Source organism: Lonchura striata, chromosome 4 (assembly GCF_046129695.1).
Source record: "Lonchura striata isolate bLonStr1 chromosome 4, bLonStr1.mat, whole genome shotgun sequence".
In the NCBI taxonomy this organism is placed as follows: Eukaryota; Metazoa; Chordata; class Aves; order Passeriformes; family Estrildidae; genus Lonchura; species Lonchura striata.
Genome location: NC_134606.1, coordinates 26987336 through 27059424, shown reverse-complemented (window position 1 = coordinate 27059424; position 72089 = coordinate 26987336). Strand labels below are relative to the sequence as shown.

Below are 72089 nucleotides of genomic sequence, written 5' to 3'. Positions count from 1 at the left end.
TAGAGCCTGTTAGTAGCCGATTTTGCAGCCTCCCGCACTTCTAATTTACAGGCAAATTTGAACTGCTTTCTTCTGCTTGTGATGTGCCTCAGGTCTGCTGGGCACTGAGATGGCATGGTAATTCCTATCTTTTCCTTACAGCTTGATGCTGAGCTTGCTCATCTTTCCTCCTGCTCCCAGTTTCTCCTCTCAAATTGCTCTGGGGACCATCACTCTCATCAAATGATGAGAAATAAAAAGTGAAGAAATAGGGCTAAAAATAAAAATTTTAAATCATGTCACTGTTTTTTTTTTTTTTTTTTTTGTGTGTGTGTGTGTTTTTATGTACAGCTCTTTGCATTCTCTGTAATTTTGCACAAATAGGGAGGGATCTGATGAAAGATGCTCAGGTCTAAGCACTTTCATAACTCATCTCACATGTGGGAATGTGCAGATTTAGAGCATCAAAGAAAGAATTTGCACATGCTTTAAAGGAGATTATATTTTCATTTTTACTGTAATTCCCCAACTTGCTTGCACTTGAAACATACCCTCTTTCTTAGATAAAGAGGAAGCCAACCAGCCAGGGTAGGAGAGTGGAGCTCAGTGTGGAGTAAGGCACACTGCAGCTGCAGTTGTTGGAAATAGTCTTTTAACGTCCTGGCTTGATGCCCCTGCTTTCTTGGTGCCCAAGGCAGTTTCACACATTTCCTAGCAATCCATCTGTGAACGACAGAAATGCAGCAACAATGCTCAATGCACAAGCATCAGTGAAGACAGAGGAAGAGCCTTTGCTCTCAATGGCTGAGCCCGGTAAAGCACTGAGAAATTCATTCAGTTCAGTTGACACATGCTGCAGAGCAAAAGGATGTTCAGGAAAAAATCTTTACAACACACTATAAAACACACATCTGCAAGTGACTGTAATTCCTAAGGTACCTCCTCCCCAGTACAGATGCATGGAATATTAATATTTTGATGGTGACTGCCTGCAAGACATGTTTTCTTAATAGGTAACTGGTGGGATTATAAAATTACAAAATTGCATTCTGACACCATGAAAAGCCACTGATACTCTCTTGGAAGGTGAATTTTCAATAAAAATATCCTCAGACACTTTCAAGTAGAGTATTTTAATTTTACCTGAAGTGTGTGTGGTAAAATATTATCACTCAGGAAAATCATATCTTCCTATTTTAAGTAAATAAAAAATGTAGCTGGTTTGCTTAGCATGCAATACTATATATATCCTTTTCATCTCTAATTTATTCCTTTAATGCCTTTCATTTTTGAGAAGCGTCGTCTCTGGACCAGGAAGCTTAGTTAAGCTGAGTGGTTCTCATGGAAGCAGGAGTTAGATTTACCAGTAAGGAATGTTTTGAAATTACATGTGTAGGCCATCTATACATGAAGGCTAGCCATTGCTTTTTTTCTATATAAGTCTGGCCTTTTCAACCTCTGCCTCAAAAGCCACTCAGGCTACACCTCTCTTTTCAGTGGTACTGATTATTCATCCAGTATGTGGTGTATTCTAGTGGATATCTATAGAGGCTAAGATCCTGTGCAGGCGCCTCAAGGCTTACTTTGAGTGTTTTTGCCATGTGCAACATGACACAACATCCAAAACCCTTTGGCTTCTGCTCACAGAGGGAAAGCCTTGCCAGGAGGTGAATGCTGCATGAACCACCAGAGATGTTACCGCACAGAGTTTCATGGTAGATCAAGCCCTATGGTGTAACCCTGCAAAGAGGTGTAGCTCAGAAAGGAGAGCACACACAGCTGCTAGCAGCAACCTCCCCAGCCCTGCTGAGCTGTGCAAGCCCTGGCCTCCCACCCTTTGAAGGGTCTGGCTCCCCAGGCTCTGCAAGGACCTACCCGGGGCACAGGAGGGAGGTTTTTGATTGAGCAAAGGGATGTCCCACTCAGAGATGTGGGCACCACCAGCTCTTCTTGGATCACACTGCTGACTACACCAGGTTAAGCAGAACCTGCTGTGGAAAGAGTGCACACAGTTGGACAAAAGGCAGAGAAGCAGCACAGAAACCCAAAAGCAGGAGTGCTTGCCATAAATCCCAGTGGTCATTTCTGGAAATAAAAAAAGAAAAAAAAAATTGTCTGAAATAACACTGAAATAGAACTGCTGCAATAAATACACTTCTAGGCTGAGTGGAAGTGAACACAAAGTGCCTCCTGGACTCCCTGTACTCCAAGTGTGTACACTCACCCTTGCTTCTTTTTCAAATCTGAGCAATGTTAGGAAAGAGGTATATCAGAAGACTGTCATTGTCAGGAAAAGCACTCAAAATTCACAAAGGTTTCATTTGTTTTAATTAACACAAAGATGATCTGTAAAGATCACCTTCTGACGAGCCAGAAGCTTTGTGCTGAAAGAGTGCAGCAGTTCAGCCCATGTGGACAAAGGCTCCTATTGCAGTGTCCAGCGTGAAAATGTGACCGACACTTCCTGGCCATAAGTGAGAGGTGGTATTATTATTGGTGCATAGAATGCATTTTAATATTGCTCCACACCAAAGGGCCTTGGCTAGAAATTTGCCACTTGACCATGAAGATTCAGCAATGAGAAGAACATGCAAGATTATTAACTACAGTGAACCCTGAAATGAGAAGATATTACCTAGTTTACAATCTCTTTCTGAGATGGTAGCATGGCTTTCCCTTGTAACACTTTCCCTTTCCTTTTGAATTCCTTTTTTTTTTAAATTTTTTTCCCCCTAAGGTTTTACTCATTTTAGTAATATCATTGTGCCAGTAATTAACACTGTACTTGACAAAGGTATTTCCTTATCCATGTGGAATTATTGATTTTAAATATCTGCATTCATATTTTTGCACTTGCCACAATAGGATGCTCTGAAGCAGAAATGATAAAGTCATTCACATTAACACCTGGACTTCCTGAAATATCTGTTTGTCTCCCAGCTCAAAACTGCTGCTTTCTGGGGAGGGGAAAAGGGGAGGAATTTTTTTTCTCATTTGTGTTTTTAATGGACTAGAAAACCCAATGGATTTATTGTAATTACAGTGCATTTAGTTTCACAAAGTTAATGCTAATGCTACAAAGGATAAAGCTAATTTAAATTAGAGCTGTATGACTGGGCTTTTTATGCATTTCAGACCAGGAGTGTATGCAGGTACAGAGTCCCATCAGAACTGCTAAAACACTTTAAATGCTAAGTTAATTTGACTGTGAGGAGAAATATTGAACTATAATGTATTTTAGATTCTCTGAGCTGGTCTGTGTGCGCCTGAGTGTGTTACTGGCTATCTCTAACAAAAGATTTGACAATGAAGTCAGAGGGGGATGCCAAACTAGCAGCTAACACTGTCATTAACTTGTGCATTTGCTGTGATTTCTTCGTTGACAAACATGTTTGTTAGAACACATATCAGGCACTGTCACCCTAGGAGAGAAGCAAGAACAAGGAAATTAAGACAGTTTGCTTGACATGCAAATTATCATCTCAACTCCAACCAGCTTGTGAAAAAGATACACTTTACAAGAGTGACACACACAAGAGAATACACATCAGCCTCATTTTATTTTCAGGAAACTGCTGTTCCATTTTTCACAGTATTTAAGGTAAACCCCCTCCTTTCCTAAGTGTATTATTCTGGATTCTCTTTAGAGAGAGAAGTTTTTTGCTCTGGCTGCAAGTTTCATCTTATTTACCTTTCTTCTCTCAGGCTGTAAGTGAATCTGTAAGACATGCTTCTTATGGTTCCATAATCCGGCATCGTGGAAACTTTGGAGTCAGTCAAAAGAAAGGAGATTCAGAGGCTGGCAATTATTACATAGTGCACAGGATAATTTCTGAAAACAAAGGCTTCAAAATTTTAGACTTTTATGAGGACATAGAAACACGTTTATTTTGAGCAATACCCAGCACATACACAAGCTCATATACTGACATCTTTCCTTAGAGTATTGTAATAATGGAGACCTGGACCAAATCTACCAGCACTGGTAAAAGGGTTCTCATGAACTGAATTTTTCTAATACGTAACACTTAAGCAACTTAAAAATTATTCAGGCCTAGCAAGAATGGCCTGAAAAAATATTTATTTTGGGGCTAAAACCTTCACTACTAAAAAATAGAAAATAAAATTTAAATTAAAAACAAATCTAAAAAACTAGAAGTTGAATTTTTAAGGTAAATCTATACCTTTTATGAACTGGAGCTGCAATAAAAATTATGCACACATGTATAAAAACTATTGTTTCACAAAGAAAAGTATTTGATTAGAATTAATACAATAGATGAGACTACAGCAGAAGACGAGTCACAAATCAACAACAACAAATTGAATCTTCCAGAGCAGCACTTTTTGTACATATATATATTAGGTATAGAGACTTCAAAAAGTGAAACTGAACACAGAAAAGGAAAACTCCTACACCTTTGCACTATGATCTTAGTATTACATTGTTACAACTGAACTGCACAAATAAAGCAGCAAACTTATCGCTTTAATAAATAGCACCAATTGCAAGTGTGACATTATTACAAAAGAATTGTCATTAAAAAAGTACACTGAAAGTTAGGATATCAAAGCTAGACTGATCTACACTGAACAAAAGGACTATTAAAGGCCTTTTCTAGCTAACAAAAAGCATTCCCAGTTCTCTGTTCTGGAGACAGCTGGGCCCAGCAGCACAACTCAGAAATGCATCTTAATGCAGCATTTCAACTGCTGGACCTACTGCAACTTAGTAAAAAAAACCTCAGTAAAAAAATCTCACAATGGGGTAACAGGGTGAGGAACCCAGATTTACTCTGGAATTGGCCTCTCTTCACCTATTTCCAATGCACTGGACCACTGAAATGCCGCCACAGCCTAATAACTGAGGAACAAAAGGGCAAAAGCAAATTTTTGTTTTTCTCACTTTGCCTTAAACAAAAAAATTGCATTTAATAAGTAGAAAGACATTGCAAAGCAATGGGAACCAAATCTGGGTAGTTTGGTAGTGCTAATACAGTCTACTGGATAGCCTGTATCTACTCCTGTGGTTCTGGTTTTTAAAAAGCCTCATTTTGTTTGTGAGTAAAATGAAAAACTCAGTTATTCAAACTAGTATTGCACAGGCAGTCTCATGAAAATAGGGCTAGCCCAGCAGATGGGCAAAAGCTTCCCTGATAATCAGAGCCAGCCCTCCTGAACAAGGGCAATGCTCCCAGCTGGGAGTGGGGGGCACTTTGAGGATTTGGAGAGCATTGCTCAATCTAAGCTCACTCTTTACAACATTCAAATTGCCATCACTACCTGTGGCAGTATTTTTTTTATCTGACCTTTCCCTCAGTGACCTTAGCATGAGTTTTAACCACATCACAGGAGAAGTGTCAGGCTTTATGTGATGGGGTTTTTTTGCAGTAGATACCAGTTTAAAACTCCAGCTCACATTTGGATGCTTCTATTTACAGTGTTTACTCCTCTTGGTGATAATTTGACCCAAGTCCACTACAAGCAAGAAACATTGGCACTGATGGGGTTTTTCTCACTTGTAATTCTTTGAAAGAAATGAGCCATGCTGTTTGGGCTGCCCTGATGTTAGCATCTGATTTGCTTTTGGGATTTTAAGCACTGAGGTATAATTTTCACAGCCAGTATTTATGACCTGGTGTGATTGATATAAATAACTATCAATCATCTGGTGGTACCCGCATATCAAGCACTGAAGGACCTAAATGGAATTAACCCCCTAACACTCAATTGTGGACCTAACATTTTTGCCTGCAACTTGTTTACCTGCAAATACTGTGCAGGAGATATATTCTAGGACTTGAAGATCTGGCCTTCAGGTTTTTGTCTTTTTCTTGTTGTTGTTATTTCTTTTCCTTCTCTCAGCTTTTATTTCTGCCTTTCTCTGTTCATGTTCAGGAGTGTTTTCATAAGAGCAAAACTAACTTTTCAATCTTTGCTCAAATTAGCAATTTCTATGCAGTGTCCCATTTATTTGAGTAAGTATTACTCACAGGTGGAAGACTTTGCTGGTTTGGATTCCTTTCCACAGAAGAGAAGGTACCAGACAGCAGTAATCTATTTTCCAGCACATGGAAAACACCAAACACTGTGAGGAAGAATGTGTTTACTTTGGAATATGAAAAACAACTAATTGAAATGAATAGGCATGAGGCATCCGTGAGACAACAGCAGGTGAATGTTGTTTTCTTCTCGCCTTTTTCAAAACAAAAGGATGATGTCCAGGAGAAACAAAATCATGATGCCAAATGTTGTCTGAGGAAGCTGTACTTGCCTGATGCTGTGGTCAGCACAAAGGATGACCTGCTACAGCAATGGCCTGTGTTTTCCCACTGATGTTTTATTATAAGCAGTTATATAAAAGAAAAAAAATACCTGCAGCAATTTTTTTTATAAAATAAGGGTTTCCCTCACATTATTAAACATACTATATTTTTTCTAAGAAAGACACAGTAGCATGCTTTTTATTTTTGACATGTATAAAATGTAAATATTTTAACCAAATTGACACAGCTGCATGGCAGAGATATGCTTGGTATGGTTACCTTGCTTGTCAGTGGATTCACAGCTTCTTTTTAATTTGTTTTCTGCTGTGGCACCACGCACATCCTCTCTCATTTCCCTGGCAAGCAAAACAGAGCTCTTAGGGCTCTTAGGGAAGGTCCCAGTTCCATGGAACCTGGGTTGACTTTCCTGTCCACTGAAAGTTGTTCTGATAACATTGCTGTGGAGAGTTTCTGCCAGAACAATGTCACCCTATCACTGCATTTGAAAGTAATTGGAGCTGCCAAGGGAAGCCTCTGCAACATGCAAGCTAAAGAACACTTTATTTAATGTATTTTATTTAATTACTCTTCATGGTCAAAACTGAGTTACAGATGCTGAAAAGTCTGTTTTCCTCCTGCAGTCCATCCATAAACAAAACTAACCATTCACTGGTGAGGAATTAGCCGGTGCAAATAAATTTAGTGTGTGCAACAAATTCCAGCTTAAATAAATTAAGAGTTTGCAAACTGATTCCCAGCTATTCTTGAAGGCATTCTGGCACATAAGGATGTGCTGGGCACAGCATCTTGGCTGGCAGGCAGCTAAGCCACAGACCCCTTCCAACACCCACCAACTCTACCAGCACCTCAGCTCCTGGTGCCTGGAGTGTGAAAGCTGCAAATAGCAAACTGTAATCATAACCATGAACCTTCAGCACCTGCAAGTGCAAAGGACTCAGGGGCTATACCCGTGCCCCACACCCAAGGTCAAACTGAAAACTGGCCTAATTTTCACCTCTGCCCATGGAAAATAGTCACAAATTGGCTCATCTTCTACTTGACTAGCTGATCTGCTTTTCATGTGCATGTGTGGGAGGACAGGGAGGAAAGGAATGGCATCCAGATCACTGAGGAGGTGAAATTATTGAAAGCAAATTTGTCCCTGCAAGGCTCTGCACTGCAGACCACAGCCATGTACTGCAGGCCACTGACCACCCCAGCACTAATCTGTCTTCTAGGTAATTAGAAACACTCACTATCACCTTTTGATTAAGTTCTCAGTCCTCAGTGTAACACTAAAAGCTGTAGTGTTCTATTATTTCAAGAAGAAAGTTTTTTCATCAATGAATAAGGAATCTCTGATTCGTTCATATTTGCTTCTTAACCAGTAACTCATTCAAAGGTTAACTGGCTGCTCACTTTCCTTGGACTTCATGTTGTCAGTGATAATTCTGTATTGTATAGGATAATGGCTTCAGATTGACTGTGTTAGAGGCAGAAGTATTGCTGGGAGCACTGGTGCAGAATGAATATGTTTGTATTTTGTGTATGCTTGGAGAAATAGCTGAAAAATAAGTGATGAATAACAAACCACCTACTCAAGTCAGCCTCTCTAGATGTATCCAACTAAGTTTAAAAAGTGCAGTGTGGAAAAAAAAGTTAAACACTAAATACACTTTCCAAGTGAGTTTCTCTGGTATATCTGGCTTTCTTTTTTTTTTTTTTTTCTTTTTGCATACACTAAATCATTTGGGGTTTGTTAGGCAGTATTATTTTTACTAAAATGATACTTTGCATTCCACAGCTTCCCATTTCCTGTAAAGGAAAACAGTCTTAAAATACATGGCTAAGCCACAGGAAGACAGGAACAAGCTAATGCATAGATTGGCTTCACCTGTATAAGCCAGAATTAAGAAAAAAAAAAAAAAAACACACAGCAAACAAATTAAAAGTTACAAAGGTGAATTAAATCAGATAGCCTACCTTCTTAAACTTTGCAATTGTATTCAATTTCAAGTATTGAGAAGCACAGGACAATACACTGTATAGGCTTTTGAACTCATGCCTTACTAGAGGCAGCCTTTTATTCCTTCCACAGGCTTCCTGTCTCTGAAATAAGTTCTCCCAGAAAAGCGGTGTCCCTCACAAGGGTGCAAGCCTGAGGGAAGCTGCTAATTGCAGGTTACCAGGCAGCTGCTCTAGGAAAGCAGCCTGCAGGGGTATGGAACTGACCTGGTCTGGACAGCTGTGAGTAAACACTACAAGTGCCCTTGCTTCACCCCAGTGCTCACAACAAGGTTTTACCTCTTCCCCTGCTGACACATATTTGTCAGCTCCTCCATGCCTCACAGACTTTGTGTGGGCACAAGCAGATAAGAAGGCAGAGAAAAACTTTTTGCCAGAGTCTGCAGTTACAGGACAAGGGACAATAGTTTTAAACTAAAAGAAGGTAAGTTTTGATTTGCTATAAGGAAGAAAATTTGACAATGAGGGTGGTGAGACACTGGAGTAAATTGCCTGGAGAAATTCTGGATGCCCTATCCCTATAAGTGTTCAAGGCCAGACTGAATGGAGCTTTGAGCAACCTAGTCTTGTGAAAGTGTTCCTGTCTACAGCAGGAATTTGGACTAGATGATTTAAGGTCCCTTCCAAACCAAACTATTCTATGTAGGATGAAGGACAAAGGCTACCCTGACCATGAAACCAGTGCAGATGGCTCTCAGTATTTTGGCTGTGCTTGGAGGCTCCTACTTCCCAGTTGGTTAGATACTCAGTGTAAAAATGTTAACAATTCTGCCTAAAATAAAAATACTGTTACTGCAGTAAAAAAAAAAAACTATGGGCAAAGCCATACCAACCCATGGAGGAGCTAGGCTAGTGAAGTGGCAAAGCCTTCAAGCTCCCTCCTCACTGGGAGTCAAACTGTGGCTCCCAACACACTTGGCAGAATCGGGGGATGTGCAGCACGTGCTGGAGGCAGCTCCGAGCCTTTCCCTGCTGCGCTGGGAGCAGCGTTGTGCTTGGTGAGTCACACTTGTCACCAGCTGCTGCAGACATCCAGTTACACATCAGCAGCGTCTGAAAGATTGCTTCTGACTTCTGCTGGTGCTTGGGCTTATTAGTGTTGAATTGAAAGTCCTTCCATGTCGGGAAGGCTGCGCTCCAGGACGGCTTTGATGAATGGAGAGGACAGATCTCTGAAGGCTGCTCTTAGGATATCAGGTTTATTAGGGATGGAGAAAGGTCTTGCTTGGAGCTGCCAGACACAGCCCGTGGCGAGGCCTGAGGGGATGGGAGAGGGGAGAGACAAGGGGTAGAGAGGATGCTCTAGGAGAGGGTGGAAGTTCCAAGAGAGCGGGGATTCCAAGAGAGGGGAAGATCCAAGAGAGGGGAATTCCAGGCGGGCGTCTGGCCCCTTGGAGACCCCTTATCAGGGGGCTTCAAGGTGGGCTGGAACAAGACTTGGGCCAATGGGGTCACAGACACTTGACCCTCAGGGGAGGGTTACAGGTGTGGAGTGAACCATACATTTTGGGGGTGAGATAGAACAGTCCATTTGACTTTTGGACCTATCTGTAGGTAAGGGCATTGTCCAGCCAGCAGGGGGGATTGTTTTCATCCTGGCTGTACTATTGTAAATCTTTTACCTGGCAATTATATTTATCCATCCTTTCCAACACTTCCAAGGCTGGAACTAGAGTATGTCAGACACCTCCTCCCCTACTATGATAACTGACCTTGTCAATGGTAACTGAGCTCCACACTAGTCACCAGGAGAATGGTATTTTCAGTGTTAGACTGTAGGCAAGGAGAAGTCCTAGTAGAGAAACTGAGAAGCTAGAAGAAGAAAAAACAACTTTAGAACAGGCAAATCCCAGAGCATAGGAGTCTGGTTTTGTCTCATGCCTTTGACTTTGCCTTCAATGATTATGGAATCAGCCTCTTGATTTTTCTGACATTTAGTTGTTATTTTCCTTTTTTGAGTCTTCTTACACATGGTTTCCAATTCTGAACTTGTCAAGCAAAGCCTCTCAGAAATATTTTTTTCATGTCAGTTGCCATTTCTTCTTTGTTGACCATTCTTTTCCAGGTTTCCTTACTCACAGCTTTTGCCCATGCCCCAGGATGACAAAAATCTGCAGTGTTCTCATTTCCCTTCCCTCAGATACTCATTTATGAGGGATCTGTCTAGTTGGTAACATTTTTTCTCATAACAGCAAGATAAAAATGTAGCATTATGTTTTCAGAAAGCTGTGAATGCCACAAAAAGGCTTCTATATTAATTGAACATGCAGACTAGTAGATTCCATGAGGTCTCCAAGCCTTTTATTGTGAGTACAGCTACCTCTGTAACTGCTGTGCTGAGACTGCAGCTTGCATGAGGGGTGGGAATGACTGGAATCCCTAGAAACATGTAAGACCCAGAAAGAAAGTAGCACTACAACTCTGTTTAATCCAGCATCCTCCAAAGTCAATGAGGCATATGAAAAATCAGCTGGCTTTGGGTCAGGCCCCTGGTACCTTCCTACTGGTTTCTAAGAAACAGCCAGGGCCAAGTGGTTACATGAAACTCATCGTCCTTGGTGGGGATCTCCACACAAGAAACAGAGCTGCACACGGATGTGTGTGTGGGGGGGGGGGGGGGGGGGGGAAAGTACCGTTCTGCCATGGGAAATCAGCTTAAATTCTTGGGTTTTTCTAACAGAATTAAAACCAGAAGGTTTTTCAAACTTCAAATATTTATATGAACAGGAGTACTGTATTATATCAATCAAATATTTGTGGACTGAAGACACATTGAAACCTATGTACCTGCTCTCTCAGAGAGCTCTGTGAGCTGCTTGGAGCTAGTTTATGCTAAAAAAAGAAAAAAAATCCCTAGTCTAAATGACAATACCAGAGCTTCTTAGTTCTCTGTTTACACTGTGTGAACTTAAGTTACCAGCACGACAGAAGAGGATGTATATTTTAGATAACACAATCTGGTTTCTATCTTTTGTATTTTTAGGTTTTAATCCTATCAGTTTCTTAGTCAAGCAACTGAGTATCAGATTTAACTATTGTTGTATGGAGGGGAAAATCCCAGCTTATCTTAAAAAAACAATAGTTTTGAGTATATATATTTTTTAAAAAAGTTAAACCTAATAATTCCCCTTGGAAACTGAGTCAAATTGCTCAGACTCCTCTTTTAGTTCATGAACTTAGCAGTGATAAAACAAAAGGAAATGGATTTGCAGGATTTCTGATTCTGGTGCAGGCCTTTCATGAACAGAAATAGACTCTGAGAACTGCCTTCTGCAGGCATTATTTCTGAACAATTTACATAACATTTCAAGTAAAACATCCATTTTGCCTCTGCCTGCCTTGTAAACACCAATCTGAGAGTCAAGCCAGATACTCTGCTCTTTCCATGCAGTCACAGAGCCCAGCCCCACACCCAGAGCAGTTCCAGGAGCTAATGGACCTCCTGGGAACATCTGTGCTGCATGAACAGGCCACCTTTGTTTTCTACTCAGTTACTCAGCCTCACCTCACTCTCCTGCTCCCTGAAAGGACATTTCAAACTAATAAGTGTCTTTTTGCTCTAGTGAGAAACACTGGGGCCTTGGAAGATTTATTAGCATCAAACAAGGTAGCTGGACAATGGTGCTGGAGTTGAGGGGGAATATTTTGCAAAGACCTAACTGCTGTCCCAGAAGAATGAACTGGTCTTCATGATAACCTGTGCCTGAGGTTCAGGAAATGGCTGTGTCCAAGTGGTTTGTCCAAACCCTCCCTCCCTGTTATGTCCATATCTGTTGTGATAACCATATCTGCCTGCACAGGATGAGCAAGGATGCTTTGGTCAAAGAAGGTTAGTGTCAAACTATATGTGTAGGTCAGGGTATTATGCAAGGTGATTTCTACTAAAGCAAGCAAAGTCAGGACACAACAGGAGCCAAAGCCCTGGTTAAAATAAAGTTTTGCCTGAGTAAGGTTTGTAGCTCAGGACTTTAATACAAACCAAGTCAAGAAAAATATGTTTGACTCAGCACCAGGCTAGCTATTTTAAAAGCTTTGAACAACACCTCTGATCTGAGTGACCTTGAAGAAATTTTGAATTCCTACTGTGGCTTTGCAAGGTGGTTTCCTAGGAAATTTATAGCAGTGGTAGCAAAAGCAGCAAAAGCGATTCAGATAAGCAAATGAGTAGATACAGACTTGACTTTTTCAGGGGGAGTAAAATGTAAAGCCAGAGAAAGAACAGGAGAATTCTGTGTTACCTAAATTATAGTACTTATTAATAGATAAGGTATCATTAATACATTATTAATTCCTGAGGGACAATAGTGTGTAACTATTGTTATATATCATAACTATAATGTATAACAACCACAGCAGCTTTTACTGATGGTCTTCAGCTTGCCACGAGGCCAGACTAGGTATCCAGCTGCTGTGTATTCCCTCCCTCTGCAAGCACATTCTCATAGGCTTTCTGCACCTCCCACAGGAAGGCTGCTGCCCTCCCTCCTGGCCATTGCAGCCACCCACTCTCCTCCCCAGCCACACCACCCTGCCACCTCAAGGTTTGTGTTTCTCTGATCCTGCTGCTCACCCCTCACCTCACAGCTCTGTTATAAAAGTCCCCAATATATCACCTTGAAGTCACTTGATAACTTTTTCAAAATGGTGTCTTAAACATACCTTTGTATAAAGAAGAGCAAAAAAGTATTCAGGGTTGGTTGATTCCACCTCCAAAGCAATTTTGGAAAAAACTATCTGCAACCCCTGGCAGTGTCCACTTAATGGGTTTCTTTTTGGACTCATTGCCACCAAAGTTACTCTTCCAGTTACTCCTACATGAGTGTGGAGTCAAGTTTTGGTAATGGTTTAGAAACTGCAGGAATATTTCTGAAGGTTTGCTTTGCCCCTCTCTTCATCCCCTTCCTCCTGCGGCACCCCCGGTGCCCTGGGAGCAGCAGCGCCTGTGGCCCCAGTGCCAGCGGTGCCCGATGTCCAACAGGCAGTGCCCATCCCTCAGCCCTGGGCAGGGCTGAGCTCACACTGCTTCTGGGGCTTCTGCACAGTTGGATAACCTCACCACAATCTCGAGCTGACTTTTCTTTGTGGTGGTGGTGGTAGTGCTCAGCAGTCCCCATTGCTCAGCTGTTTTCAGGTCTGTTACTTGATTTGCAGGGTGATTTATGAACGCTGTTCTATTCAGCATGAGAAGCATGACTGATAAAAGGATAGGGTCAAGGATCTTTTAATGAGACAGATAATTACAGCCCTGAAGACTTTTGAAGACTGAGGTATCAAATGTCATCCTAGGAACACATTGACCTACTAATTTCAAGAGATGCTGTCAAAGAAAATTAACTACCTGATGCTTTTCCTTGTTCAGTGCTGTAAATATTTCATATTCATGTTTCATATTTTCCTGTGACCACATATAGTTATATCCCCTTAACTATGAACAGCACTTGTTGCATCCACAGCTACAGGGCCTCAAAGCTTTTTCAAAGAGTGACATTTTGGTTGATCTTCAAAATCCTCTAGATGCAGGTTCTGTCTGTGGCATCCTTTGGTTTAATACATCAAATGTGAGGTAAGAGGCAAAGGCACTGACTGGAAACTGGAAACACAAATATCTGGGTGCCCCAATTCCCTTTTTAAAGAGACTTAAACACCTCTTGGTTTTGGCAGAGGTTTAGGAACCACATCACCTCTCTTTGCAAAGCCTGAATGTGGCAGCATGCCTGCTATGGGATGGTGTACGGGCCTTGGAGAGAGCCACCTTCTGGGGAGGCTCAGCTCAAGCCCTACAGCAGGGGAGCAAAGGGGCTCCTCTTCAGTGACCTTTACATTCTAAGGCTGACTTTTGTGTGCTGTGGGAGCCATGGCCTCTCCCCTGGCTGCAACAGGACCCTGATGACCAGCACATTCCTGACACCATGCTCAGGGCAGTGACCAAAGACAAGCTGAACATCACTGAGTGCAGGATGTGCCCAAAACATGGGAAAGAGAAAGTCAGAAATGCCTGAGACACAAATTGATTGAAATTCAGATACAGAGGGGATCTAGAAGAGGAGGAAAGCAAGTCAGATGAATCATTAAATGAATAGCAGCACACAGCAGTCTTTCTTTCCATACCCCACTTACAAAACAATGTGATTTTCTAATGAGAGATCATGGGACAGACCAGAGGCGAGCCAAAAAGTGACTTACATAATAAGTTTACCTTAAAGGATGAGATGCCAAAACACCCTGTAAGAAGGATACTAGAGAACAGTTTTAATAAAATATTCCAAACTTCCTGAGGTTGTTTATACCTTACTTCAGACTGATTAAGTACTTTTTCTTACGTGTGGACTGATGTGAAATACCTTTCAACTACTGCTAAAAGATCTGGGTATAGAACACATACTTTCTCAGCTAAGAAGATTGCTTAAGCACCTCAAGAAAAAAGCCAGTCACTAAATTACAAGATTCAGGGTATATTCCAAAGCATTTCCTTCTATAAAATAACATCTCAAACAGGAGATTAACTGTTACCTTTAGAATAACAGTTTGTTCTTCTTAGAGTATTTGTTCTTCTGCAACTTTTTCTTTCTCAGACATTAGAAGTGCTCTGGAGATCAATGATTACCTGTGAAACATCCCATGAAAATAATTAAGTCTGACCAGAAAGATGGACAGATTCAATTATGCACCCAGAGGTATGCTCAAGCAAACCCCACTGACAATGGGACAAAGTTCAGGAGTTACAACAAATAATCAGACCCAAAGTCATTAAAATTAAAATTAAAACTAGTTACTAATGAATGACTCGTTTGGTAAGCTATATGAAAAAGGATGGTGTTTTCAGTACAGATCCTAGAAGACAGATGTCCACATTTCAGAAATTACTTCCAAACTGGTGCTACTTGGCACTCTCAGGAGAGAGAAAAAAAAGATATAAAAGAACACACTTCGTCTAAAGACATATTTGTGTCTGAACTATATTTACCTACTATGGTCTGTGAAACTTTGAAGGGAAGAATCAGTTCTGCAGTTGTGTTGTTGATTGGGGCAGTTTTTAGACCTCAGAAATACTTGAATGCATTTCACCTGAACTGATAAAAGCCAAAAGGGAATGCAGCTAGTCTTAGTTTTAATTCTTCTACAGAGTGTTGCAGCCCTTTATCCCAGCATCTCTCCACTTGTTCCCAGCTCTTCTGATTAACTGAATTTCCCCAAAGTTGCCAGGTGAGGATGCTAGTACAAAGGATTGAAAATGTCCCCTGTAGACTCATGCTTCTTGAGCACTTTTCGTGGTCTTTTGCACAGCTCACAGACTGGAGAAGTTTCCACACCCAAAGGGGAACTCCGCAGAACCTCAGGCTTGGCACATATTTAGAGTGAGGGAAAACCCAATTCTGCCCTGCTTTCCTCTGTACAAGGAGATTCATAACTGCATCCCTTCCCCAGGAGACTGTCTCATACTTGCAAACTGTTACACAGTGCTGAAAGTCTTTAGCCACCTCTCCCCTTGGTGTGGTCTCATTTTGCATGTTACATTGAACACAGATTGCCCCAGAGGGAGCATTACAGTGCAGTGACTGGGGCACCCAAGTGGGAGCTGGGACACAGAGGACCATCAGCACTAATAAATATTTAATCTTTGCATGCAAAGTGTAACAGCTTCACTGAGATAGACTCTGCACCTGCCAGCTCTGCTCAGCCCAGAGCCCACTCAGCCAGGGCTGAAGGAAGACGAGGCTTGAAGCAGATGGCAGAGTTGAACTTGGATCACCCAAACCATAAGCATGTGCTTTAGTCAATCTGTACATTCAGCCCAATTAGTGAATAGTGCCAGATCTGCCAAAGCCACATTTTTCTCACGCTAAATGATTGATCAAAACAAAAGAAAACATCTCACCCAGGCTCACCAGTCAGTCTTGCTGCTGATCACGGCCCCACAGGCAGTGCCAGTGTTTCACAACAGTCACTTTCTTCAGCTGTCAGTGTGCATCCTTTAGACATCAGCAGGAAATAAAGCACAAAACTGGAGACAGGAAATTGTTTAATGATAGAAATTGGCAAAGACAGGTGTAATCCTCAAGCTACATTTAGCTCATTTTAGGAAATACGCAGGTATCATTTTGACAGCATACTTCTAACAAAGAGGTAGAGATTTACACAGTAAGATGTGCTCTTCTTAGAGGACCTAACCCTTATTCTGTTGGTAAATTGACTGCCAGTCATATCTGGAATGTGAGTTTTTGTGAAATCAGTCTAGAAAAGTACATTTTAAATTCAGCTTTCAGTGCTTTTTTATGCTGTAGTTGAATGAGAGCTATGGTGTAATACAGATTGAAGGAAGTCTATCAGTACCTGCCCTTGGTTCCACAGCCTCTGTATAAAACACCACCTTTGCCTCTGATATTGGCCTTTCCTCATCTACTGCTGCTCCTTTGCTGCAAACTTTGAGCCTGATTTAACTTTGGTTCATTTAATCTCTAGCACCTTCCCTAGCTGTGGACTTTTTCTGCTCTTTTCCTGCCTCTTCTCATTAACCCAAGACACTCAGCTTTTCTTCTCAGTTCCCCATTTCGCATTAATTTATTTTCCAAGAAGCAAAAAGGGAAAATAATTATACATCAAAAACCCCAGGAAGTACCAAATTAAAACCAGGGAGCCGATTTGTGTCCTGAGAAGGCTCCAAGGTCACAGTCCTCTACTGCTCCTCGTTGTGACCAAGAAGCTTCCTTGACAGCTTTGACACACACAGAGCAGCTGTAGGGAAAAAAAAAGGACAAACATCACCCCTCTCCAGCTGTGACTTCACATACACAGACAAATCCTGCTAGGAAATGACAAGGAGCAGCTAAGGGAAATGGACTTCAGAGATACAAACCACTCATCGCTGCCTCACTTGGAATGGATGGGATGAAAGAGGAAGTGTCAGATCCAAACCAGAGCGTGCACGTACATCTGTGACTGTGTACACACAGCCATCTCATGCTGCAGAAGATGAAAAGCAGATGAACAACTCAGTTTGATAAGGGAATATAGCTATCTATGTTATTACATGCTAATGGCTGCACATAGGAGAGAGTATAAACCTGACTTTTTTGGAAATAGGAGAGATAAATAGTGTTAATCATGGCTTTCTTATGGCTGTGAATGTCTGAGACTGAAGGCAGTGCTGGGCTATCCTATTCAGTATAGCTCCTGAACTTACTTTCAGTTTTATTCAAATTGCTGCTAGTTATTAAAGCTCAATGGGCAAATTCTAGAACTATTGAGCAACAGATTCTGGAATTCTCATTTTTTAAAAGTTACTTGCAAATTGAGAAAGACAAGAGAAAGAATTTTTTTTCCCTGACAAACCATGTAACCAAGTATAGAACTCAATCAGCTGAATGCTGGTGGTTTTCCAATCAAGTGAAGTTCTGGAGAAGCCCTGTAATCTGTGAGTTCCCGTGGACTTCTGGCAGGAGACTGGTGATGGGCTGTACCAGATTCCTTTGCCGTGTCTTTGTGATGGATAGTAAAGTCCCACCTACTGGAATCACAGATTTTTCACTTTTCATTTGTGCATTGCTAACTCTCATCATTAAAGATAAACAGCATCATGTGAAACAAACACAAACCTGAAATTCCATCAAGTGGAACTGAAAGAACCCAGCATGTTTTGTCTTGATTTTAAATCCTGCCTTGTAGGATAAGCTTATGACTCCTGTTATTTGGTATAGCAATGCTTCAGGTTTTTTCTTGAGCACGATAAGCATTTTACCTCCTAGGCATTGATCATGGTTAATAAGGTCAGCTAGAAAGGAGCAGATTGCCCACTATGTAATCAAGACAGACTTTGAATCAAAATCCTTTTATGCCAGTAGGAATATTTCCAGACTTGTACTAGAAGATTAATACAGATAAAACAGCATATAACTTTTTAAATAACCCTTTGATAATATTTTGGAAGCAGAGATGAACATGTGCCTTCATTTACAAAGGATTGAAGAGTCATGAATTGAGAAACTGGAGAGGATTTTGGGACACTGGTGCATATTGTCCATTTATCATTTTGATAATATGGTTTCTCTGCTTTGTCTTTTCTCCAATTGTCACCTCTTACATCAAAATACCTATTTTTAAAGATACAATCCCACTGAGTTCCTGCACAGTTACTCACATGTATGGCCCTTCAAAACCAGTAGGTTTTAAACCCAAGGCCAATATGTGATTCAAAATATTGCAGTGAGTGTGGATCAAAATACCTCAGTGAGCACTGAGCAGAGCATTTTTGTCCTCCAGAGCAATGCTCAGGCAAATGACTCACAGCACCTGCAGGGAGGGAAGAAGGAGTCAAACTGATTTTCTAAAGTACTGACCATGGACAGATCATGGGGGTGATGTGGCCTTAAGGGAGAGGAAGAACATGAAAGGACAACAGTGTTGTTCATTTGTGACTTCCATAATTATGTTTACAGAATTAGAAGGGAGAGAGGGAGGGAAACAGGAAAGACAAGTATTTATCAGTTGCCACTTTCTGTTTGTTGCACGTTAAGGAATATTTCTGCCATTTTCTTTGCTAAAAGAGCTGAGTTGCTGAAACTGAAAGTGGGAGGATTATACTGGGACAGGACATGGGCAAGCCCAGCCACTGCCCAGGTAGCCCCTGCTCCTCCAGCTCTCCCAGAACCTTCTCATTACCTAACATCCTTTGCTTTCATTACTCTGTCCAAAACAATAACTGCATTTTCATGCAAAATGTTCTCTGCTGAGAAACTGTGGCCCTTTTGAGCATATATATATAGCTGTACATTCACATAGTTAGCAGAATTTATTATACAGAATTACTTACAAATAAGATCACATGCAAAGGTTGATGAGCTAAAATTGCATTTCAACAAGCCATTTTTGATACAGTCATGACAATGTAATGAAAAGTTTGAAAGATGTACAATTTCTGTAATAAATGAATATTCACTTTTGTTCTGAAGTATTAGTACTTGTGTCTAGACTTTGAGTGCTTCCAATCACAGAGTTACTAAAGTCAGAAGAATTCAGATGGTTAGCAAAAATGGTATGTTTTCAAGATGTGCCTGCTGTACTAAAAAGATTTCATCTTAGCCTAGGCTGTGGGTAATGTGAGAGAGATAATAATTGATTTTCTTATTTATTTTATTTATTCCTACTTTTAAATGGTTTATATATTTTTAATTTTTTATTATCTTCTTTTTTCCAGATTCATTAAAAAATTAGGAACTTACAAACATTCCCAATATTTAGAATGCTTGTCTATTCAAAGAGAGAGAAGTTATAATTAAATACATATAAATATAGACAATCAAATCTCATGACATCATGTGAGGTTCAACAATATAATGACATAAAAATAATAATCAGTATTTTAGCTGCTGCATGGCTACTGGATGCAAAACTCTAGGTAAAATGGAGAATGGGTGATCTGGGGGGTTGACAGATGATCAGTTGTCAGCTGTTCAAATCTAGCCCAGGCTGCCAACAGCAGTAAGGGAGTAATGGAACTACCACTGCCATTTCCTTCTGGAAGCTGTTTGGCTGGAGTAAAATGAGATAGTGGCCTACTCCCCTTGTTTTAGGTTACCCATGCCTCTTTTCTCTAGACAGTGCCAAAAAAGCTCTCAGACCACTCCCTGGAAGAGAGGTGTCAATGCACAAAACTCAGTGAGGATATCTTGAGTGATGGTAAGCACATTTAGAAGTAACAAACTTCAATCCAGAATCACAACATTGTCTGAGCCCTAAAGGAGCCTCCTTCAATGCAGTAGCTTTTTTAAAGGTTTTGTGAAGGTATCCTGATGATAATCTCAAGGCTAAATCCTTAATTGCCCCTCTTGGTGATCCAGGAGTGTCATACTTCTGATTTACTGATCTTGACCAGAGTCTCGTCCAATGCTCCTGTGGGAGTGAGAACAGAAGTGCTTTGTCCTGGGCAAGGAACCCCTGCTAGCACTCTGGGGTGTGCCATATTATGGTGTTTATTCTGTCTAGTGCTTACATGGTGTGGCTCCCTCTCCTACCATCTACAACTGTGCAGGGGTCCTTCTACCTCCCTTGGCAGCAGCAGATCCTGTTATTGGAGAGGTCTCCTGGAACAGAGCTGCTGTTCCTCCCACCATAAGTGTGTCAGCAGTAGGGACAGCAGTATGTGCGTGGCTGAGGGACCTCATCAGGAGCCTGGGGGAAGCATGATAGAAGAATGCTGGAATCAGATATATAGTATTGGAGAGAGGAGAAGACAGGGAGGCAGGTTTGCCATGAGCTCCATCACCACTGCTCAGAAGACACGTAAGAAAATTCTTCCTTTCTACTGACTCAGTACTCTCATGAGCCTCCTGCTCTCTCCATGCTGAGAGAAGAAGATAACCTGAGCAGTATTGTTACAAAATTGAGTGCTGGCACAGCAGAGCTCCCTGGATGAGATGGTCTCAGGATTAATATGTTGGCAGGTTGGCATGTCTTCTATGAGCCCCATCCACACAGATGGAAAAACCCAGGCAACACCGGTGGGATCTCTGACTGGTATGAAGTTTAAGGCTGTGGTGGGGCTCAAAGACCTCTTTCACATTACTCCTGAGCCTGTAGGCAGGGAGCAGTGGAAAAATTGCATCTTTCATGCCTGGGTATCCCTTATCCACAGTCTGAGCAGCAACCCAGCAGATACAGCTCTCATGCCCCTATCCTCTCCCAGCATTTATTTGGAATCTCAGGAGGGAGGAGGTAAAAGTAGATTTCAACCGGGTCAAAAAAAACTAATAGCTTGCTTTCTAGTCCATAGCAAAAATGGAATTTTCAGGAAAAAAATATGAATACCAAAATATTCAAGTCAAAAAATAAAGTTTTTAATTTTTGGCAACTCAGGACAGGTTTGGGCTGCTCAGTTTTTGACAGTAAAGCAACATATATTCACACCATTTTTTTTGTCTTCTTTTACAGTATGCTGACATTTTCAAATGCATTTTCTCTTGAAATGCAGTTTCTCTTGAACATTTTCAACAACGCTTTTTCACGGTATTTAATTCTCAGGGTTTCTCACTGCCAGAGGAACAGCCAAGGATCCAGGGAGGAGCCGTGGAAATGCATTAGCAATGCCAGCTCTCGAGAGCAGCTTGAAGTGGCACTGGACCCTTCAGTTCTGGCCCTTGGCAGCAGCTGGTGTTGTCCAAGTTGGAAGCAGATCTCCCAGCTCTCCTCGGGGGGAAGCTGGAAAGGGTAGGCATAGGAGAAAAGAGCCAAGTCAAATGCACCTTTTATCAAATGGTGCAGTCTTAGCAAGACAGCAGAAAAAACAGACTGTCATGCCCCAGCATTGCCTCACTACTTGTGCCAAGCCTTGCAGTCAAGAGAGAGCATCTCCTGACCAGCCCACAGCTGTATGAGAAGCATGGACAGTCCCCTGTACTTACAACCAAAGGCAGTATCAAAGCCTCCATGTTGCTACATTACACAGTAGTTGGAAATGCTGTGGAGGGTCCTCTATACATTCCTGCTTTTGCTTTTGCATTCATAAAAACCAAGTGCAAGCAGCTCTGACCCAACCCAGGAGGAGCTGGCAATGGCTCCCCTCCTGCTCTTCACAGAGCAAGCTTTCTGAGCCAGCCAACAGGGAGACACAGCTCAGAGATGCAAGGGAAGGTCTTGTGACAGAGTGGGGAAAACACATTTAACTAAATTTACCTGCATATTTTTACTGAATAGAAGTGTTATTCTATTTTATTTTCCTACAGGCATCTTTTCTCCTTCAGGCCAGTCCACCTCCACTAACTTCTAGCCAAAGGGGTTCCCATTTAATACACAGAGCATCAGTGTTGCACACACATAACCAGAACTGCTGCAGGCAGACACCAGGAACTACATTAAAAACAAAAAAAATATGCTGATGAAATCCCAATTCCCTACTCATCCAGCCCATCAAACTAGAAATTATAGGGTTTCTGAGCTTCTCTGAGCAAACAGTGTGAAAATATAAATCTTGGTTTGGTGCATGCCCAGAGTGTTGAACTAAGTACACTTGTCTCATATGTAAGCAGCTGCAAAACCTGATATTTACACAAGGATTCACAGAGATGAGAAAAGCCTGCAGGGTTTTTTGTTTTGGTTTGGTTTTGTTTTGTTTTGGTTTTGTTTTGTTTTGGGTGTTTGTTTTTTTTTTGGGGGGGGGTGGTGTGTTTTTGGTTTTGGGGTTTTTTGTGGGGTTTTTTTTGTTGTTTGTTTGGGGTTATTTTGGATGGCAGGCTCTTATTCAAATGGGAATTAATTTGGGAAAACCCTCTGGTTTGTATCATACAGCACACCGGGTTAAATGACTAGAGTATACTTTATTTTTTGTATAATTGAAGATTAGCTTTAGAGCATTGACATTGTTCCCACATCAATATAGTAGCATTTTTACCTACCAAAGCACCCATCATTTTGCATATCAAAGAGAATTCTACATTTAAAAGCACTCAATCAACGAGATCACAAATGCATTTGGTATAAATACAATTACACCTATATAAGCCTGATGGTGGGAGTCACTTTTTTGCAGAGCTGGGAATACACACATGCTTGGCTTACCTTAGACAAGGGGGCTGCAATTTCAAAGCTTAGAACTGCCTTTAAATGGTGTTTCTTAGACTTGGGTATCAGCTGGCACATGCTTCTGCTGGCAACACAAGGGCTGTTGTCTCAGCCACCCAGAATATGCAAAAGGAGGCTTTTTTGAGGCCAGCTAGTAGAGCTGGAAAACACAACTGCAGTTTAACTACCCAAGCCCTTCCTCAAGGGCTCAAGTGATTTTCACTTTTTTCAGATTTATCAGGTGGTCTAATAGATTACATCCCCCATCTTACAAAGCTTGCATCACTTTTATAGAGAAATGCTGAGGCAGGAAATGCTCCTGCTGGCAGAGGCCAGGGTGGATACAGCAAAGTTGGATACATCAGATTGCTGCAGAGAACAGCTTGCAAACTCAAGCTAACCTCCAACCCCAATGCTTTTTGGGTGTTACATTTTGGGAGTCTTGTACATACATTAGGCTGGTCCCAACTATTTTTTTGAGTCTCATGAAGGCACATGAACCTGGCCCTCAGCTCAGCAGCGCCTTTAGCTCCCCCTCTAGCACCAGCACAGAACTAAAGCAACAAAAGAATGAATGCACAGAAAAAGGCAATCTCAGGTGATGTTAGGATATCTAAGGTATCCCTTCTTGCTTCATTTTAAATCACATTTTATTTTAAATCCCTCCCTCTCTCTCCACAGAGGTAAGTAAATGCAAAAGGCAGAGGGGCCTTCAGCACTAATTGCCAATCTCATACTGTAAAAATCTACAGTTATCACAATAGGTTCAAAGTTTTTCCAAAAAAAACAGCTGGAGCTGATGGACACTGTGTCTTCCTTCTATTGCTTTAAGAGCTCCAGCTGCTCTGCCTCTGCAGTGGCAGTACATCTGTGTTGCTGTGCAAGCAAAAACAGAGAAAGGATGAGGAAAAGAACAATTTCACATATTTTTGTCTGTTGCTTCCATCTTGTGGCCAACCTGGAAAATAAAAAAATTGGGTCTTTATTTCAGTAAAGTTATTATTAACAAATGAAGGCAACATTGGAATTTTAGAGGTGGTGGTTCTAATCCTTACCTCCAGTTGTTTGGATGGGAATAAATTAGGGTTGGAAGTTAAGTTTTCCCTTTGAAAAGCACTGAACATCACTGCCAGCAGAGGAAGGGCTGGTGCCTCCTCTGCCACACACTCTGTTTTGGTTTCATATGAGCTGCAGTGCCAAGGGGTGCAGGAGAAGGATGGGGTCAGGAGGACAAGCCATGTGCCCCACCCCTCACCTTGCTGTAGGCAGCAGTGATGGGACTCTGGCAGAGTAGGGACTTCTGCTTCATGAGCTAGCCCAGATCCATGCGATGACTTTCTCCTTTGTTTTTGAGCCTACATCATCTTTGTTTTCCTTTCATTTTTCCTGGGGGTCATGCCAGTACACAGCTCCCATACCACACAGCCTCTGACAGTGGGGATAAGTTGATGGGACACAGCGATCTTGCTGAGGCAGGTGCAAAGGCACCACGCCTCAGGTTTCCACAGCCATGGGGAGCACCTCAAGGTGGCTGGATAGCTTCTTTCTGGCTCGTGAACCTGCTACTTTTTCCACTCATAGCAATACAACTTAGCCAAAAATCTTTTTACCTGCATAACCTAAAGTAATTCTCTTCCTATTGCCCTGGCTAGAAGCCTGCCCTTCTTGGATCCTGCTACCGTGCTGCTCTCCCACAGCTCCTGTTTCCTGGGCAGACTGCCTCTGCCTTGTGCCACTCCATGCCCTCAGCACATTTCCAGCCAAATACTTGCTGAGGCCTTGAGACAGAGAGCGAGAGGATGTATGGAACACATCAGACCCCCAGTCTGGGGGAGCGAGGAGATAGAATTTTGCCCCAAATGGGTCTACTTCAGAAAGAAGGTGAGAACTTCACTATCCATGCTCCCCAGCATGGACAAATATTCTCACAGGCATACACAGCCATGCCCTGTGCTTGGGAGGATGCTCTGTAGCCAGGCTCTTGCACAGAGAGAGATTTCAGGGCCCCAGCCTTTTCCCCACACAGCAGAAATGTGTCCTCGGTCCTTATGTCTCACACAGCTGCTGAGCTGCCAGAGGAGCAGGTGCACAGCCCAGCAGGATGTAAGGACACAAGCACGTCCAGGACTCTTTCCTGTCCCCCTGTGGTGACAGGAAGTGCTGTGTGTCTGTGCGGGGTTACAGGATAAAGACTCCTTTCAGCCAGGACACACAAAGGAGAGACAACCTACAGTGACTCTTACCTAAGGCGAGGGCCCAGGATGCTGCGCCCCATTTGAATGAGGAGGGGGATGTGGTCGATGGAGAGTTCATCTCCCAGCACGTTCCCAGCAAGAACAGGGACCACGCCAAGGACAGAAGGTTGATAACCTACCCATTCACAGGGTATTCCCACAGCCAGCCTTGCCTGGCTCCCACTGGAAAACCAAGACAGGCTTTCATGCAGGAAGTGCAGCTGCCAAGTTTAACTCTGATTTTAGGCTGAAGTCTTGCAAATCTCCTCAAATTCACATTCAGTTACATACGCTGTGTAAAACTGATTACTGTGGGAGCACAAAACCATCATAAAAATTTGGTGAGACTCACAATGGTGGCAAGTTCAGCACAAATTCAAAAAAACCCTGTAGCCAGGGGCCTTTCCTGGGTGTGTGCAGACCAGCAGGCATCAACCCCCCAGCACACATGGTGCCAAGGTTTCATCTTGTACAGAGAGCCCAGTGCCCACCCACTCACCCACCCACCCAGTGCTGGAGCACCATACCTGCTGTATTTTGGGAGCTAATATGACTCCCCACAGATGCCACTTGGTATCCTGGCCATTTGCTGCCCGCACTCCCTCACTATGCCCACAGGAAGGGCTCGGAGACATGGCTGTCATTACTGATCAATGGCTTCGCAGAGAGCTCAAAGACCTCTTGAGGGAAAAAATCCCTGAGCAAGACAGATTCTTTATAACCATCTTCAATAAGTGAGTATAGACCTCTCACATATCCTTAAATTATATATCATTTATTGAAATATAGAGATCTTAATTTACAAGAATTTTTCAAAGACAAAATATCAACAGGGGCATTTTTGAAATACATTTTGTGCCTACCATCACTCAGGCCAGTTTGCCCTTCTTCAAACATTTCACAACAGCCATCATTTTGGAAACACTTCTTTTTTTATTATTCTAAAATATAACTTTTGGACATTCAAAGTGCAACAGTTAACGTGCCTGTGGAATATATCACAGTAAAAAAAATATAAACAAAGGCAGTGATATAGCTGTCATAAATGTTTTGGCAGTATTCTAGAAGTCTATATAAAAATACTTATATACATATTGATGTATAACATCATCATATCTCACGTCCTTCATCATGTAATAGGACCATTTTGTACAAGTTGCAGACCACGCTGTAAGGAATTGGTTGGCCATTCCAAATCAAAAGCTGCATTTCATAGGATAACACTGATTGTCATTATACAATTACTGTAGCAAAAGGTTTGGGAATATGTCTTCCAGTGGCTTCTCGAAAAGTAAGCCATAAAAAAAAAAAAAAATCTGAAATACTGATAATATTGTGAAACTAAACAATTCATCCTTTCACACTTCTCCCTCTCTAGCAAAGCCTTTCCTCTCCTTCTCATTCCAGTTTCCAGGCCAGCTTGTCTGATTCCAAGCCTGTAGTGAGCTGGGTTTGGCTAGACCCCTGCCACATATTCAATTCATCTACACAGTACTCATGACAAGACGGAGAATTAACATTACCATATATCAGAAAGTGAGCCAGCTCTGGTCCACCAGTTGAGTCTAGCCTGAGATGCACTGTGAGATACAGAACGAAGTTGGTGAGAAGAAAGCAAATCTGCATGAAAATGTCCTTAGATTCCAGTAACTGATATAATAAAACATGCTGGGGCTGATTTTCAAACCCTGAAGAAAACTAGGCCATGTGCAAAAATGCAGGTGAAATTGCTTGCCTAATTTGAATGTGTAGTTGTAAAGACTACACATGCAAATTAAAGCACATGTCATCTCAAGCGGCCATTCAGATATCTGGGATATCCATAGATAATTTGTGTTTCCTCAATTCATAGTTCGTAACTGGAGGGAGATTTCACACCATCTCATCTGTCCTGGCTATATCAAGAGTCTGTGTTTCACAGTTGTCCCCATACAGAACTCAGTGACAAGTTTGGCAAAAGCATGGTCCCAGGAAGACACTTGTTTTTGATCTGTCGAATGCAAGAAGTAGAGAATGCACCATCATTCACCTTTCCTTCTGATTGTCAGCTTCCATTGGGGTTGAAAATGTGTGGGCTCACTTCAGGTCCTGTTTTCACATTTGCTGAGATCTTGTGTGTGGCCTCAGCCAGGTGACAGCTTGAAACCCAGACCCAGAATTATTTGCCTGTGCAGTGTTGCACACTGTAACACTGCCAATATTGCATTTGCTTTTATTTGATCTGTAGCTGTCCAGAAGTGAAGTCAAGGGGACTTAGAAGCTTTTTGTAGGGCCATTGAAGGTAAGCTGTAGTTTAACATGGCAGCATGTTCTGTCAGTCACTCTTTCACACTTCCTAGGAAAATACTGCAACACAGGAATGAGTTTGCACCATATTTGCATTGGTTGTATCATAACAGAGGCTGGGCATATCCTACAAGGTGCTCATTGCACTGAATTAAGGCAAAGTTTGAAAGTTGAGTACCAGAAAGGATGGAGCCCTTGGCAGTGATGTAAATTTTTTCACATGTAAGTCTTCCAAAGCATCATATCTCAATAATGCATTGTACAGTGATAGCAGTAATCATAATACTTTGTTCATATAAGTGGTGTCAAAAACCAACAATTGCAGGCTGAGAGCAGGTTCATTTTCATGCACCTTCTTCCAAAAAACACTCCTAGAAGCATTTACTTTTTGTAGTTACAATCTGCAAATATAGCAGAGATGTCTGCTCCTGTTTAAATTTGAAAACCAAGAAAAGAATATTTTTGCATATTTATTTCTGCTTATCTGAACTTGTGCTTCAGGCTAGGAGAAATGTCTTTGTTCCTTGAACAGTTCAAATATCAAATCAATTCTTCACAGTTAACCTCAGGATAAGCTTTCTTTTGAGTACCCATGAAACACTAATAATGGGGTATTGCTGGTGGTTTATCATAATCTTCCATTTTCCAGCATCTTGGAAATCTGGTATAATTTTTTCTTTTAATTTTTAGAACCTCACTTAATCAGAGAAAAATTAGTTGCTTCTAGTATATCTGATTAGAAAAGCTACTCAGCTCATGAAAGAAAAAAATCTTAATTTATTTTTCTCAATGTTAAAGTAGTTTTAGCTAACCAGGACAATTACGATTCTGTGTAGATCAAAAAAAAAAACTTTTTCATAAATTTTTTTGTGCTGGAAATTTCTCCCCTGCACTTAAAAAAGTATTTTGATATTGTGCTTTTACTGAAGGACAATGGATTGTAAAATATACATTTAGTGTTACTGAAAACAGTAGTACTATTATCTTGAAAACAGCTACCTTCTATAGTTAATAGAGACTTACTAGGTTTCTAACACCTATTATAGACTGAATTTTAATTATCATTATTATTATCATTATTATTCCCCTTTACTTGCATTAATGGTAGAAAGTAACATGTGTTATAGTACCGGTCAGTCCCTTGTGGTTTTAGACCTTTTTGGTCCAAGAGTGGTTTTTGCATGTTCTTCAATTCACATGATAGTTCAACAGCAGCTGACATTAAGATTGAGGGAGGAAGTACACAGAATTCATGAATGACCTCTTCTAAAATCCATGGCATATGTTCAATATGCACCTCAAAAGATCCTTGAGTAGACAGTTATTTACATAATTACAATGGTGAAGTATTGCTGCAGTGGAAAATTGATCCATCAAAGTTGTATGAATGCCCTTGAAACACAAAACTGGTCTGTTTGTGGCCTTTCCCTTCATCCTCCTACCAGTTGGAATGGCAAACAACACTGAGATGCTACTGAAGTACTGCAAGAAGCAACACTAAAAAAATCCATCTTCAACATGTCTCTTTCATTTATACTCAGGCTGAGTCCTCTGCCCATTTCTGGGAGTTCTTTTCTACAAATCCACCTCCTCTTCACATCCTTGACATTGCAATAAAGTGGTTTTCTCTGTGGAGCAGAAGTCTGTAGACAACACGAGAAGCTTCCCTGTGTGCAGAGCTGGCAGGTGCACATGGGGTTACAGGAAGCTGTCCTCCACCAGGTCTGAGGAGTCGATCCCAATGTCGTCCATCATGTCAATGTCCTCAATGGTCTCGTCCTCTCTCTTGATGAAGGTAGAGCTACTGGAACCAGTTTCAATGGCACTTTCTTCAGATGTCTGTGAACTGGAAGAGACAAATATCTCAGAGATAAGGTACGTGGGGACTGTGGCTAGGTAAATACTCCAGTCTCTAGCAGAACTGAACACTACCTCCCCTGATGCTTTCTGACCCACAGTGCAATCTTAGGTGACTATGACCACCAGTTTCTTAGGACATGACATATCTTGTATATCAAAAGGAGTATGCTTTTCTTATGTTCCTCCAAGCGCTCTCAGCCAGATAGTTGTTGGAGAAATAGTCTTATGACACTACTGTGACAATATGTCACTTAGGTAAATCTGGGGAGGTCAATAACAATAAGATAGCAGTAACAGACAGTAAGGTAAGAATAACAGAGAGAGATAATGTCTTAATTTTGATAGTACTTTTAGGAACTTCTTTCTTCCCCTACTTGAATAAAGCACAAAAATATACCAACAGAAAAAAAAAGAAAAAAGGTATTTCTAGGTTTCTGAATCTATACACTATGAATTAAGGACTGAATTAAACCTGCACTATTCACAATTAGGGTCAGACTGCGTTGTGTTGTAGTGGCATTGGTCACGCAAATTGACAAGAAAGAAGTAAAAAGTTCTGGACACCCTACTTTCATAGAAAACAAGAAGATATATGCACATAGAGCATAGAAGATTTTATCAACAACTTCTCCCAGATTTTAGAATTTGTCTCATATAAACAAATCAATCATTTGAGATCTCATATGAAGCACCAAGCAGCCAAGATGTGTTGCAAAATCTGCCCACAGATCCACCAAACAACCACTGTGACTTGACCAAGCTATTAAAGGAGTCCCAAAAACACATGGAAGTACCCTACTAGCAGTCGCCTTACTCTGGCAATGACAAAACAGGCAAAATTAACTTTTTCCCATTGAAAACACTGTGGCCAGTCATACTACCATATTTATATGCATCTTCCCCAATTATTATTTTCAACAGAGCTAAGGAAACCATTTGCAGAGTACCATGCTGTAAAGCATTTGTACATTGCCAAATATGACCCCAAATGGTGACTATGGGCTAAGGGATCTGTAAACTGCACCTACCTGTGTCTGTTTCTTTTGCCAAGTTCATCTTCTGAAACAGGGTCAATGTCAGGCAGGGGAATGATGTATCCACTGTCAGCACTCAGCCTCTGCTCATCAAATCCACTCTCCCTGTCCTTTAGCTTGTCTTCATTCTTGTAAGTTACACCAATGTAGGCATTGTCACAGTCCCCTCTCATGCGTGTGACAGCTGGGTGGTCACTTTTCAGGAAGTCCAGATGAATCTTCTCATAGCTCTGGAAATATTCATTTCAACCCCCTCATTAGATGCTATTCACTAAGGCTGCCTTTCTTCAGATGGGCAGCTGTGATTCATTAGCATAGCAAATATTCTGCCCTATGAGCCAGCAACGCTGGATAGAAAAGTCCAGAATCTTCAATTGCTTTGTAGGGAGAGGTGACACATAAGTTTTAGATGATGCAGGAGCAAAGATTTGTGGCAGCTCAAAGCAGACAAATAGATGTGAAATAAGGGTAGGGAGAAGGGAGTTAAGGTAGGTGGGAAAAATGAAACACTGAATGACGGGGAAGGCACAACTTGTTCAGAGCTATCAGAAGTGTGAGGGGAAAACTTGCTGGTGTCAGGGTCCAAAGAAGGAGACAGGGAGATTATACACCCAGGCCAAGAACTCCCTTTTATATAATTATTTCACAGCCCACAAAATCCCATGAAAATATATAGAACTAGTTCTCCAGTAGAAAAATTGAGTTGTTAGGATTTAATTAAGCATAAAGGGTTTGGCTTCCCAGTTAATACTGCAGAACTGCTTGTCTCAGCAGGTTTGACTGAAGAAACTGAACATGCAATGTTCCCATGCTAATCACATAATTTACATAGGTTAGAATGTGTCAATTCAGTGCTCGTGGCTCTCATGGCTGAGACAATGCTTATAATTCCCTCTGAAGCAGTATACATGAAACATAGAGAAAATTATACACAGCAAACCTTTTTGTACTCTCCAGGCAACAAGCTCTCCACAATTTCACTCAAATGATAGAAAGAAGGTCTTTTCTCTGGTTCACTGTTCCAGCACTTCACCATAATCTCATACCTGCAGATAAAAAGGAAACCAGTTTAACCAGCTGGTAGAGGTACATAACTGATCAAACAGAAACTAAAGCCAAAATTCTCTGGCGACTGGACAGGTGTGGAAGAGCCAAATGCACACATACACTTCATTGGTAGCATGATCAGGTTTGGCCATTCGATATCCACTCTTGATCTTATTGTAGAAAGTAGAATCGACCATCATGCCAGGATACGGTGTGCCACCTGCAGGTAAAAGAGAAGCAAAACTACTACTCTATACTTAACTATGCATGCAGAGTTCCCAAATACCATCTTCTTGTTGATGTCATGAAGTGTTAATGCTATAATTTAGCATGACATCAGAATGATTCTTTCCTAGCCAGTGTTTCACATCAGAGCTATTGTCTAGATGACATTAAGCCCTAATGTGAAACACTGGGTAGGAAAGATGGAAGTAGTTACTAGTTAGAAAAAAAATGCCTTTACAATGTTTATAGAATGTATTGGGGAGAGAGACTGGATGACACGTGGATCAGGTCATCAGTCTGCATTTGGCATGGGTTGTCAAAAAAGTTTGGACTTGCCCCAAGATAACACAGTTAACTGATAATTTGGGGCTACAGCACAAAAACATAATTGCACCCATGCTGACGTGTAAAAGAGTAATTGAAGCTGAAGTCAACATCGTGGCAAGATGTAATAATTGACCTTCTCAACAAACACTGCTGAGGACATGTTTTACTTTACAAAAAGGAGCAATTTTCTCAGATGGATGAGGCATACTATAATATTACTTCAGAAACCTCTGCCCTTTCAAAAGCAGAATTTTCACCTAAAATTGAGTTTCAAAACCTTCTTTACAGGTAGTAAAGAAGTGAAGTGTAGTGCTTCAGTTCCTGAGCTGTCCAATGCCTCCCAGGGATATTAGGGAATGGCTATTTACAGGATCCTGTGATGCCCAGAGATTACAGGAATCAATACCATAAATAGTGGTGCAACTGTTGTTTTCTGAGAAGCAGTTATGGGACAATTCTAGCAAATAACGTTAGGCTTGGGGTTGCCGTGGGGAAGCAGCAGATACGAGACAGGCATGAGTAATTCTGCTGGCAGTAAATCTGGGCAATGCAGGCTCACTGAAGCGGCCATCCACCCGTCCAGGAGGCTAATTAATGAGGCTGAGGAGGGAGCCAGGCTGCTCCCAGCTGGGAACTGTACATTGTCTGTAACTGCTATATATTGTCATAACCACTTTACACTGCCATAAACCAACTGTGTGAACAGTGTTGACCTGGAAATGAGAAATCAGTGTCCCAGAAGATTGACATTTATTTCCACTCTGTAATGGGACTAAGACAGGCTCTTTTGAAACGTGTATGAAGAGACTGTTCCAAAGCAGCTGCTGAACTGGGCTGCAGCCCCAGGCATCCCATTGCAAGGGAGAAACATGTTCCTTCTCATATTGGACAGAAAATCAATCCTGTTGTGGCACACCAATACTTTCCACAAAAGATTTTCACACAGTTCTTTTAGTTTTACAGGAAAAAAGGTATATTGCAAAAACAAACAAACAAACAAAAACCCAACAAAACTCCCAAACAAACAAACAAAAAATCCATGCCAAAACTAAAGAAAACTTTGGGAGAGTACGGACATTTCACTTAACACCAAACACTGGAATCTGAAATCCCATACAGAAGAACAGCTAACAGTGGATTTCATGCATATATTTTTATATGCAGAATTTATGTAGACCAGTATGAATTGAAAAAACTTAATCACTACACATAGGAAAATATTTACAGTACATACCAAGAGAAAATATTTCCCACAGCAGAATGCCATAAGACCAGACATCACTTAATGTTGTGTACAGGTTGTCAAAAATACTTTCAGGTGCCATCCATTTTACTGGGAGGAAAGTCTGTAATAAAAAGAAAGAAAGTCCAAAAACACAGATTAGTCATTAAATAAATCATTATTATTGCAATTGTTGTTTGATAGCCAGGAAAAACATCTCTCTATAAGAAAAGATGTGTTAACCTTGCTAGTGTTTATTTTTAATTTAATTAAATGCAGAGGTACCAGGATTATAAGCAATGCTACTTGTTGCTCCCCACAAAACCTAGCTAAACCATAGCTGTATTCATTTCATTACTGGCAAATGACCAGGTAACAAATGATTGAAGGTATGATGCAAAATCTGGCACTGCTGACCTAGGTCAGAATATGTCATTGATTGACAGTTCCTTAATGACTTATCCAGTCACAAAACCTGCCAGTTAAAAATGCCAGACTGTGAAGTGCTAAATGTGTACTTTTTAGCTTTAAAACAGAGTTATAAAAGTTACAGGAATTAATGATGTGAAGATAAATTGTTCTGAGGAGCATTCATGCCAATGGTCAGTTACTGTAACCAACACTGAATGGCAAGAACATGAAATAGCATTTAAAACTGACAATTTTCATTTCAGTTAAAGCAGAGCTCCAGAGATTAGGTACATACACTGCCCTTGGAGACATAGTTGGAATCATGCATGATGTCTCTAGCCAGCCCAAAGTCACAGATCTTCACAATTTTTCCTTGAGCCAGGAGGACATTCCGAGCGGCCAAGTCACGGTGCACACACTGTGTGGAGAAAAATGAAGTTGTTCAAGGACATGCTTTTTCCATGAGGGCCACTGCCCTTGCAAAAGGGTTGGCTTTCTAGGTACAGTCCTAACAAGACTCTCTACTGCACAAGCACCTTCTAGCAGGAGCAAGGAGACACCAGGCCTCAGAACCAACAAGGTCTCACATGGATGCATTTTAGGGGAGCAGAGACAAAAGTGAGGCCACCCTTTCCCACTCTACCCATCATGTGCTAATGATATGCCTGTGCTTCTGACCATGCTGGCTTGTGACTGCAGGGACTCTTCACCCAGACCCTGCTTTGATCCTCCACCATCTCCAGCACCCTGACTCCAACAATGTCATAGGATGAAGCAGGAATGAAGCAATGTCACAGGATGAAAACAAGTGACTGCTGCTTCGAATTTTTCCCACCATAGTGATCTCCATTTCCAGCAAAGTAAGAAAGCCATCTATATCTCCAAAAAGAATACTATATTGTGTCATATGTTCAAATCTAAATTTAAAACCATAGCTGCAGAAGACATTTTTACACCTTATTCCATTTTGCTTACTTTTTTATTTACTTACATTCTTAGAAGCCAAGAATTCCATTCCCCGTGCAACCTGGTAGGTGAAGCTCAGCAAATCCAGTAGGCTGAGGCCCTCTGAACTATCATCTGAAAGAAGGTTTTTGACTTCTGATTCTATTGAAAAAAGAAGAAAAATGTGGTTTTGCTGTGGAGTGTGAAAGCAGCATCAATCTTCCTCTACCTATCATGATTCTGAGCTGGTCATTTTAGCAGAGTACCATGACCACAACTGTCTTTTCATAGTAACTATTGCCACTTTTAATGTCTGCATCACTCACTGACACAACCTGCATTTTTAAAAACAGCCAGTATTAAGTAACAGATTTGGGTTTTCTCCTGTCTGTAATTTTTTTCCCCTGGGAAAAGTAGGAAAAAGTAAAGTGAGAAAGAACAATTACTGGACATTACTGGACTGTTACACACATTGTTTATTTGGTGTGTGGTACAAAAATATTTGTTTAGAGGTGATACCTTCATTAGGGTTTTGTGCATGCATGTACATTCTTATCCATTTACTTTTGCTGAACACTGCTGTTTCCCAGGAAGTATTCACTGGGACTAATCCAACACCAGCAAAAAGGGTCAGGAATTCTATGGCAACAGTTCTTATTTATTTTATGAAAAATGCCAGAAAAAAAAAACAGTCAAAATTCAGTGATTCATTTTCCCTGACTGTCCTAGAACATGAGTACATAAGTCTGCCATGTAAATCTGGGACTGGATATGGTTCAGTTTCAGAGGCCTGGAGGCAGAAGTGGCGGTGTCTGTTTTTAAACAAAAGCATATTTTGTTTCTGAGAACAGGGACAGGGAATAGGATGCATTTATTATCTTCATTACATAATCCAGGAAAGTATTTGGGAGTGTTCTGCATTTGGTAAGTGTCAGTTAATGCGATATGTAAGTGGAAACAGTACAATATAAACTACTATTATTATTGGTCATTGCTATTGCTCAAAATCCTTCAAACTACAAGACTGATAAAATCACTGCCTCCAAAGAATGCCTACAGCCCAATTGCAGAGCACAACTACCCAGTGCTTCAGCACAGAAACAAATATACAATAGGACCCCTTCTGCTCCAGCAACTCCTCCCTCTCCTAGTCCCGGAGCAGAATGGAAGAACACAACCACAAGCTCTGAGCTTACAGCTTATGCTCACACTCTTGCTGAACAGAGCTAAGCAGTTAGTGTCCATTTAGAGGACAAAAATTAGATATGTGTTTACACAAGAGTCATTTGTATTAATGATATATGCAAAAGGGACTGTTCTACATTACCTGACATGGATTTCTTCTTATACGAAGCAGGCCGATCATACACAGATCTCTGAATATCAGAATATTTAGAGCCCTCCTTCCTTTCCAGCATTGGCACATACTGAGTGGTATCAGCTTGTTTCATGTCCATGTATTCTCCAGTGTTTTCAAACGATAGTATCACATAGCTGGAATTGGAAAAAAATACAAGTGTATCAGGCAGTGTCTTCCCTGTCAGACCATTCATTTAAGGTGTACTATTGTACTGAGGTAAAATTCAACAGGTGGCTTCTTGTTAGGCTATATATAAAGATCATCACCATACATCATATATATAACATAACCACCACTTATTAATACATATTACTGTGTATGACTGTAGTTAAACACAAGCACTTCAAACTTAGGCTTTTGCCAACAATCAGGTATGTAACCATGCCTTATTTCCCAAAATCCCACTTAACTCAAGTATCACTGCCTAAGTCTTTTAGCTCAAGATATTCCAAAACTTAGGTGTAATTTATTCACCCAGACAGTTTGCATCAAATCCAGTCCTACTGAACGAACCCATGCCCAGATGAATAGTACTGGCTTTACACAGCTACCAAGGTAGTTGATATATTTCTCTGAGTGTTTTTTTGAATGAATCTCTGTTCACCTTTTAAATCCTGGCTCATTTTATGGCATTACATTATTGCTGAATATACGATGACAAACTTTCTCAACCATCATCTGGAAAAAGTTCTGGGATGAACATGAACCACTAGGACACTATTGAGACTGGCTAAGCCATTGATAGATAAATAAGAGAACTTGAGTTTGGAGAACAAGCTCTGCCAGGTTATTGAAGGGGTTTTAGACACTGGAAATTCCCCAAGCATGGTAACAAGGAGACAGGTAGATGCACTTGGATCTCTATGGAGAAACCACAGGCATCCTCAGACTTCATGTCTACATGAAGGAAATCCAAATCTAAGACACATGTCAGGGAGATTGAATAAAAACTGTCAAAACCTTCCCAGACCTATGAAATGTGACAAATAATAGTTTAACGAGAAAAATTAGGAAGGAGTTTGAACCAATGAATGAGAGTAATGCAATAAGGGTTTAATAATGTCTTAAGTCCTTAAGTCTCAGGTCACTGATTTATTTTTTTTCATTTTTTCCCACCTTCTTGTGCTTTCATCAGCAGGGTTCATCCCAAAGATATCCAAATCTTTTTTAGGCTTTTCTGGGTGTCGGTTCAGGAAATTGTCCCTATTCTTATGCAGGTAGTTCACCAAATCGCCATAAAAACAATATTCAGTAATGATATAAATAGGACCTGTTAAAAGAAAGCAAAATTATACATTGGTGAGTGGGGTTTTTGAAAAACAGAAATAAATACAAAAAGACTCCAAAATTATTAGAAGATAGAGTTGTGAGTTAATGCAGGTCTATCTACTAAGTTATTGCAATTAAGTTATCTACTATATATCAATATCGTTATCTACTATATAACAATATAGTTATCTACTATAGTTATCTTCTAAGTTATATGCAATTGTTACCAAATATCAAGAAACTTTCTGAAAATTTATATTTGTTTGTATTTATTAGTAAGTCCCTTACTTGAAACCTCTGTTGATGCCTGGAAATAGAACACAAACTTTTCCAAACAACATTAGAATAATAATATAAAAGCCTTAAGGTACACAATATGGAAAAAAAAAAAAAAGTGCTCCAAATTAAATTTGTACAGTTTTATAAAATAGGGTAATTAGAATATCTAGCCAATATTGTCCAATTAGAGGAGCAATTGGTTAGGTAACCTCCACCCTGAGTTCTGCCCCATTGGAGCTCTCCCCCTGATCTCCTACTCTATCTTTATTGTGTCTGTGATTATATGGTGCAAAATAAAAGGTCCTCAGTAAACTAACAGGCAAGACTAGGTAAAATTTAAGGAACACATCAATACACATTTTTTCATGGTGGGAAAGAAAGCTGGAAAAGTACTAGAAGTTATACCTAGGCATTCAACAGTCTACAAAGCCACAAATGCATGGAGATTACATAAAAAGCTAAAAATCTTTAGGCATCAATGTTCTTGTTAACTACTGAATGATGACTCCCCAGCAAACCTCTATTTTTTCAGCCAAACCCACCTGATTTTGTACAAGCTCCAAGCAGATTCACAATATTCAAGTGGGGGCCAAGATGTGTCATTATTTTCAGTTCAGACATGAGTGCCTGTTTTTCACTGGATCTAGCTGTAGCTGTAGAAAGAAAAAACACATAAGCCACCTAGTGAGAGCAGTCACCTTTTTCATATTAACAAAAAATTTCTCCTTGCTTGCCTCACTGGAGCATTGCTGCCATCATATGCTTTTTACTTGATACATATCTTTCTTGAGACTTGGAGGGGAGTCGCAAATGATTAATAAGGGACTCGCTTGATGCAGGTCAGTAGCTGAGCCTGTCCCTCTCCAGAGGTGTAGTGGACTGCCCACATGGCAGAGAAGCACTCTACAAGCTGCTTATTCAACACAAGCAAGCTCCCATGGTTCCTACAGAATCACGGTATCAGGTTCTCAATTCTCATGAACCAGGAAATCTTCAGTGAACTTATACAAGACCTGCCTATTTCCTGTTGTTGTATAACCCTTATTTGTTCACAGGCATTCATGGCTGCTTTATCTTTCTCAATATTTGTTGAGTTATTGTAGCTGTTCAGCTAAACCTAAACTTTGGGTGTTTTCAAAAGCCTGGGTACCTTCAGACTTGAAATGCCATCAAGCAATCTAACACATAATTTTAAAATCCCATCATTTCACCATTCCTTTTCAACTTCAGATGTGAGGAATTAATTTAAAACAAGCAGTGTTTGAATAACCCTGTGGGAACCTGCCCTACCTGGCTTGGGAAATGGATCCATGACAACTTACGTTTCAGCATTTTCACAGCTACTTTCATCACCGGTTGAGAGCGACTCAATCCATATGCAGTCCCTTCAACTACTTTTCCAAATGCTCCCGAACCAAGGATCCGACCTGAACACAAGAGAGAGCATTATTTATTTCAGAAAGTAACAGTAATTCAGCTCCTTTCCTATCTCCATTCCTGTACAATTTAATTCTTGTGTGGAAAGGGCACACTCCCTAAGCCAGACCACCAGGATATTGTTGTTTTTAAGCAGAAAAAGCAGATATGAAATGCTATCATTAAATACCATTCTTAAAAAGATAAAAGCAAACATCAAGAGCACACCTGCACCTGGGAACTCATCTCATTCAAATTCATCCCTTCCTATGCTCTGCCATCTTCACTTTATCCTCTCACAGCATGGACTGTCCTAGGCTTAAGCTGACCTCTCTGCCTCAGTCAGCTCCTGATTAAAATACAGGCATATTCCTGACTTACAAATCTGCATTGGATCTCTCAGCTGTAGTTTTGGTCTATTATGTAATGCTGGATGCATCCAGCAGTAAAATGAACTAAAGCACATCAATAGCACATTCAGAAACAGACAGGCGGCATCATTTCAGATCTGCAAGAAGCTGAAATACATGTTGATCACATATGAGGGGAAACTTCTCTGAAGTTTAATGTACAAGTGTGTTTCATCTGCTGGAATAAATTGTATTGCAAATTTCCAAGTGCTTTAATGAAACAGCTAATGTTTATAGACCCTTTACTCTTCCCACAAATCAATTTAGACAAAAATTTCGGATTAATATATCCTGTCTTCTAATATGGATACAGTCTCCAGAAGAAATTAGTACAGATTGAGATTTTAGAGAAATATGAACTGCACAAACATACTCCAAAATGCTGTATTTCATATCTTCTGCATTGAAAACCAAATTCATCAAGGGAACACTGAGTGAACAAACCTGTATATGAGGTCCAGATGCCAGAATATAATCACATGCCTGACAAGCTGTTGCTTTGGTTTTATGCTACTTTTTAACTTTAAGCACAGAAAGAATGAGTTGTAACTTTTACTGTGGAGATACACAGCATTTTGTCTTTGACATTCGTTTGCAGTTTGAACTTGTCACCTTTTACACTTTTGAAGGTGTTATCTGGCATGCAATGCCATATGTTTCTGTTATCCTCTAGCTACTGCTCCCACTTTTATTGTGCACATGCTTTTGAAAGAAAATTTCTGACCAAACAATATCTACATCATTAACAGGCACAAGAAATGGTTAAAGAATGCTTAGCTGAGTTAACACTGGTGAACCTCTCCAAGATTGTGACAGCATAGTTTGTCATGCACACAGAAGCTATGTGATTTCTTTTCAAGATTCCTGTGCTCCAAAGGTTATCCTTCCCAATCAGGATGTGAGAAAGCTTCACACTAAATTTTAGACTAATTCAAACAACCTGAGTTTGAAATTTGGCCTCTGAAACTTTTCAGACTGAAGGTCTGGGAACCATATGGCAGGATGCAGCCCTTCAGAATGTGATGGCATTTGCTGATGCTCCTTGATCTTCTTGTCTTCACAAGCCAATTCTTCCCCAAAACCATATTGTCAGCTGAGCACAAGGCACACATCTCCCTCTCCATCACCTCTACAGAGCTGGGGTGCATGTGGAGACAGTGAGAGCACTTCCGGAATGGCAGGGAGCCATCACTGCTATTTCCCCTTTTCAACCTTCTCTGCAGCTGTAGCCCAAGCCCATGTCTTTTGCATTTGAAATCTGGAGCAAGGTGGGAGCTAACTGCCCAAGAACTGGAAGCATCTGTAATGCCATCATATTCTTGGTGAATGCGTCATTGAAGCTCAAATTAGAGTGCAAGCTTACTTTTCAGTATAAAGGCACTGCTGTGATCTGCTCGCTGAAGGAGCAGTGCTGCTTCCCTTCACAGAGGGACTGTGCAGACACAGCAGCAGCTCAAGATTCCTCAAACTAGTGAAGGAACAGCAGCTAATCCAGCCTCTCTACCCATTCACAGAGTTTATCTGCTGTGCCTGCCAGAGAGGTGTTGCTTCTCAACTTAGAGGACACAAGGGTGGGATGTGTGAATTTGTTCCAGATGCAGCCATCTCAGCTGGATTCTTCTTTTTCTAAAATTGGCCTGGGCTAATCAACCCACCCCGAATTAAACCATAAGTCTCTTGGTCTATATTAAAAGACAAACAAGTGTCAAGCTTTATAATCTACATTCAGTTTCTAGACTCATGAAATTAGATACCACATCTCTGACTGTTGTGTGACCTGAATCTTAACTTGGCTTTTTCAAATAGGCACAGGTCAGATTCTGTGTCAGACCAGCATTTCATTTTATTAAGGTCACCAGAACAAATAAGTGGCTTGCTAGGAAGTGATGAGAGCAATTCTGCTCTCTGTGTAGAGCAAATGAGAGCAATTCTCTCTGTGTAGCCACCCTGGTATCCTGAGCAGCAGCACTTGGACCCCAAGCCTCAAAAAGTGCTGCTCTCAGCTCTGCCAGCCAGATGAGGAGGTCCAGGTCCTGTTGGGACCTCGTTAATTCTCAGCAGAGCCAGGAGAAGGCAGTGGTGTTCAAACAGCTCATGCTATTACTGCGTAGTCCCTTCTGGTATGCATCTCCTGGATTGCACTGGTTCGTGAGCCCTTTAAAGAGCAGTGCACTGCATTTACTGTGGGTCAGTGATTGCAAAGGGACCTTGGTAGGGTAACCCAAATTTATCAATTGAAGCTCCATCCAGCCAATGTTCAGTGTTGGCGTTTAAAACAGCACTGCACTCCAGGCAGTACTGGCTAGAAAAAAACAAAAAAATGCCAGCTGGCTTACACAACTAGGATGGGAAATACTCATCTGGCAGAACCAAAATGGGTTTGTAACCTGCTTCAGAGCCTCCTTGAACTAAAGGTGTAATTGCTTTGCTGTCATCTCCCACTTAGATAAGAGAAAATCCACACAAATCAGAATTGTCACCCCCAGAAACAAAAGAGTCCCCCCTCATCAGCAAGAATTTAATATGGCAAAAGGGCTGGTGGGTGAGCGTGTCAAGTAGAAATGTTGTGCAATACATATTGACAGAAGAATATGGAGCACTGGGTTTTAAACTGACTATTCTGAATACACTTGTAAACAAGAAGGCATTGAAGCAGGCTTATGCTCATGAGTCTGAGGGAGACAAAGTCACAGTGGTGGTCTTTAACAACTCAGATCTGACAAATCCTATTTAGGCATATAATTAAAGTCTGGATTGTAATAAAATAATTCCATAAAACCTTCACCCTCCTCTAGTCTTCAATTAGCAACATGAATTTAATTAAAGGCTATTATTCCTGAACTGGAAAATTTTCTCTTGCTTCTTTCAAGAATTAACTCTTTCTCTGTGATGGTGAAGAACTACACCAGGGGAGTATGTTTCTTGAAATACGTCAAACAAAAGACACATTTCATCATTTTCTCCTGTGTTTTGCAATACAGTTTGGTTCACTGATATCTCCAAAAGAGGAAAGGCTTGTATGTTTAAATCTCTTTCTTGATAGAGCATTAAAATTATCTATAGTCATTACACTTTCAATTGATATAAATGAGAGGTTGGCCCAGCCTTGAGGAAATAATTACAACTGAATTCTGTACTAATTACAATGAGGAATAGCAAAGGAAGAAAGCAGAAGGAGAAGGAAGAAAAAAGAAGGACAGTAGCCACAAAAATATGCAGTTACTTGGCACTGATATGTGTATGGCATGGATTAATAATTTTTAAAATATTTTTAATAAAACTACATAACTAGTTGCAGATTTTCTTGGTCTCTGCACATATGTGTATAAATGTCTTGCAGACAAAAAAAATTATGTACTTCTTGTGGATGCCTTAGCAGAAATGAGGGTTGAAAAGGGTGTTTAACACTGAGAGACTCCCCTAAGCTACATAGGGGTAGACACTGCACACAGGAGGACAACTGGAATGCAGGCACAGGAAACACTAACACAAGGACCTCAGGGCTAATGCCACTGTAGAAGAGGATCAGGAAGGAGAAATTATGAGAACAGACAGACAGAGACTCTGGACTTTGTGGCCATAACATCCATTACAAATCCTGCAGAGACCTCAGAATGGTCATTGAATGTGTTTCTCCCCAAAGAAGGGTGGGGCTAGTCCCTTACAGAAAACTTACCAAGCACTAACCCATCTCGAGGAAACTCCCATCTGGAGTCATAAGGCAGTTGCATTGGGTCCACATAAATGTACTCGTGGCCATCAGGGCTGATAGACTCAATGACTCTCCATCTGATCTCATACCTTGGCTTCTGCAGAGCACATTGAATGCAAAACCAAGCATTAGTCCTGGACTTGACTTTAGAGCAGAGCAAAACACAGCAGGGCTCAGCACCCAAACTGAAATACTTCTCTACATACCTGTTTCCATATGATAACCAGGACAATCAGGGAAATTATCACGATCACTAACAGCACTAAGACAGCAGCAGCCACTGTTAGCTCTGACCTCAAGGCTGTGGAGTAAAAAGATAGACCATATTTTCTTCATGAGCCATGAGGAACACCACACACAAAAGACGCCCACCTCCCCCATCATTGCAGTGCCTGTGTCCTGCAGAAGTGGCAGGAGCAGTTCCTGAGGCTAGTGACTATGAAGTCTTTCCAAGCCCAGAGCTGCTTTGTCATCATGTTTCAAAACCATATGCAGATTGTCTAGAAGAATGTCCCATAGCCAGTACTAATAAAATGAATTATGGAACTACATAATAAGCAAAAAGCAGATGCCCCATAAAGACCTGTAAAATGCCTCATCCTCAAAAAGACCGGGGTGAAAAAAATCCACTTTAATTTATTACCTACAACAATTCATATTTTTATCCATTAGGACTGAACTGGGGTAAGTTAGAGCAGGGTCAAACTGGCTGTTGTAATTGCACAGAAATACAAAGCAAACTCACTGGGAGCCACAAGCTTCAGTTCTCGAGTAACAGCACCGAGGTCATTCCTTGCCACACATCGCACAGCCAGGGTTTCCTCTACCTTCTGGAAGGTCACCTGGCTTTCCACCATATTTTTCTCATCCAAGTGGGCTTCCATATGTATATCAGAGATATTGTTAGTCAAAAGGGTCCAAGAGGTGTCATTGTTGCACCTGCAGAGAAGAATAATGGCGGAATTTATATGGATAATTAAGAGTGAACAGAACAAAAATTACCTTTCCCTGCAAATTTCTTCTGACAACAACACATTTAAGGGCCAGAAAGGCCTTTAGATTGCATCTCTGAAAAACCTGCACTTTTCTTCCTTCAAAATAAAAATAGTCCCTGAATGGAGAGACAGCTACATCTCAAACTCCCTACTCAAACCTGGACTGTGAAATCCTTGGAGTCAGCTTACTGAACAGAGAGATTTTATGAGAGAAAGCTGAATTGATGCATCATTTTGTGTCCTATAGGATGCAAAAATAAGGGCACTGACAACCTCTCTTGAAATATAAACAACATGCCTCTAAAAAGAAAGAATTATCTGAAATTTACTGGCTCTTGATGAAGAAAACATGGTACAGTAACTAATTATGTTAAGATAATTGAGGTTACAGATCATATTTCAGTTAAGAAAACACCTACTCCTCTTACTTTTTAATGTCCTTGCAAACCAGCCATTCCACATCGGGAAGTGGGGTTCCTTCTGCCAAGCATCTCACTGTCTGCCCACCTGCAGAGCCATGGTGATCATCCACGAGGGCTGAGATCAGAGCTGGAACTGGGAAGGAGTCAGGAGTTTGTTAAAATATTTGTCAGTGCCTACAGAAAAAACCAGCTTGTAATTTCAAAGCAGGACAGGTGGTGTTTGGCCAACACCTTGGCAAGAGCTACAGACACAGACTCAATATCTCCTGTAGCACAGAGTAAACTCCAGGCTAGAGCAATGAGAAGGAAGTGCTGCAGTTGTGCCACGTCTGCATGTCATGTTAAATGAGCTATCATCCTACTGTCAGCTGGAATAACTTAGCTGGGTGGATAAAGTTTCTTTTTGGCTCAAGGCCAGTGCAGAAGTGAAAGCCAGGATCAGGCTAGAAAAGCTCCAGAGACTAACACGCACTCCTCCGCTCAGCCTGGTTCGTGCCTTTCATGTATCCATACTCCAGGCAAGGCAGTGTGCAAGTGAGCTCTGGTGGGCAAGGCTCTGGGGCTGCTTACCTTGTATGAGCAATGAGAAGGTGTATCTTTTAATCTCATCTTCATTTTCAGCAACCAAAGTGTAGTATCCACTGTCTTCCTCCTTGGCCCGTATCAATTTTAAAATACTCTGAAACCTGCAAAAATACAAGTTTTTGTTTGTATTTTTAAAGTAGGCATAAATATAAATAAAAATAGTTTTGGGGCAACACTTAATCTGGGTATGTTGTGATTATAACATTGTGACATTTAGCATTTCTAGCATGCCTTTAACTAAGTAATTACTCAAGTGGTAAATAACTATCAACATACAATTGAGAAAGAAGTGGCCTTAGTTACTTCCTGCAGGAGCCTGACAAAGCCCTGATTTTACTGGAAATAACTGGAAATTATCAGTGTGGAGAAATGTGAAAGGGAGCAAAGAGGTTTCTTGCTCAGGAACCTTGAAGAGGTTGATGTTATAAAGGTAGTAAGAAGTAAATTAGGCATTGCCCTTTAGAACAGAAAACAAATAAACTATCTTTAAATGCCACTGAGGAAGAAGCAACAAACTGAGGAGTAAAGAGTGAGCAGGAGTAGTGCCCAGTTTCCTGGGGAGGAACTCAAGTCAGCATGGCAAAGTAAGGGTCAGAAGGATTTTTACCTCGTTTCCTGGACTCTTCCTGATGTAGTAACAATCTCTGTAAGATTTTCAATCAGAGTTACATTATCCTTCAACCAGTACATTTTTGGTGCTGGGTAAGCCTGCACATCAACAACAAAGTTTTTGACTTCATGCAGGTTGACAGCTTCCAGAGGGCTGAACTGAGGCTCCAGGTGAACAAAGCCTTTGTCTGTAAACAAAAAAGCCATGTGTAAACAACACTATGCAACATTTTTCAAGAATGGTGTTTTCCAATGTGTTAACAATTTTAGACATGAAAATCAGACTATACCATGAACTGTAATGGCTACTTTCTTATTTTCCTTAACCTCCTTGGTTGCATGCCGAGCGGTACATTCATAATCGCCTGTGTCTTTCACTGATGCCTCAGGAATGGTCAGGGTGTAAACCAGCTTCTGCGATGGCACTTTGATATCATCAAGTTTTATCAGACCTTTTTCTTTCTGTAGTTTGGAGAAGGAGAAAAAACCTTGCTTAAGTAACTGAGTTGAAAGCACATCACTGAGGATCTTTGATACCCCTGAAGTGAGAGCAAACATCTAAATTCTGTATGGCAGAAGACTTGTTTACTCAGATAAGGATGCCTTTTTCAGCCACAACAAAAAAGCAGTGCCAATAAAAATGCACCCTTTTGGGGGTAGACATAGAAGGTTGAGGTTGAGAACTCATATTTTGTTCATAGTAAACAAAATACCTTTGAAAATTTGGGTAAGCAACTTGACAGAGAAATTTACTCTTTATGCACTATCTTTTCCTCAGATGGAAAAGCCACTTGAGTCCCCTTTGTTCAATGTCTGTGAAGTAAGATGAATTTTTATCCCTTTCACCAGACAAAAAGTAACCCGTTAATAGATGCTATGTTCTGCCTACTCTCAAAACAAGAATAATTTATTGACAAGGAGAAAACTCCTGAGAGTAAAGGGATGGTGAAAATGACAGACCATGTTATCATGAGGGACTGGTACAAAAACATGCTGGGGCTATTTTTCAAAGGTGGCATATAACAAAGACTATACTGATGTGTAAGATGGAAAACAAGACAAAACTTGCTCAAATAATTTTCCTCTTGGACTCTTAACTTACTTAAATAAAAGGTGGGATTTGGAGTAACACCTAGGTACATTTCAATTACATCATTCCTTCAGCAACCAGACTTTTTACATGGGATACTCTGAAATTGCCTGGGACTGGCTCTAGCCAAGTTTAACTGAATAAAAGTTTTCACTGCAAAAGGATGTTAAACCAGATTGCAAAATTTCAGGGTTCTACAAAAGTTCTAAGATCTTCTTATTAGATGTTTCTCATTATTCAGTGACTGCAAGAATAATTTCAGTTTACATCTGTATAATGAAAAACACTTAAGATTATAGACTTAATTCTTCATTGTCCTTTTTTATCCCCAAGAACCAGGATTTAGAGAGCTGTTTTAGAGGTTCAGACCTTCAGCAGCAGAGCTCTACTCAGACACCCAGCAGACCTAGATCTTTCAATTTTCACATTTCTTTTTTTCCAGCAGCACAAGACCTGAGAAAGAATAGTACTTCCTCAACCATACCTTACCTTCTTCTCATGCTTTACTGTGTTACTAACAGCAAATTTACCTTTTGGGACTGACTTTGTTTTATGGTAACCTAAAATTAAAAGAACTTACTTGGTTTTCTCTCCTGAGCAGTCCTCATTCAGATAAAAAAAGAATATTTTACAACCTCACTTGCTTACCTAATAAATAACTACAAACATTGTAGGGAAAAAAAAAGAAAGAGAGATATTTACCACTTTCCCAGGATAATTCCACTGTAAATTAACCACCTCATTGTCAAAGACCACACAAGTTACTACGATGGTCTCGCCTGTTTTGTAGACAGTTTTAAGAGCTTCAATTTCAACAGGCAGCTGTGAAGTAGCTAGGAGAAGAGAGAGAGAGATCTCATTACAATTTTCACATTATGCAGTTTCAGAGGAAGATTTCAATTTCAATTCCTTTACCGAGGAATCACCTTGAAAATTCATTAAAAATACTGCTGATCTATACTAACATAAACAATTTGTATTTGAAGCATGAACTGCACAAGCAGTTCAATCCCACAAAGAAATGATCCACAAATAAAATTTCAATTAGAGGTTCCTATCTCAAATCCCCCTGTAAAAAGGCATTGGGTATAAAAGCAATTTCCCATTTTGCTAATCAGTGACTGTCTTTGAGAATTCCTTGATGGGCAGGAAAAATGTTTTCAAAACAATTAAATCGTGTTTTTCAGGCTACCCAGAATTCTATGGTTGAAAACCACTGGGAAACACCAGCCTTTTAAGTTGTGTTTCAGCAAATAGATTGAAAATACATGGACTACAGACATTTTTCATGCAATAATTTTGGAGGGAAGATAAAATTAGGGACACCTTATTCTCATCAAAATTGTAAGTAAACTTGCAACAAGTAACTGGCAGTACTGCCAGAGGAGCAAGGAGCTCATCATTGGAGAAATATCTGATATAACCCAGTGATGCTGGTGCTCTTACAGTGTGAAGAAAGAACATAAGCATTTTTTATTTTTTAAAAAATGAATAGAAATAAATACCTCTTATGATATAGATGAGGAACTCATCAGACTTGAACTCCACGCCTTTAACCATTGTTTTGCACATGTATGAGCCCGCAGGAAAATTCCCTATGAAGCCTTGTTTGGTGTCATATAAAGCATGCACAGGCTTGTCTAAATTGTTAACTAAAGTCACTTGAGCATCTGGGTCACTTATCCGACAAGGGATAACTGCAGGATCACCTTCTTCTACTAGGATGAACTGGTCTTCTGGTATAGAAGGAACAAAAGGCATGTCTGGGTCTGTAAAAAAACAAGAAGCAATCTTACACTGTCTTGTTTGCAGCAAGTCCATGCACAAGAATTGCATATCAGTGACCACTTATAGGTCATAAGTGAAACTTGCACACTTCATTCTCCCAGTGTTTCAGATATTGCAGGTAAAGTTTGCTAATGTCATGTGGTATCTCATTTTAGCTACTTGATGTGACATGTAATGAAACATTTCTCTTAAGGAAAAACAAGAAACAATCTTACACTGTCTTGTTTGCAGCAAGTCCATGCACAAGAATTGCATATCAGTGACCACTTATAGGTCATAAGTGAAACTTGCACACTTCATTCTCCCAGTGTTTCAGATATTGCAGGTAAAGTTTGCTAATGTCATGTGGTATCTCATTTTAGCTACTTGATGTGACATGTAATGAAACATTTCTCTTAAGGACAAAACAGGAAAGGGCTTAGGTTCCTTTGTGACAATTCAGGATGCAAAATGAAAAAGATAAAAGATCCTCCCCCCAAAATGTTAAGTGTTGTTATTCACAACTCACATGATTTTAAGTTAGATGTTTTTCGCCTTTTTTATTAGTAGCTATCTCCTAACCAGTATATAAGAAGGCAGTAAAATAAAAAAAAAAAATTAAAACTCCACTTTCCAAGTAGGAAAAAAAAAAAAAGATTAGAAGTCAGTCTCATGTTGTTTGTGTTGAACACCACTAAAGCCACATTTCATCAAAAATAGCTCAAGGTACTTATCTTCATGTATTTCTAACATGTCCAACATTACAGTTATGAGACATAGTTAATTATGGTCACAGAATGTGGTTTTCAAAATACAGTATTCAACTAGGAAAAAAAGCAAACAAGGTCCTGGTAGTTTTATTTCTTTTAAAGTCAACAAAATACATGCCAACTTCCCTATCCAGCCAATCCAAAGTCTGAGTTTAAAATATAATTGCATAACATTATGCATAAAAAGCATAGCCCTCAAATCGTCTCTGTTTGGCCATTCAGAATAAACAAATAATCCCTGCTAGCCTGAAGCTTCTGTGCACAGCTTTATAATGAAATTTAATAGATAGCAATCCAAATCCCTCCAACAATAGACTTTCTGCTGCACTGGCAGGCTCTTTGTAGCAATATTCCAAGCACAGCACTCCATCTCAAAAATGCTGCCAACTCCATGTATTCATTTTCCCACTGTAATTTAAAACAGAAACAAGATTCACCTAGTTTGGTTTTCTATGTGCTGTTAGTGAAAATAGGATATTGTGTGAAGTCCCAGCGTAATCCTCTCTGGCTAAAGTGGGTTGCTGCCACCCATTGCCCTCCTAATTCATTGCAGGAAAAACAACTGTAAAGACAAAGTTTATAGTGGAAACAGAAACATTCTCTATAATTTGGAGAAAAGGATATGTTTCTGCATTTATGACATCTTGATGGTTAGCAAGTGGAAAAAATTACAGGGAGTCTCTGCCCTGCAAATCTGGTAGGCTGATGTCTAGAGGCTTTTGAAAACCAACCAAAGAGTCCTCTTGAGGAAATATTCCAACTTTTGCCTTTATACTCCTCCACTGGGTGAGTTGCAAAACTGATTAACATAAACAACATCTTCTGGTAATTTGGTTAGAGTTGCTTGGATATTGAGATATATGTGCCAAAGCTGGCAGTATCCAGCTCTGCTGAAACATCTTGCTTCAAGAACGAATGCAAACACTTTACATTTGTTGTGGCAAATGGAGAGAAAGTCTTGGAAGAATCACTGTCCTTGAATTACACACTGTCAACAGCAAAAACTTAATGCCAGAGCAAAGTAGCCTGTAAAACAAGTCCTGTTGCTCCCTCCTGGCTTTTTGCCCTTCCAGAATCTTCCTTGCCATTGCAGATATCACTCCTTCAGAACATGCTGCAATTCTGGAGGATGATTTGCAATCTCTTCTCTTCTCTTTTGTTCCCTGTTCAATATGTTTACTGCAAATCCAGTGGCTTGATCTCTTCTGGCCCTGCAGTTAGTTGTGACCCTCACCCCCTGAAGCCCAGCCAATGCTGAGAAAACATCCAGACAGGGCTTTACAAAAGCAGTCAGTCATGGCTCAGCCTTTCGTGCCTATCTCGACTATGACAATAAAGATTTTCATCCAATAGAGATTGTGGAAAGCCTTTAAGCAGGTTTCTAGTCAGAACAAAGGGGTGGGAGGGCAAAGCTGGAAATAGGCACTTCCAAAAAGAAGGGATGCCATTTCTTCTGAGTCCGGTAGTTTTCCACCACTAAAGAGAAATGCAACACAGGACCTGGGAAGTCTGTGTTTGCCTTGAAAATTACAGGGCACTGCACAGTAGCACCATGTATTTAATCTTGTGTCAGACTGACCAGCAAGAACACTTCTTTCCCCTCCTTGTGACAGTCACCTCCAAGACATCTCCATTGCTTGACACTTCCCAAGCCCTCTCCTCACACAGGTTTTTTCCAATTCCCAGTTAAAGCCTAATTCAGGTTAAAAACAGGATATGGCCTTCTTCATCTGACAGCAGCTTTAGTATCTTGCACAGCATTGGTTTTGTCAGTACACATCCCAAGATATCCACCCAAGTGCCCCCTGAAAAGTCTGGAATTTCTGTTAATCTCCACCTGGGAACCAGGCAAACCTGAAGGCTTGACATACTCCCAGCGATGAGCTGACCTGGCCCCCAAGGTCTGCTCTGCAGCCCCCTGCTAGTCACAAGACCTCAGCTCTAAAGCTCTGTGTTCATCACTCTTCTTGAGAACTCAAACTCTTATCAAAAAGTGAAAACCAATAGAAAGAAAGAATAACATATCCATAGATTTACAGGGGCTGGTCTTGATTTACACATGATTTAACCCTGGGGTTATTGTAAATGACAGTAAATTGCCATCAGCAACACACCTCTTCTGAACATCCATGGTTCTCCTCTCCCACCCAAAGCTCCAGGTACAGCTGTGGCATCCCCAACTTACCAGGCACATAGATGTAGATGTCCTTCCCTTCCACCTCCCCATCCTCCACTTGTGTGTGGTTATAGTAGCAAACATACAAGCCCGTATGGGCAGCCGAGGCATTTCCTACTTCGAGCACTGTCACAAAGAAGCCACTGTTGTTCTCTTCGTGTCTAATGTCTATCCTGTGGTTTCCCTCGGTCACTGGGTACTGCCAGCTCACTTCGCTGTCTCCAGAGCATTTGAGTGTGAAATTGGAATACAGCTGTACCACCATTTCATTCCTATTGGGAACAATAGTTGGCAGAGGAAGCTGGCAAAATGTTAGGAATGGTCCTGCAAAAAGACACAAATAAATAGCATGTCAATACACAAAACAGCCTCAGCACAGGGGTGTGAAAGGAAGCAGAAAGGGTCCAGAGCAGCTTTCTTTTCTGACTATTTCAGACCTGTGGATGTCCCAGGAAATTTGCCCTTGTTAAAAACCAAAGCTTTGCCTGAGGAATAACAAATGGATTTCCTTTGAAATGTTAAGTGTTTGCCTGCTGACTTGTATTTGTCAAATCAAGAGGTGAAAGACAGACAGAGGTGAAGTTAGAGATAACTTCCAATCCACACCACAGCTTTCCAGCCCCAAATTTGTACACATTTCTACTCCAGACCAGTGAATTCCACACCCTGGCTGCTGGGTCACAGGTACACCTTACAGCTATGGTCAGGAAACCAGCAGTCCTGTCAGCTTTCAAGCAAGCTCACAGCTGAAATTTGGAAACCGCTTCCCAAGACTAAAACCTGCACTTTACATCTGACTTTGGCTTCTGCAAAGGGCCAAAGCAGGAGCTTTTACATCACATCTACCTCTAGCCAAAATGTACAGAAGGCTTGTAGCCAAATAAAACTGCAATTCACTGAACTACATGTTGTAGACTGAATGCTTTGCAGATGCAATCTCCAGTTACAGGCTCAGATTTGCAAGTCTAGGTAATTTGCAGGTGGGTTGGTGCAGGTCCAACTCTCAGAAGGAAAATTAGAGGATCCAAACTCTACAAAATGAGGAACTCACCAAGGAAACATGTTTGTGGTTTCAGTCTACTAAATGACCTGTACCATAAACAAGCACCTAGGCCCACCGAGTGAAATTGGCACTCTCTGCAATAAACCGGCACCAGGAATCCAGACTCTTTGAAACCCTTTTCCACTCCTGCCCAGCGTTACCTTGCTCTAGAGGCCCTTTCTATATTTGGCACCCTGTGGCAAAGCCTGCCCTGCCCTCCCATGACCATTAGTCCAGCAAGGCTGGGCGGCTGGGCGGCAGCCCCGGGAGCGCGGTGCGGTGGGAGGACGCGGGGAGCCCACACAGGCAGCCTGGCCGGAGAATGCCCGGCGGGGCAGGTGGGCAGCTCACCCTCCCTGCACACTCTGACAAGTGGTGGGAGGCTATAGCAGCACAGGAGAGACAAAGTGGCCACTACGGGCCAGTGAAAGTACTGCCTTCTCAGGAGGTCTTTCATGGCCTACCAGGGGGAAAAGCAGAAAAACCAGGTCTGTGACCAGCAGGCAACCATGTGGCATTTGTTATTGTGGGCAGAATGAAAGCGAGTTTAAATACCTACTTATAAAGAATTTGGGGTGGGGAAGCTTAGAGGGTTGAGGAACATTACCTGTGAGGAAACATCCCAGGATCAGGAATGTCTGTGGGTAAGTACCCATAGCTGCCAACAACTGAAACAGAAAGGAGAAGGCAAGAGAGAGAGTTAATGGCCTGACAGCTGTATAAGACTCAGCAGAACCCCTCTTCTGTAGCACCTGAGTGCAGCTTCCCATCACTACACACAGTGCTGCAAAGAGAAGTGGTCCAGGGACCCCAGTTCACAGCCACAGCCCAGTGAGACTCATGCCACCTACTGCCACAAGGTGCATGTGGCCACAAACTGAGCACAGGCAGATGAGACACCGTGACCCTCCTCTCCACTGGCAGAGTAAGGAACCAAGTCCTGGTGCATCCCCTTTCCAAGAGCCTGCAGGCAGCTCAGTTCCCACTGTAGCCTCTGGGACCGAGCCCGCAGAAACAGGCAGCACACTCACAAGCATCAATGAAGATGTAACATCTTCATGCAGTAAGTTCTGACCTTTCAGCTCCAAGAAGTTTTTATGGGAGAAAAAGTACATTTTAAAGCCGCTCTTATTACAAATAGTACAACCCTGAGTGATATTTTTGTTTTGCCATTGTACAGATGTGTATATATAGCTTACAGAATACAATGTAATACAATAGTTCTTATTGCTTATTTAGCAAGAATTCCCTTGATCGAGAGACACGCTATTTAAAACACATGCTGAAATTTTCTAATTAAATAAATCCATTGCAGACTGTAGGCCAGCAGTGCCATTCATAGAGAATCTATTCTCCCCAACAGTGCAGAGAGTCATAGATCACATGCAATTATTTCAGCTTTCAAACATATAATCCTAAAGCATCTGTCTTATAGAGACAACAATAGCAATCAACATCTATGTAATTTTTGTGCCATATAATGACATTTCTACATAAAACCCTCAAGCAGCATGCTAGGTAATTTCTAAAGGAGAAGATCCTGCAATCCCTGCTCCCATTGAAACCAACAGATGTTTTGTTGGTGACTTCTAATAACAACTGAATTTGGCCCAAATCCAATATAGATTAAAAAATTAAAAAAAAAAAAACCAACACTGCACAGAAGAGCCCCTAATTTGAAACACCAACCAAAGAGTAAAATAAAGGATTATGTGCCAAGACAGGGACTATTTTACAAAGGTTCTGGAGAGTTTCTATTCATCCTCTGGTATTCAGTTCCTGATGCTGAGATATGAAAGCACGTAGGTGCATCTAGTTATTACAACTGTGGCAGTGCCATATGGAAACTTAATGCTTACAACATGCCAAGGAGTGTTTCTGATCTTGTCCTGCTTTTCCCCTGCAATGGGTGGAGCAGACAGCACCCCTTTGCAGAGCAAAAGAATTTTATATTCAAATATAAAGGTCTCAGAAGAAGGATTAAAAGACTACTTGCCTCAAAAATATGTACAAACACCTTCAGAAATTCAGCTAACAATGTTCCAGCAGAGACAAGACATCTTGCCTGCTTCTTCCATTAGCAATAATTGCCATGTGTTTATGTATCTGTCTCCCATCAATAACAGACTCTTGGATATCAAATAGTTCCCTCACTTTCAGCCTCTTTACTTATTCTTATCACATTTATACTCTGCATTTTTTTCTATTAAAGTAACCCTTTGTAACTCTTTAAAGATTTACCATGGCCTGCTTTATTGATCTGACTCCTAATCTCCCAAGATCCACAAAACAATGTTACCCCACTTCTGCCAAGTTCCCTCCCTTTTCTGACTGAAAAGGCAACTCTCTCCCCATCTTGTGTTGTTTTGCCAGACTATTCAGTGCAAGTGATGCAGCAGAGGAGGACAGAAAACAAAGCTAGTTCATCTCTCGCACAGCAGAACCTCTGCTGAAGTGGACTTGTTGCAGAGCTGTGTGTGTTAAGTGAGGACTGAAGCCCAGTGATGTAAATACAGGTGATGGCATTTCCAAAGTGCTACTTTGAACTTGCTGTCTTGGTTGACACTGAAATCAACAATCAACGGGTGTCTCAATGCAGCACTGCAGTTTAAAAACAGAAGGACTTAACTAAATTTGCTTTCTCCATCTGGCTCTTCTTTCGCAACCCAGAGCTTTGATCTTTCCTCAATGACCCGTTAATCTCAAAAAGACCCAGAGCAACACTTCTTCACCATGAAAGACAGAATAATGTACTAAGGATTCACCACCACTCCTATTCAAAACCTATTTGAACTCACTTACATCACGCATCTGATTTAAGGATGCTGGTGCCATCCCCAGCATATCCTCACACATCCATGCTGGACTCAAGGTTTAACACAGGCACTATTTCACACTTATGGGCAGGAGACTTTACTCATTCCCACAACATCAAGCAGCTACACCCATCCTGGTTTTCTTTATTTACAATCACATACACCTTTGTATGCACCTTTTTAGCTCCTTTACCTTCCTTATGGCAAACCAGTTGTCTTTGTCCCCAGCTAGCCAAATCTCAACCCTGGATTAATACATCTGGTTCAGTTCCTAACACTGGTCTATCAATCCATAACTTGGTGTAGCCTTGCTGAAGTCCAGTATTTTATTATTTATTTTATTATTTATTCCAGTTTATACTGAAACCCAGTATTAACATTATACATACAATGTGAGTTTAAGCAAACTTTGTTTTCTTGCTTACATAGGACATTGCTAGCCAAAACATAAACATGACTGCGTCTAGTAAAAGAAAGGTAATGCACTGGCAGATTTGCCAAATTCTTTGCAAGGGTTTGCCCCGGATTGGACAGCCATTGAATTTACATACGTTTTGAAACGTTCTGACTGAAATCCTGGTATCTCTCTTGTGGACTTCTGTGGTTAATTTCTTTTTTTTAATCAAAAAACTAATTCTGAAGAACTATTATCAGTCAGGAGTCAATTTTCCAAACACTAACTGCCAAGCACTGTCTTCCTATAAAGAAAGGTTTCATTCACTGTGCCACAAAAGACAAGGTAAAATCAATGTTCAGAACCTCAACAGAAATACACTTTTAGAAAATTACAATATTCCTAGGTGAGTGCTCTACATGACCTAAAGAGAAAGCGCGGAGGGGGACCGAGAAGAGCCAAGGGTGCATGCTATTTTCATACTGCTATGAATCAACCGAAGACTTCTTTCAAGACAGAAAACCAGCCCGTCTCCCGAACGCTGGAGACCGCTGGGCTGGTTTCCTGCCACCGCCCCGTCACTGACGTTCGCACCGGCGGCCACAGGATGGCAATGTTGATCCGCATTAGCGAGACGCGTTTCTGGTCCGGCCAAAGGCAGCGCTAGTCTCCAACGCAGCAACCTCAACTGGGTCTGCCGGATCAACTTAAAATTCAAAATTCCTACATTTTTTATTCCGTGTGATTAAAACCAAAACAAAATAAAAACAACAAAACAAAAACCCAACAACAACAAACAAAAACAAACAAACAAAAAACCAAAAGCCCAAACAAACAAGCAAACAAAAAAAGCCCAAACCCCAACAACACACCAACCCTAGTCCCATTTTCTCTGTATTTACATAAGTGATAGGGGAGTATTTGGATTGTAAATCTTGGCACGTAATGATATGATTATCCTTGTTATGAGAGGGCTGGGTAATTTCAGTCGTGATTTTGTCAGAGTGGCAGTCTGTCCTTCTGGGAAAGCTGATCTTTTCCAGGAAGAGCCATGGCCAGCCCAAGAAAAGACATTTCTTTCTTGTGGTATATGTCACCAGCTGAATGTAAATGTTCAGACAGGACATCCTGCAACGTTTCTTGGTCCTCAGTTCCCAAACTGCAAACTCAACTCTCCACAAGAGCAGCGCTGCCCTGCAGCGCTAACATGTGGGTCTGATGGTTTTGCTGGGGAAAGGTTCAAAGCTTTCCATGAAAAAGACTGGCATAAATATTCTCCCAAAATGAGGCTTGTTCCATGACCCTTCACAAATATTTTAATCCAGCATAGCCTGTACATAGAAAAAAAACCCAAGGCATAGCCATGCATCAAGGGTAGCCCAGTGTTGATCTCCTACTTTGTGCTCTGCAGGATACTGAGGCTTCTTCCCAGCAAGCCTTCTAGTCAGTCCCAATTCTTCAGCCTAACCCTCCAGGACAAAGTCCCTCAGTCTAGGAGCTAAAGGTGGTGGGGGAGTTGGAAAGCCCAAATTTTCCCACTTGATCCAAGGAGGGTTTTACAGATTGTCCCAAAAAACAGGGAAGGGAAAAAAACCAACCAACCAAACAAACAAACAAACAAAGAGGAAAAAAAAAAAACAAAACAAAAAAACCGAGGCCAGCTGACACTTCCAAGTAATACATCTTCCTTAGGTTCTCAGAATCAAATCAAAGAACACCTCAGATCCAAACTCAAGTGCTGAGAAGCATTGTGCAGAAAAAATATCCATCTCTGTTGACCACAAGAACTAGGAAGCCTAGCTATTGCAAACTTTTCCCTTGGGTACCCATGCGAAGCTTTATAGGCTCGAAAGAGATGAGTCAAGCAGGAGAGCAAGGCATAAGGGAGAGAAAGGATCATTTGCTTTCTTGTCTGTGTTTTTTTTTTTTAAATTGTCAGCAATTTTTACCAGCACTAGGAAAAAACACCTCTCAGAAGTCATTCCTTTGTCTTTAAGTCTTCAAAAGTAAAAAAGAAAATATCTTCTGCTAAAAAAATTTTAGAGTTCACATACAAAAGTAGGTACCATTGTAGTAATGATGAAATACAGAAGCAAGCAGGGCAAGGATTACATAAAGTTATTCATTTCAGCCTCATTTTTAGCTGGAAATAATCTGTGAGGTCTGGGCTATGCAAGACTTTCTGTCTATGTATACTTTACTTCAATCCTAGCCCAATGTTGTAGTAGAGAAGAGAGGTATTTTATTAAAATATTTATTACTTCCTGCTTTCTTGAAACCTAATACCTATATATTACCCTCAGAGCCACATGAAGATTTCCCATACATCAACAAACTAGTAACAGCAAAGATGGCCCAGTACCCGATGGCAGCTGGACTGGCACACCTCCTGCTCTTCAGTGCCTGAAGAGGAGTACCAGAACAAGGGATCTCATTTAAAAGCAGCAGGAGAGTGCCTGCAGGCTGGGAAAGCTGGTTTGCTTCTGGACTCCTAAATCCCAGTGTTTTGTGAGGTCTCATTTTTCTGCAAACTTTTTTTTCCCCAAGCTTTGAGGTTGGTTAAACCGCTGTTTAGCTGAGGGCCTTTCTAAAATACTCATTGTTAACTAGAAGCAAAACCCGAAGTCTCTTGCTGGGAGAGCTTTCCCTAGTGTTTCTACATGCAGAGTTAAAAGTCGAATCTCCACAGTTCCGATTTTGATGAGACGACGACAGAGAAATCTTTGATGCCCGTCTCCTTGCTTTGATCCTGTGTCTTGTCCCATCTAAGGACACAGAGCTTAGTCAGCTGAGCTGGGGCTCCAGCTGGGCTCTACATCGGCCCTGGGAGATGCCGAGAGCCTAACAAGCCATCCTGCTTCCCCCGGTGCGTCCCGTCTGGGAACCAGGGGCCGCCTGCAGCCAGTCGGGACTGGGGTGTGGATGGTGGAGGGAAGTTCCGTTCACACCCTGCAGCCACCATCAGGCTGTAGCCGCTCGACAGACCCTGCCGGCCCGCGGGGAGCCCGGGCGGCAGCCCCCGGGGAGCGGGACAGCGGCGCTGTCGCGGCTCCCCCTCGGTCCGCCCACCCTCGGCGCAGCCCGACGGCTGGAGCCGCTGCAGATCAAAGGCTGCCCGGGACACCGAGCAAACCTAGCAGAGATGGCAGCTCCCAGCCACTTCACTGTTTGTCTGGGAAACAATAGGAAAGCCTTTGCCAAGCTGGAGAGACGAAGTTTTTTTTTTTTTTTCTTCCTAATGCGGGGTAGCCGGGAAAAAGAAAAAGCGGGATAGGGGAAACGGGGGTGAGCAGAGCACAGACGTGTTTCCCTACGGAGCTGGCGCTACGACCCGACGCTTCTTCTTCAGCCCTCTCCGTCAGGCGAAGCACGAAGCCCCAGGGCGAGGGGTCTGGAGAGGGGCGGGAGTCTCGGCGGGGGACAGAAGTTGTGCCCCGCCTGGGAGCTGTGGGACCAGGAGGGAGCGATGCGCCCGCAGCCGCGGGAACGGGTTCGCAGGTTCCCATAAGGGCCGAGGCGATGCGCTGCCTTCTCCGGGAGTGCAGACTTAGGCCCCGCAGGAGCGCTAGGGAGCTCGAACATCGGCAAGGGACGCGCCGAAAATACCGTCGAGGGGCGCTGGGAGCGTGCCCCCGGCACTGATGGGGGCCAGGGCATCGCTCCCGCCTCTGGTCCGCAGCCGCCTTCCCGACGGGGTGCGGACGAGCCCCGGGGGCTGGCGGCCGTGCCCTGGGACTGCTGCTGCCTTGCTAGATTTGTCGCTGCTGCTGCAGAAAAAGCCGTCCAAGTCCTGTTCTCTGGAACGGTTCCTGAGCTATGGGATCCGCGTCCAAAAATGTTGAGCAATGCCGTGGACAGCCAAAAAGCCATTTCCTACTTGCTCCTAGGACTTTTCCAGGGGACTCCAGCTTGGCAGAGGCTGGCAAGTTTGCAGCTCTGCGCTTGACAAAATCCAGAAGGTGGCCGCGAAGACTTTGCCCTTCCCGGGGTAGGAGGCAGTGGGGTCCAGCAGTCCGGCAGGGCATACGGCAGGGCTGGCACTCCCGTTGAGAGAGAAGCTGCAGGCTGGAAAGGCTCCAGGTACCAGCCCTGTCTAAATTCAGCATCCTCCCTTTCACCGAGACACTTTTTAAAAAAAAGACGGGGCGCGCAGGGATGGAGATCGGGTCGCCTTTCGGGGGTTGTATGCGTGCCTCCGCTCGGGATCTCGGGCATTTTAGGCTACCGGGCCAGGGGGAGCGAGGTGAGAAAGGGGATCTAAAGGAGGGAAGGTGATGAAAAACAAAGGGTGGGGGAAGGGACGGGAGAGCAGCGGGGTGAAGGAAGCGAGGGATGCGAGAAGAGAGGGAACCGCTTACTTGGTCGGTGCGCGTCCCCGCTTTCCCCCCTGGGGCGGGCACCGCCGCTGCCCGCGGAGCCCCGGCGGGTCGCTCCCGCCCCCGTGGCAGGAATGCGGCGCGGTGGCTGCCGCCGTCCCAATGTGTTTGTCATTAGCGCTGCCCGCGCTGCTCGCCGCCGCACCCCGACGGCCGGCGCGGCGCAGCGCTGCACCCCACTCCCCTCCGCGGGGTCGCCAGCGCCCACCGCCTGCGCCCCGCGGAAAGAAGACCTCCGCTCGGCTCGGAGCATCGGGGGAAAATAAAAAAAAAAAAAAAAAATTAAAAAAAAAACACGAAGAAAACCCCCAATAAATAAATAAAGAAAAACGGGAAAAAATAAACGAGGAGAAAACCGCGGGAGAAAAGGTGTAAAAAACGAAAAAGGTGGGGAAAATGCCCCGCACCTCTTACCTTCTCCTTTACAATCCGCAGCCCCAATCCTGCAGATTGTAAAACATCCAAAATATGTCCACGTCTTTTGTGACTTTCCCTGCTCAGCCGCGCTCTTTCCCTCCCGCTCGCCCTCCCTCCCGATCCGACTGTAATGGTCTCACAAACCGCGTCCCGTAATTGATTCAATGTTATAGACCATCCTTCCAAAACTAATCATTTGCTTTAAGTAAATAGCTGTCAGGAAATGAAGCCCCCCTCAGGCCCCTTCAGAATAAGAGCGTGCTGGCTCGCCCGGCGCCCCCAGCCCCGCGGCCGGAGGCGGGCGCGCCGGAGGGAGGCTCTTACGCAGGCAGGGGGGCCGTCCCTGCCTCCAGATTTCAGCAGCCTTGCAGGGGAGGGGGAGGTTGGCCATATGGCAGGGGCGAGGGGGAGGAAAGGGGGAAGCGGGGAGTTTTGCACTGCAGGGGGAGAAAATGAAAAAAAAAAAAAAAAAAAAAAAAAAAAGAAGAAGAAAAAAAATTACCCAAAAAACTTTCATGAAAACTCAAGAGTGCTCCCAAATTTCATGAATGAGTCTTCCCTCCTCAGACCCTCCAGGACGGTGGCTCGGGCGCCGCGCTCGATGTCCACGCTTACCGTGTGAGTTTATGGATGGGGAGTTTGATTTGGAAACGAATTCGCGGCTTCCTCGTGTCCTTTGTACACCGCTGCGCTCGGGTTTGGGCTAGAAAGCTGCACGGACGGCCGTGAGCCAGCCAGGACCAGAAGGCGCAGAGAGACAGGGGGAGAGACGAATCGCTAACATTTATGAATGAAAGACACAACGAAAGGTAACCTTCGCCAAGAGCCAGCCTCCCCAAAGCCCGCAGCTCCGACGGGACCGAGAACACTCTTCTCTTCGTCTCTGCCTTCGCTTTGCCCAGCTCAAACAGACCCCAGTAATAACCAAACCAGGGACACGACAAGAGCCGGAGGTGCCGGCAGAGGCGCGGGCAGCGCACGTCCGAGCCCGTCCTGTTTGAACACGCTCCAGACGGAGCTTTGATCCCCGCCGGGGAACCAGCACTGGGTATCTCTGCTCTGCTGGCCGTCGCTATCACTGGCGATAAGGGGTGGCCGAGGGAGCTGCCGGGGAGCTGCCCTCGCCGCCCTTTTGCTGCAGGCTTCGTGCGGAGCGAGGCGAGCGGGGCCAGCGGGGCGCGGCGATGCGGCGGCCGCGGGAGAGGGGGCAGTGCAGCCCCAGGAACGGAACGGCGAGGATGGAGCCGGTCCCTGCTCGCCGCCTGCCTTCTGGGGAGGGCACCAGCCCCACAGCTGTGTGCCGCGGCTTCTCCCCTTTCCTTCCTTCCCCAGTCCAGCACAACCACCACCCACACCTCTTTCTCCCATTTAGTATTAAACAAAAATTTCGTCTCGAAGTCAAGAGCCAGGACCCCGTGGTTTTTTTCTTTCCTAAGCGAGGGAGAGTTCAGCCTCTGAAACGAAGATGCCCTAAAGAGAATAGAGGCAGAAACGAGAACCAACTCCCAAGGATGCGCGCTCAGGGCTGAGGTACCCCTGTCTGGGCTCTCAAGGTTCCCGGCGGCGCTCCCGGCCCTTTGCACGCCCTCCACTAGTGCATCCTCGGCTCGGGTGAGTGCACAACCCCGCTATTGCTTCCACATGTTCCTCCAGGAAATCATCGGAGTCAGATCTATGAGCAGACCCTGGTCGGAATGCTAACAGGATACCGTAAAGCTTGTGAATAAACAACAGGCTCGCAGTGAGTCAAAAAGGCATGGAGGAAAGGAAAAAAAAAAAAAAAAAAAAAAGGCCAAACCAAACAAACAAACAACACAGGAGAAAAAAAACCCACACCGTACCCTGGAATTCTCCATCTGAGAGTGCGAGAGCACCCAGCATCCTGAACCCCTTAATTTGTAGGGGGAAATGCTTTATCATTACTTGGATCAGAGCTGCGGGCTCTCGCAAATTTAAACCCCTCAAAGATGAGCATCAACTGCCTATGCGCCGGGGCGATCCTGCAGGGCTCGGGCCGCGATGTTACCGGCGTGAGTGTATCTGGTTCAACACGCGGGGTGATTCCTGGCGAAATACCATCAGGATGGGATGTAATGCGAGAATTACTCTTTCGAAAAGAAAGGAGCAAAATGGAAGGGGAGGAGGCGCCTTCTGGTTGCAATTACCTGCCTCATTTGAATAATGCCTTTGTCACGATCATTATCGAGAGGTCGTTAACGGCTTCCACGTGGGATCTCACAAGACCCAGCCAAAAATAAAAATTTTAAACTAGGCGACTGGCAAGGCTGCCTGCTAGGCCAGTCTGGCCCTTCGGGCGGGGGCCCGACGGCTCTGCGGAAACAGTGGCGGAGGTGTACCGTCGCTCAGGCACCCTTCCGGGGAAAGCTTTCCCCGACGTAGCTTTCCCTTCCCCACGCCCGCCACCCCAGGAGCACCGAGCCGGCGGGAGCTGGGCTCTGCCCGCTCCTCCCTCAGGGAGAGGGATCCGGCGGTGCCTATGGATTGGTCCCGCGCTGGGGAGGTGGTAGTTAAAATAAACCCTCCAGGACGGCTGCTGAGCTCTGCCTCCCGCCCCGTGTGGTGCAGGGGGGTCCCGTCCACGGAGGCGAGGGGGACATGGGGTTAGCGAGAGGACAGGCTGGGGGTGGGGGATTTTTTACATCTCCCCTGTCCTCCCGCCTTCCCCTCCCCTGAAGGGCTGGAGCATAAAGCATCCCGTTAACGTGTGTTTATGTGGTACCAGATGGAAGCTGCACGTCTCAGACGAAGTGCGGCGCCCGTGCTAGAGCCGCTCTCGCCTGTTTATGCTGCCAACCTGCCCCCCGGGGTGGGCGGGTGTGTGTGTCCCCCTCCCCGGGCCCGCGGCGCCGTCAGAGTCCGGGCAGCGGGAGCACCGACGGCTCGGGTTATTGCGGGGCGGGTCTCTCCACTCTCAGACGCTTCCAGGGGGGCTGGGAGCCTTCGAGGCCCCTTTCCCCTCTCCCTCGCTCAGCATCCCCCTCCCTGGAGAAATCACAATTTGTTTCAAGTAATAAAGCGTTTCCTGCGGCTCTCTCCCAAGGGTGAGCCGGCAGCGGTTAACTGGTTAAGCCTATTGAACAATCTAATAGGTGGCTGGTGTGGCCACCAGCGGGACCGGGCAGGCGAGCGAGGGTGCCCCGGCCCGGGCTCCGCTGGAACACCCGCTGAGGGGCCGCAGCCTTTTGACTGGATGGGAAGGCTTGTCTGGGTTTAATTATCGTTACCCACGTTCAGCGGTGCACGGAGCAGTAGTCATCCTTTTTTTCCCTTTTAGAGCAGGAAGCCCCTGCGTGAAGAGCAGCTACAACCTGAAGCAGAGACCCCTCAACCCCTGAGAGAGGGAGAAAGCAGAGCAGCCTCACATCTGTGTTCACATCTATCGCCTAGGAAAGAGAGTACAGCGGTGAAGGCTGCCTCGCCTAGGAAGGCGAGCTAAGCTCGGAAACTCCAGGGGCCCGAGCCCCTTCGGGAAAAGTGTTCTGGCGGTGGGAGGGTCTTGTGTACATTTACAGTCCTGCCAGATTTTTAGATTTTTATTTATTTCCATCTTTCCACGAGTACAGATTCCCTCATTTTGTTTGTTCAACAAAATTTGGCTCTGAATAGCAGGGATCCCGTGTCACTGGGAGGACAGGCAGCCAGACAAAAAGAAATTAACTTTGCCCAGCCTGCCCTCCCTAGCCTTTATTTTTATTTGCCACATGGCTGTTCGAGGTAGTTCTCCGTACTATCGTTTTCCTTCCCCATGCCCGCCGTTTCCCCACCGAGGCCGCTGCTGCCACGACGTCGAGCTGTTTTGCTTTCATTGTTGCGTTTGGCTCTCGACATTAAAAGACGCCAAAAGAGCCGTGGACGCCTTATTCTTTAAAAAACAGACTGTTTTCCCTTTTGCTCCCGCCCTGACTTTTTTGACTGCGACAGAATAAACAGCCCGCTGTGGTCCAGAAGCAGGCTGGACGCAGTTCGGGGGCGAGGCCAAGCAGGGGGGAAAGGGGCTGGTACCCGCCTGGCCCTTCGCCGCGCCTGGCTCCGCGCCCCGCCCCGACCCCCGGGCGGGGAGCGCGGCCCCGGCCGAGCCGCCGCCCCGACGGGAGGGGAGGCAGCGCGGCCGGGGTGCCTGCAGCGCCGGCCGAGGGCGCGGGGCAGTGCCAGCGCCCCCGCGACACTAGAGGGCACCGGAGCCCGCGGGAGCGGCGGCCGAGCCCGGCGCGGCACCGCGCCCCGCCAGCCGCCGCTGCCTCTGCGCTTCATCACCGACCGGGCGGCTCGGAGAACATGGCGAGAGGCGCCGTCCCGGGAGCCTGATGGCTCCAGCCCTGTAGGGCCGGCCCGGACCCGCCTCAGCCGCTCGGGGGATGTGGCAAGCAAAGCAGAGAGATAAATTCCTCCCGTGCCACAAATGATAAGTTTTCCCTCTGAAATCAAAGGGTCGTCTGCTGATTCAGCCCAGGTTTGACTTCGGTTCGTAACTCCCGAGACCATTATCTCTGCCTTTGTTCTTTCGAGCTGCAGCAATTAATGGATTACAGCAGGACAAAACCACAGCCAGAGCAAGCTGCTTTCGTTCTGCAGCTATTTACTATTAGTACCAGCTTTGCTCCCCTCGGGCTACTGTGCTTGGGAACCCAGCCCTGAGTTCTGCACGGGGGAGCCGCATGGTATGGAGGCCACCCTGGATGTCGCGGCCGTGGTCACTGCGACACAGTGGGCATGTGCCAGCGTCCGCGTCTGTGTCGGTCCCCGCGTATGCCTGGGCTGCTCCCGTCCACCATACATTCCTACTGTGGGCACTGAAGAGCCAAGACAGGCTGAGCATCATAAAGTGTCAGACTGAGGAGAGAAACACATCTGTTACTGAGTACCCGGAACCCCCTTGTTCCAGGCAAGGGATGTCATTTTTCTGCTTCATCCAACAACAGGTTTTCTTCTGATACTTAGTGATAAATACACACCTTTGGGGTGATTTGCTGTGGAAATACTGGAGCTACAGCCAAGATTAATGAATTGTAATTAGGTTTCTAAAAGGATCCCTCTCTTCACCCGATCTTTCATGCTCCAAAATACCCCTGCAAACAAAACCTTGTCCCTCTATTTCTGTGGCATGGAGTGTTTCTGAACATGGATCTTCCCCATCCCAAGGACTGAGATGATGGAAAGGCATTAATGCTTCCTAAGAGCTTGCTGAATTGGGGTTTGTGTGGAGCCACCACTAAGAGTTGCAAGAGACAGCATCCATGTTGTTGAGTCAGCAAAAGGTTCCAGACCTGGAAGTAAATGTAGGCATTCCTCTTAGTCACTGAATTTGTTCAGTCATTTTACTCAAATTTACCAAGATTATGCTGGAGGTATGTCAGCAGGAGACATGAATCACAAGTTCATTCTTCTTGCAGCACTGTTTGTCCCCTGTACTCAAGGTTCTGTGGCCCTAATCAGTGATGGAAGGAATCAAGCAGGCACCAATCACACCTCAAGCCATTCAAAGAAGTAGCCAATGCCCATGTTCTCATTTTTCTTTCTTTAGTTCAGACACAGGAGAGACTGAAATATTGAAATGTCAAGGGAAACAGTTCCTCTCTTTTTTTTGTCTTCTCCAAAAGACTATTTGGCCTTTTTCTCCAAGATCAACTTGTTTTAGTCTGTACCTCATGTAATTTGCAGAGAGCATTTTCTGCCTCAGTTACATAATAATTTGCCTGTTTGTTGTTGACAATCCTTTAGAGAACTCAGTTATATGCACTCCTCTTGAGCAAGGTGGTCTTGGAGAGAGAAGTGAGAGTGTGAAATGAGAGGAAAATGCAGGTAAAGGTTCCTGTGGCCATGCATGTGAAGCTACAGTTCAGACTTTGACAGGAAAGCTCTGATGTGGCTCAAGAGCAGAGGATACAGCAGCATTTAGTTACATTATCATCCTTATACTGATGGCTTTTTTTAGCCAGATATTTTGCTTTTTAATCTAATTATCTTTTGAGAATGAGTATAATGTAGAAACTGGGCCAGATCCTGCTTTGTGTAAACCTGGTGTAACTAACTTCAAGGGAAACATTCCAGATTGAATCTGGTATAATTAAGATTAAAAACTGGCTCTGGAAGTCTTTTCTTTGGCAATAAAGTTAGAGAAGTTCTGCAAAGAAAAATAATTAAAACCAGGACTTTATTTCAGTGTTCTTTTAAATAACGTATGCTATAGACGCTTTGAAGGCATTTGTTCTCTATGACAGCAGTATTTTAAAACTTTCACTTAGGTTCCACTGACCAAGTTAACCCTTGACAAGCAACTCTGCTTAAAATGTTACGTACAGAAACTTTTAATTTTGCAGGACCCTGCCCAAACTAAAAACAAATTATATTAAAAAGATACGAGTGCTGCTGTGGCAGTTGCAGACTTCTGCTTGCTGTTGAAGTAATGAATTTCACTGTTCTAGCCACAACACAAGCACTGAAATAATTCTGAATTTACACCTTATTCAACATGGGGTTTTTTTATGGTGCACACCTTGTTACCTGTCTGCTAAGCTCAACACATTGAGAAGGAGCAATTGTCAGGTTCCTTAGTATCCCTGGAAAGCAACCTCTGCAAGGAGTTCCTAGAGGATTGCTGAAATACTATAAATTGCTACACAATTTTCTGTAAGAAAACCAGATTACATTTAACACTTTCTACGTCCACTGTCACTGCATTTGTTAGGCCCATGCCCGTCAGAGAAAATATGTCACCATAATTTGATTGCAGGTGATGAGAAGATGCTGATCAATTTTTGCTAGGTCTGGCTTTAAGCCCCAGTGAAATCACAAGGACATTTGTCATTCTCTTGGCTGGCCCCAGGTTTTCATCATGGATTAATCAGATGTCTCTTTAGGGCGTAGAGGAAAAGAAGGTGTGAAGGGGAAAGAGTAATTTCTCTTTGATTCCTTGTGGGATACAAAAAATATGTATTTGGAAAATGTATTTTACTCCTTTTAAGTGGGGTTAGCATGTAGGAGGAGTCAAATCTATTTTGTTATTTCAAAAGTACATGAATGTCAAGCATTGTCAGCCTTCTTTTTTTGGTAGAGGACTGCTTGCTGAATCAGTGAACAAAGACACCATGGTGCAGCTGACTCTTTCATGGAGCAATCTTTTAATCTATCTGTTGAGCAGGTTTGTAGAATTAAGAAGCACCCTAACACATCACATCACACAACATTCTGTTGAAATCAGTTTATCCACCATTCTTTCTCAGCCCTGCATGAGTGCCTTGGGAGATTGCAGGAAGCAAACACAGGAGGTGAACCCAGATTGCAGCTTTGAAAGAACATGTACTGCAAAAGCCAGAAAGATGAAGCCCATTCTGATTTTACACATCTAAGATTTCTTTCAGAGAAAGGGAATTGTTGGGTAATCCCTCACCAACCTGGCCCATATTCTCATCCAAATTTTTCTTCCTTTGTCCCTTGTTAACAGGCTAAGTGCTGAAGGAATAGCAGTAAGGATACAAAGAAATGCCCAATTAGAACCATTCACTTCGTCCATCAGTCATAGACACCACAAAAAAGGAATAGGCACAGGTCACTTCATCTCTGTTTTTTGTTTCATAGTCAAAGGAAATACAGGCATGCTCTTTTTATTGCCAAGAGAGTACAGAATATTCTCTCCCTGTCTTTACAATGGGAGAAAACATTTGTAAAGCCAACATAAATCCAAATCAATTCTTGTAATTCCTTTCCATAATTTCCATCACCAAACTTATATTTTTATTTTCTTAGTTATTTTTCTCCCAATGCATTATATGCTACAGTAGGAAAAAAGTATTGTTGAAATCCACACTATCCACACTAATCTATGGAATTTGGTTGGGACTCTCTTGCTAAGCAAGCTGCAAGCAGAGTTTCTGGTAATCTGAAAGAATCTGTGAAGCCTGTTCAGGTTATCCTTTTCCAAAACATTGTAGGATTTAGTCAATTTGACAAGATGAAGGGTTGAGGCAATGCTTTACTCCAGAAACATTAGCAGCTGTACAGCTAGGGGCTGATGAAAACAGTGCTCAAAAGTATAACCATAGCCTCTGCCATTAACAGGGATGCTGGAGGCACACAACTCTGTTTAGGGGAGGTTAAAATATATAGGTAGTTAGACAGTTTGAGTGGACAGAAGCCATCGTAAATATCTGAGGAGTCTAGTGCTTTTTTTCTGTGGGAGACAAATGGTCCCCCAGCCCACTTAGCACCTGCCAGTGTCTCTCTGCTGCCCTTTGCCCTGTGAGGCTGCTTGCTCTGACGGCTTCTGCAGCTCTCCTGGCTTCAAATTCTTTCTCCGTGTGTTGGCCTTTTTCATTGCTGCTTATCCTAATATTGACTTAGGGAAGGAGAGTTAAAAATAGCTGCCTCCCCTACTGTCTACAGACCTTCTGCCTAGCTTTGCTTTAGGTCTGTGAATCACAAACATTGGTTTAAACCATCATTAGCATCTGAATGAAGATAAAGGAGCAAGAGGAGCTAGGGTAGGCAGTCACCTTGTGTAAGTATCACTCCTCAATTATTTTGAAGAGCAGGAGAGGAGCAGGATCACAGTGGAGAATGCTTGCTTCCCAGCTCAGCAGTGAGGATTATTTGGAATTAAGGATGCAACAAACCGTCTTTCAAAAATCCATGTTGGATCCCTCAAAGCACCCACTGGAGCCTGAGTAAAACCTGCTGTCATTCTTGGGTAGCTTTGTTTCCTCCCTTCTCTCTGCCATCATTGTTTCTAAACTGCTCTGCCTGCCCAAACCCAGGAGAAGCAAGGGTGAAGCCCCAGGTCACAGGGGTGTGCAGTGTGAAGGGGAATGTGTGTGACAGGGGGGAGGTGGTCATACAGCAGTGGGTGGCACAGTTTTATGAAGGTCAGTGAACCTCAGCTCCATCAGACCACCAGAGAGAGTGGGTTTCCCAGCTGGAATCACTCAGACATGTGGCCCTGCACTGAAAAACACCCTTGCTCCAGTCTCCAGGAATGCATCTCTGCCATGGTAAGTAAAAGTGTCCCAGAATATCTCAGCGTCACAGTGTTACACAAGAAGAGAGCCAGACTCTGAGAAAGACACATTCAAATTGGGATTGAAACCAACTGCTGACTTCCCACCCAGAAGCAAAAATAAAATTAGCATAGTCTGTAAGCACAGGCACCATAGCTCCCTCCACCCAGCTCCGTGGCTTTGCCAGCTCTGCAACTCCTGCAGCATCTCCAGAAACCACAAGAGAAGGGAGACACCACAAAAGTCAAACCCAAAGTAGTCTGTGGTGAAGTATCTTCAGGGACAAAACCTTTCAGATCTCTACAGAGGTTAAAAAGTGCCAGGGGTGATGGTTTTAACCTGTTCAAGTAAAAAAATAACCCTTTCATTATGAGAGCAGGTAATGAATCCAAAATACAGCAGTACTGTGACTTTGGTAGGGAGTCAGTGCTGAGAAATATGATGTCATCCTGATGTCAGTTTGGATGCGTCTCATGGCAACGTAATGATTAACTCCTGTGGACTTGTGTCTCTGCCATTTGCTGAGGAGGCCCAAGGATCAGCCCCACCACATCTGAGCCCATAGATGTGGCCAGAGGGACAGCAGAGTAACACACTGGAGGACAGGCTTTCTGTTGGAAAAGACCTGGATGCAGCCTGTGGTCTGCTAAGGCCTGGCTTAGACCTGGAATCAGAACAGGACCACAGTGCAAGAAACGCCACATGCAGAGGGTACAGGCAGGGTACCTCCTAGTCTATAAGGTGGTGGTCTCCAGGCATACTGAAATGCAGAGGTGACAGTCCTCAAATCCTCCATTTGGATGGAGAGTGGTTTTGTTGATGATTAGATGATTAGGTCCACTTTAGTGGCTCGAGTGTGTCTTCAGCAGGGAAAATCCAGGGTAGACAGAGCAGCTAAGCCTGTGGAGAAAGAATAGGCAGAGGCCTGTGCCCTCATGCTGGCATTTATGTTAATTATGCACTTAGCATTCATTAAAGCAGCTACAAGTCTACAAAGGTGAAAGTTCAGACCACCTACCATTTCTGTTCATATTAGATTAGAAAACTTTGGGCCCATGCATACCAACACATGAGATATCCTTTGGAGTTATGGTCCATAAGACTGGGTTTAACCAAGTGAATTAAATTGATCAGCTCATGTTAGTGCTAGTTATACAGGGAGGAAGACCAATCACTTCACAATGATTACAGTAACTTGACTAATGTAAAAGAGGGATAATGGTTGAAATTAGCAAAGTTACAGTGAGAAAAGAACGGGACCAAGAGGATATCTTTTTTCTTTGAACTCATAGTGATCATCCATGATGTTTTTCACTTTTTGAAAACTGCAACGGTAAATCAGAAAATCTGTACGGACAACACTTTATGTAACAGGCTGTACCTACAGAGATCTGTTAGATGTCTCTCAGAAAAATCAGTATATTGGAGGTAGGGTTCTAAGAAAAGTTTCTAGTGTTTCTGTCAGGAATATCACCGAAAGAACTTTGTTTTGGAAACAATAAAAACCAGAGCCAACTTTCCACTTCCAGCATCCTCCATTCAGAAGGAATGTGCAGAAGACCTTGATATGATATGAATTAAAAGGATTCTGCCTTTGCCAGCCCTAAATTCCAGGAAGTGAGACACAGCATCCTCATCTGCTCTTGCAGGCAACATTTGTTTTTACTCTAGCCTAAATACCAGACTGTTTCCTAAATCTGAAGAAGTTGACCGTTCACTTAGATTCCTCAGCCTCTCACAACAGCGAGACAGGCTGTACACAGGCATTTCAAGCACTCTTGCATGCCATCCAAAATTGACTCCTGCCCCTGGAGATTTAGAGGCGCCTCTGGAAGAAACTCAGCGGGATTCCAGTGTGTGCAGAGCTGGTGGGACACAGCTGCACCAAGGCCTCTTGGTGGCAGTGCACAGAGCGATGGGGCCAGGAGATCTTTTCCTACCTGGAACCAGACTAACAGGACAGCTCACAGCCCTGCAGGGGAGTAGATTTCATAATGTAAATTTAGAGCTTTATGAAATCATTCCATAGTCCTGTAAGGGCTGCTTTCAGATTTTGCTCCTTTCCTTCCTCTTCATAGTGTCTTTCTTTATTCTGCTTTCTGTTCACAGGCAGCAGGCATCCTACTTGCTTTTCACACATACTCCCAAAAATGTGCAGAAATTCTCTGGCTCTGGCTTCCGAACTGGCAAGCCAGTCCTTCACTCCCTGCAGATCAGCTGGGCTGGTGCTCTCTGAGTTTGAAGTGCATTGTGCTAGCAACATCTGACATCTACAAAGAGCCTGTGCACTGCGTCTGGTGGAGTCACTGGATTTGCTGCAGATAAAGAGGCTTCTGTAGCCACCAGACCGCTATTAAAATTAGAGGTCCTGATCCTTAGGACAACAGGGTCAATAAAATCTTAAAATTGTTGGGATGCCTATGCCTGCTATAGACTGGTAAACCACCACCCTCCTGCTTCCCTCTCCTCTCACCAAGTGGTGCTCACTCTGGTGTAAGGTAGTTAAAAAATTATATTTAAAATGTGCTGTAGCATACTAAATATTTTCTGAAGTTGCTGAGGGATTTAAGTATAGAGCCACATTACTCAGAGGTAGTATAGCAGCTTTTCATCTTGAAATATAATTAATTAGATACAACAGAATATTTTTGCAAGCATTGCTCTTTCCCAAACATAACAAAAATTTTTTGCAGTAACTACATAAGAATTAATTGTGGACTCCATAATCCATACCTCTGCATATAGTATAAAAAAAGTCTTTC

General features: G+C 42.9%; 1 protein-coding gene across 2 annotated transcripts; it reads right to left on the bottom strand.

Moving 5' to 3' along the window:
* Window positions 1-25808: 25808 nt before the first annotated feature.
* PDGFRA (platelet derived growth factor receptor alpha) lies at window positions 25809-62187 on the bottom strand. 2 transcript variants are annotated; one of them, XM_021529019.2, is made up of 23 exons: window positions 62158-62187; window positions 52921-52981; window positions 51281-51595; window positions 48064-48327; window positions 47261-47391; window positions 45759-45930; window positions 45467-45656; window positions 44845-44960; window positions 44281-44407; window positions 43603-43796; window positions 43064-43158; window positions 42822-42954; window positions 38642-38746; window positions 37862-37972; window positions 36888-37041; window positions 35739-35905; window positions 34458-34573; window positions 33762-33884; window positions 33068-33179; window positions 31402-31501; window positions 31175-31280; window positions 30229-30464; window positions 25809-29186 (listed from the first exon to the last, which is right to left on the bottom strand). In XM_021529019.2, exons 1-23 carry the CDS (start codon window positions 62170-62172, stop codon window positions 29039-29041), a joined length of 3291 nt encoding a protein of 1096 aa, XP_021384694.1. In that variant the 5' UTR covers window positions 62173-62187; the 3' UTR covers window positions 25809-29038. The 2 variants fall into 2 exon arrangements, with proteins under 2 accessions (XP_021384694.1, XP_021384783.1); XM_021529108.3 differs by lacking the exon at window positions 62158-62187 and adding an exon at window positions 60314-60535.
* Between the last annotated feature and the right edge of the window lie 9902 nt (window positions 62188-72089).

Excerpts from the sequence above, each read along its gene's own strand:
- PDGFRA (XM_021529019.2), bottom strand. Across the intron at positions 37,973-38,641 it reads AGCTGTGAAAATGCTGAAAC|CTACAGCTAGATCCAGTGAA; the intron begins GTAAGTTGTCAT and ends TTCTTTCTACAG. Across the intron at positions 31,502-33,067 it reads GTGGGAAATATTTTCTCTTG|GTGGCACACCGTATCCTGGC; the intron begins GTATGTACTGTA and ends TTTTACCTGCAG.